General features: G+C 34.5%; 5 protein-coding genes across 5 annotated transcripts; 2 read left to right on the top strand and 3 right to left on the bottom strand.

Moving 5' to 3' along the window:
* Positions 1-1939: 1939 nt before the first annotated feature.
* On the top strand, positions 1940-12828 carry LOC125838042 (nitrate regulatory gene2 protein-like). The gene is made up of 4 exons (XM_049517098.1): positions 1940-3723; positions 4581-4795; positions 6992-7215; positions 11660-12828. The coding sequence occupies exons 1-4, from the start codon at positions 1962-1964 to the stop codon at positions 12453-12455; spliced, it is 2997 nt and encodes a 998-aa protein (XP_049373055.1). The 5' UTR covers positions 1940-1961; the 3' UTR covers positions 12456-12828.
* An 893-nt stretch (positions 12829-13721) lies between these two features.
* Positions 13722-19821, bottom strand: LOC125838059 (protein disulfide-isomerase-like). The gene is made up of 11 exons (XM_049517114.1): positions 19550-19821; positions 18646-18676; positions 18252-18539; positions 17865-18053; positions 17659-17784; positions 16691-16828; positions 16489-16608; positions 16096-16213; positions 15431-15543; positions 14590-14784; positions 13722-14049 (listed from the first exon to the last, which is right to left on the bottom strand). Exons 1-10 carry the CDS (start codon positions 19729-19731, stop codon positions 14596-14598), a joined length of 1494 nt encoding a protein of 497 aa, XP_049373071.1. The 5' UTR covers positions 19732-19821; the 3' UTR covers positions 13722-14049; positions 14590-14595.
* A 9748-nt stretch (positions 19822-29569) lies between these two features.
* LOC125838109 (uncharacterized) lies at positions 29570-30048 on the top strand. Its single transcript, XM_049517164.1, has one exon. It carries the CDS (start codon positions 29647-29649, stop codon positions 29971-29973), a length of 327 nt encoding a protein of 108 aa, XP_049373121.1. The 5' UTR covers positions 29570-29646; the 3' UTR covers positions 29974-30048.
* A 155-nt stretch (positions 30049-30203) lies between these two features.
* LOC125838054 (chlorophyllide a oxygenase, chloroplastic-like) lies at positions 30204-34722 on the bottom strand. The gene is made up of 9 exons (XM_049517111.1): positions 34611-34722; positions 33650-33892; positions 33390-33494; positions 32786-33061; positions 32344-32491; positions 32015-32199; positions 31799-31911; positions 30906-31200; positions 30204-30755 (listed from the first exon to the last, which is right to left on the bottom strand). The coding sequence occupies exons 1-9, from the start codon at positions 34686-34688 to the stop codon at positions 30591-30593; spliced, it is 1608 nt and encodes a 535-aa protein (XP_049373068.1). The 5' UTR covers positions 34689-34722; the 3' UTR covers positions 30204-30590.
* A 2359-nt stretch (positions 34723-37081) lies between these two features.
* On the bottom strand, positions 37082-41260 carry LOC125838111 (filament-like plant protein). The gene is made up of 4 exons (XM_049517167.1): positions 40866-41260; positions 39022-39214; positions 37545-38842; positions 37082-37467 (listed from the first exon to the last, which is right to left on the bottom strand). Exons 1-4 carry the CDS (start codon positions 40974-40976, stop codon positions 37087-37089), a joined length of 1983 nt encoding a protein of 660 aa, XP_049373124.1. The 5' UTR covers positions 40977-41260; the 3' UTR covers positions 37082-37086.
* Between the last annotated feature and the right edge of the window lie 30829 nt (positions 41261-72089).

Below are 72089 nucleotides of genomic sequence, written 5' to 3'. Positions count from 1 at the left end.
TGTAAAAGTGCTAATACGAATTCAGATGAGAGGGAATCATCTTTTCATTTTTAAATAAAATAAGTACTTAACCCAAAGTAAATTTGAAAAAGAAATTATAGATTTACAGTCGGGATTTGAAACTTATTCCATAATAATAATACATACTATAATTTAAGATCGGATCATTGCTATAATTATGTCGCTAAAGTATCCATTATAAAATAAATATTTATGTTTATTATCAGATTTTAAAAAATTAAAAAAAATTTATTATTTTATATTGTTTGATCTTTGTTATTAAGTATTTTTTTAAATATGTAATTGACTTATATTTGACATGATATAAAAAATTATTTTATTAATTATTTCTTACAAAATGCTTCAACTGCCATGTAAACATAAACGTAGGGGTGACAAACTTAAATAGAACTATAACATCAAGACGAAAGTCCGTCGGTCTATGTAATCAACCAATTTAGGGATCATATTTGATAGAGTGCATTAAAAAAATTATAATATTTATATTATATTTTTAATTACTTGTACCTTATTTGGTACATTTTCAAAAACTTTATTTTATGTAATAGTACATAAAAATTCATGATATTAACAATTCAAAGATTAAAAGGCTTTACCGGATGTATTCGCATGGTTAAAGTCTTAAAGACAATATTGTTCCTCAAAACACATTTCACATCCTTTCATTTGTGGAAGATATTTTGTAAACAAATAATCGTTATAAAAATTATGCAATGGACGCTATTTAATAAACCAAATCAAACACTAAAAAAAATAATTTCAACATAATCAATATAGATGTAACTAATGTAGTCATACATATATAACTAATATCAACATCATTAATTCATCATATTCAGTACTGTTCTTTTATACAAACCTATTATACATCCAACCAAATAATTCCATATCGATAATTGTTAACTATTTTTCAAAAGTTCAATTACTACCTAAAAAAATGAGAATTGAAAATTCTAAAATACAATTTTTTCACTCTAAATTTACTCACAAATTTTGTTGAAATGAAACAACTCTAATTTATATTATTCATTAACCATACCCTTAATTTTTATTTTCTAAATCTCACCCTTGTTATATAAGTATGTCCAAACATCCTTACTCTTTTTTCATCATGTCAAAATTTGAACTAAAAAAAAAATAAAAGAGTAAAAGGCAAAAACCTTTTAAAAAAAAAAAACACAATGTCACCCAACAAATGTTAATAATGGCATTGTTCACTATCCACGAGCTTTCTTCTGCAAAAATTCTGACACACTTTTTTTTTCTTTTTTTCCCACCATCAAAACCCTTCCTCGGGCCCCCTCCATAAACCCCTTTTCGTTTTTTTTCACCGAATAAACAAAAACAAAAACAATTATAGTAGACAAAAATTGAAATATATTTGAATACTCATCTTCTTCTTCTTCTTCTTCCTCTGTTACTTTCTTTACTGAAACTTCTGACAACAATCACAAATCTCCAGAAACATCACAAATCTCAATACATATAATTGTTCTTCTTTCAATTTTATTTACTGCTTCTTGAATTCTTCAATTTTCTCAACCCCATGTAAAAACAAACGATTCTCTCTACAAACTTCCATAGATTTATTGGTTTTTGTTGCCCCCACTTCGTTTTCTGAAACACCCATTTCGTATGGGCGGTCAAGATTCAACCCTTTCTACTTCAAAGGTCAGATTTTTATTTTTCTTTTCTCCTACTACCCCCTTTCTCATACTACTTTTTACTTTTACTAGTAGTATACTTGCCAAATTTAAAGTCATTGTAATCATCATTTGGGATTTGGGTTTTGCTTTTTTCACAATGCAATTCTGCAAACAGGTAAAGAGATGACCGGAGGCGGTGGAAAAGTTGTACGGAAAGTAGATGTGATTAAAGGAGCTGTTGTATGGGTTGAGGACTATCTGGGTGTTTTTCGTTTTGATTTTGTTGTTGTTGAGATGGGGTGTAATGAGTCTAAAGCAGTTGATACAGAACTTGTGATTCGTTGTAGAGAGAGGAAGGAACTGATCAAGGCTGCTGCTAATTACCGTTATGCCCTCGCCGCTGCTCATGTTTCCTATTTTCACTCTCTTAAGGATGTTGGTGATGCTCTTCGGAAGTTTGTTGATGAAGAGCTCATTGTTGGGTCTTCTTCTTCTTCTTTTTCGACCCCTTCTTCTCCTTCCTTAATTTTGCCTGATGAAAGGAAAATTGGTAGTAATAGAAGTAATGCTAGTGGAAACACACATCATAAGCATAAATCTTCTGGATCTCCGATATCGATTTCGTCTTCAGGTAGCTCCATTTCACGTTTTCACGATGAAGATGAACCTGTACATGACCATGGTCACCTGCATTTGTCATCAGATTCATCAGACGACGATCATCAAAATTTGCCACAAAAGGGTCAAAGAAATGTACACGGACATAATGAGAATCGAGGGGGTCACAGGAATTTACAACAAGATTATGAGCAGCCTGGAAGGAATCATGGGAATGTACATGAAGATTATGAGGGTCGTAACATGGTGGAAGGTGGGGAATCATCAATTTCGCCGTATTCACAGCCAGGTTGGGGGCCTGGGGGATTGCCATATGGGATGATGATGAATCATGAGGCTCCACCACAAGGATACTGGGATCCATTTTATGGAATGAACCCACAATTTCAGGCTCCTTGGGGAGGGCAGCAATTTGGGGGAAATCCGAATACGTATGCTTACTACATGAAGAAATCTTCACCGGTGATGAAGACAGTTTTTCACGAAGCAGATCCAGTGCCTACTGGATATTCCAATTCGTATTGGAGCTACCCAAATGACAATAGTGGGTACCCAATGGCTCCTTCAATTGGTGAAAGGGGAAGTCAAAGTAATCAAGGTAAGAAACCAAGTCCACCAAAGGAACCACCGCCACCTCCGTCTGCAAATGTCTCTGCTTGGGACTATTTTAATCCGTTTGATGGTGTAGAGAGTGGTTATTCGGCTTACTACCCGCATAAACAGAACAGTTCTGCATCAGTTAGTAGTAGTCCTAATTCAACTGAAGTGAGGGAGAGGGAGGGCATTCCTGATTTGGAAGAAGAAACTGAGACTGAAATGTATAAGGAGTATCATAAAGGAAAGAAGTTGAGTGATGAGACAAGGACTAAGCGTGGGGAGACAAATTCGTCCAAAAGTAGTGACAGTGGTAGAAAATCCATGCCATCAATGCCTCATGGCATTGATTTAAAGGGTGTAGCAGGACACAGTAGTATGGGCAGTTCAAAACCAGACTCGTCATTACATAACTTGGATGGCTCATCAAGTTCAAGGGGAGTAAAATCTGAGGGTAGTGGTGGCAGGACAAAGCCGATATCAACAATGTACGATTCAAGTTCTCACCTTTCCAGTGTAGAACCATCACATAGTAGTGGAGGCACAGGTTCAATTGATATTACAGAGGAAAAGAGCAATTTTGAAACTCTCGTGTCAGGAAGCTCGGGTGATGTGCATATGAAGAAGAAAGGGGTGACTTTTGAGGTGGATGAAATGTCAAAGAACGAGATTGAATCACCCAGGTCAAGTAGCTTGACCACATCACATGCTCATGGTACCAGGGATCTACATGAGGTTGTGGCTGAAATTCGAGATGAATTTGAGATTGCTTCTAGTTATGGAAGGGAAGTTGCTCTTATGCTTGAGGTTGGTAAGCTGCCTTACCAGCCTACCTTTGTTAAAGGTATGGTTCTGCCAATGCCCCTTAACTCTTGATTCAGTTGATGCTGGGGTTCTTTTAAGTTTTTTACTTTGTGTGCTTACTTTTTAATCCTTGGCTATGTCCGTAAGTTATCTTCTTATGCTCTGCTTAGTGCAAATTTGGTACTGGTCAGTTAGACTTCCTTTCCTGCCATGTATTCGTAAAAATCTGTTCAAATCTTGACTAACTCGAGAACCTTATCCATAGAATGACCGACAGCTCACTCATGGCAAATAGTTGCGGCATTAGTGTCTTTTTATTGTTATTGCTTAATAAATTTGCACAACTAGTTTGTAGAGAGCAGACTGTATTGATCATAATTAACGAGATGGGAAAAATATTAAATTACCAATGTAAATATGTAATTGGTCAAAATGCAATTCAAAGTTTGATGAATTACTTTTAAAGTATGAAGCTCTGTTTGCTGACTTCATGCTATTGTTGTTGGAAAATAGGCAAAAAATTGATACTAGAGGGCTTACATTCAAAATTTGCTTCAGGTTGTATCTGTCATTGTTGCTCTTGTTCCCCAGTCAATGTAAATAAATTTATGCATTTCCAATGGATGTATGTATGTGATTACTTAGCTGTTATTAGATTATTCCATTATGATTTGAAGAACATAAATGGTGATAGGCCGTTAATGGAAATGGTTCCCATGAGTGTAGCTAACGCCATTAGTGCACCCAGTTCAAGAATCTTCTGTGATCAGTTGTCACTTGTTTACCTCTATTTGGAATTTTCCAGTTATCATGACTTTCTTGATAAACTTCATGAAGAAACACGATACATTCTTTTGCCTGTCTGATTTTTGTGGTTCTATCTATTTTTGTGCTCAGAGCTCCTATCCAGGATTCTATACCTGATTGTTCCATCCATGCCGGTTTCCCATACGGTGACGGTGAAGTCAGTAAGGCTGGCTGCCAAAACAAGAAAATTGGCTAAATCCTATTTTGAAGACGTTGGACAAGACAGTGCTGTGATGCCATGCAACTTGTCATCCACGTTTGACGAGCTATACGAATGGGAGAAGAAACTATATAAAGAAGTTAAGGTAATGGGAGGCAACTACTAAGATCTTTGTGTCGATTCTTATTTTTATTGAAAGTTTTATTTGTCTATTTGTTTTGTTGTAGAAAAATTTATTAGTTTATATAATATTTGTGTCAAAATCTTCAAAAGAGGAAAAACATGGAATCTCTCGTGTGTCATGTGAATTGATAGTTATCCCTAATGGATAATAAAGCTATTTAACTGATATCTTCTTCATCTTTGCCATGGTTTGTTGAAGGCTTAACTAGTATTTTTATTCATTAGAAGTTAGCCTTACAAATTTTCTAGGGGGCAGGTCCTTTGATGATTTTCATCATCATAGATCTGGAGTTTTTGGATCAGCTAATAGTGTCCTCGGCCCAACTGAAAGAGCTCAATGAGGCAGTTACTAGGTTAAGCCCGTGCTTCTATACATATAAGAGGAACATGTTCTCATAACTTTGGGTAAGAAGAACATCTGAAAATGAACTGGATATGATCATCAAATTTTAGTCATTCCAGATGTTTGGATAGTTAATTCCTCTATCTAGTTTCTTGGGCAAAAGGTTGGCATTGTTAATTTATGAACTTGTGCCCTTGTTAGAGATTATGTGAAAGATTTCAGGGCATAAACTGAAATGGCAATGTAGAACTTTATTATATCCCATATCTTCATCATAAACAACTTTATTATTTACTCAAAAAGAACTTTATTATATTCCATAATTATGTCAAGATCTCAAAGTGCTTTAGTCACAGATGAATAAAGAAATCTTGAGTTCTTTCTGCTTGGCTCACTGAATTATGGAATTTGGAGCACTTTAAACCCATGATATATATTTTGGACACTGAAACCTCTTTATCCAAGTCTATGATAATATATGACACTGCCTTCTATTAAAAGGCAAAAGCTTCCAAGTGTAGGTAACTATAGTTGGATTGGATCTTTACATGTAAAGGTAAAAAGAGTAAGATAGCCTTCTAACAATAATCTTCGTAGGACTTCATGGTCCCATCAACCAGTAGTCTCTGGAAGATCTTATCAACTAATTAGCATTACTTATTTCTTAGCTGAGTGAAGTTTTACATAGAATTTCTGAAATTCAATGTTTCTCTTTTTTTAATTTGCACTCAACTTATAATAGCTTAAAGCCAACCCAGCTTGTTTAGGATTGAGGTGTAGTTTTTGTTGTTATAATAGCGTAAATATTATTTCCAGGTTAAATGTTTTGCTGACTTCATATGCTTAATAAATCTTGATTTTTTTTACTTTTAATGGGCATTATCGTCTTCATGGTGAATCTAATGGCCCGTGGGTCAAAGAATGTTAGTGATAAACAGAACTACAACAGAGGGATAAAGGCCAAGACCCTTTTGTGGAAGGGGCAAAAGGGAAGTTACTTAAAAGTCTCTGCTATACTTCCAGGATAGCTTTCGAATACTTTCATTTTAAATTGTAGATGGAGGGACGGCGGTCTTCTTCTTTTCATTTTGGTGTGGGAGTGTTCAGCTTTTCCATAAACAGTACCTCCTTATCAGTTAATGGGATTATTACATGATTTTGGGGTGATAGAATTGATCTTTGATCTATACATATGATTACTGCTTCACGGTTCTGTTTCAAACTTCTCTTTCTCTCTCTCTAGGATATTATAGACTTGATTGATCTCTAAGGGGTCGTTTGGTTTGAAAATGAGTTATGATGGGATAAGTTATGTTGGGATTAGTTATGATGAGATAAGTTGTGTTGGGATTATTTTTTATTGAGTGTTTGGTTTGTTGTATTCAAAATAATAAATTTTAAGAACAATTTATTTGTTTACAAAAATGCCCTTCATTAATGTAAAAAGTGATATAACAAAAGGGTTGAAAGAGACATTTTTGTCATTTACCTATTTTATCCCGGGATAAGTTATCCCGGGATTACTATACCACCCAAGGAGAGGGATAACTTATCCTGGTACTAATTATTAATCCCGGGATAAGTTATCCCGAACTTGCCAACCAAACAACAAAATAAGCGGTACTATAATTTAATCCCGGAACTATTTGGTACTATCCCTCACACCAAACAACCCCTAAGTGCTTTTAGTTTACATCTTTAGAGGATTCATCCATTGCTAATTTTTGTATCTACTTTCTGAAAGTTGAATTCTTATCATAGTTATATTCAACTGTTTGGGAGTTTGTGTTCATTGAGGTAATTAGTTTGATGTAGGATGAAGAAAAACTGCGGATCATATATGAAAAGCAGTGCAAAAGGCTGAGGAGTTTGGACGAGCAAGGGGCCGAGTCTAGCAAGATAGATGCTACCCAGGCATGTATCAGAAGATTGCTGACAAAACTTAATGTCTGTATAAAAGCAATTGATGCAATTTCAAGCAGAATTCACAAATTAAGAGATGAAGAATTGCAGCCCCAAATTGGAGAATTAATTCATGGGTATGGGTCTGCATTATCTTGTTTATTCTTGTATTTACTTCATTCTTATCTCATGGAGTTGGATTCTAGTCTTCCTTTACTAGCACTTTTCTTTTTCTTTTCCTCTCAGTTTCATTTAGAATGCATCACTTTTGCCCTTATGATCACTGGTAATGCAATAATGGTACATTTTCCTAAGGAGTTCAACACTAATATCCATCGAAGCTTCACTCTATAATGCCACCTTTACCTGTTGTAACAGATAATCTGTTTTTTTGGGGGTAACTTGATAGTGTAAAGTATTCCTTACTCTGTCGGAGTATCTTGACCTTATTATAGATTTATATGCGATACTACTAGAAAAATGATGGTTCTGAAATCAACGTACTAAGAAAACGAAAACCTATTCTCACTTATAGATATTACCTATTATGGATCTTTTTTCCCCATTCTGCCCCCATCTTTAGCCAAGTTTGCATTGATCCAAAGAAATTGTAGATCTTTTTTGACAACTTCATTTTATGTGGTTTTAGGTCTATCACGTCTCCTTTTAACACATTAACTCACCATAGTGTATATTGATCGGAGCATCTGTAGTTGTAGTTCAATGCTAGACATTGACCAAACCATCTAAAGTGATTTTATCTCATTATTATCCTCAATGTCTGCTACTTGCACCTTTAACAGATGTGATAATTTTTTATCTTATCTAATCTTGTACAATTGCACCATCTTAGCATCCACATCTCTGCAACGCTCATCTTGCAGATGTGTTTGACTTTAGCATCCCAACATCACTACCATATTACTTGCCGGTGTTGTAACTATTCTGTAGAACTTATTGTTCAATTTAGTAGACTTCTATTACCATAACACTCTAGTAACAGTTCCCTATTTCAACCATCCAGCTTTAGTTCTTGAATAACATGTTCATCTATCATTCCATTCTCTTGAAACGACAAGTCTTAACTATTTAAGAAGTTTGTAGTTTGGTACTGTAATCCCGTCTAGTCTCACCTAACTTCACTCTTCTCATGTTGGCGAAACCTTTTTGTGCATATATCCATTCTTACTTATACTTATCCTAAAACCCTCACTTGTTTAAATGATTCTTCTTAGTTCAAGCTTTTGGTTGGCATTAGCTCTTGTTTCGTCAATCAACACAATATTGTCAGCAGAAAACATATACCACGGTACCTCATTTGTGGTATCTCATCTGGTATTGTGTTGGTTCGCTCATCCATAACTAGGGTAAACAAGTAGGAGCTCAATGTTTTCATGCTAGTGACAACTCTTCATACATGCCCTTCATAGTATTTATATATTTGATATGCATTTATTTCTTTTTCATTGACTTTTCTTACTACTTTATCAGATACCATATATAGAAATTTCTTCCATTCGTGATAAAGTTCCATCAATCTGCTTTGCAAGGTTTATAGCATTCATGTAGATTTACCGGCTATAAATCCAAGTTAGTTCCCAGTCACTCATGTCATATTTGTATGTCTTTGCTTTATCACTCTTTCTCATAGTTTCACCATGCGGCTCATGAGTTTTAATGCCACAATAGTTCACACAACATTGAATATCTCATTTTTGTTCTTTCAAATTGGAATAAGGGTACTCTTTCCCCCCTTGTTGGGAATCCTATCCTTAGTTAGTATAACATTGAATAGCATGGTGAACCATTCTACTCCAACCTCTTTAAGACACTTTCACGGCATTTTTACTTCCGTTGGAAAATTCTGTGAGTGTAGATAAAGTTTCTACTGTGCACATACTCATGGAGGTCCAAAATGTTAGTTGAACAATTGATCAACGTAGCCTCTCCATCTTTGCTTGACTTTGTCATCTCTTGTCACCACTTGTTGAGAATCTGTAATGCACTTCATCTAGTTTATGATCTTACCCTTCTTCTCTTAGTCATGCTAGTTTACACATATCTTTCTCCCCTTCTTGCGTCTCTATGTACTGGTATAAGCCAACCAGAGCTTCCTCTCAAGCTTATAGTAGCCTTTTTAGTTTCCATGTGGCTAAGTTGTTTTCTTCTAAGGCTTCTCTTTCTTCTGCTTTGGCAACTTCCTATAGCACTCCTCGTTTAGTTTAATAACTTCTTTGTACCACCTTTTTCCACTACTGGGATTCGTATGGTGAAGATCCTAGACTTTTAGACACATCCAACACTTCAGTTGCTACCTTTTTAATGCAACCTGACATTTCCGTCCCCAGGATGTTTGATTTCCCTGTCTAAGTCTCAAACTCCATTCTCTCGTAGTTTTTCTTGAAATGCTAACTTGTTAGCTCCCTTTAATCCCAGCCACTTAATTTCGAGGTTGGTTGCAAGTCATCTCCTTTCTCTCTCTACTCTTGTGCTTTACGTCTAAGACATTGTTAGGTTGGGAGGTCATAGCTTCTCCTGGAGTAGGGTAAGATTTGCATACACACCACCCTCCCTAGACTCCACTTGTGGGATTACACTAGGTATGATGTTGACTATAATTACCTCCATTTTTATAACTTATTAAGTGAGGATTCTCTTAATAAAATGTGGGTTTGCTGCCACTAAAATCATATGCAAAAGCGATTCGAAGGTGTATTTTCCATTGTCATTCCTAGTACCATAACTATAACCCCCGTGTATTTGTTCAAAACCATCGCTACTATTACCTTCATGACCTTTTAGTTAGTAAAATTTATTTAACTTGCCATTGAAATGATTGCATTTGTCTGCAGTGTTCCTTCCTTACCATTTCTATTTATGCATAGTTTCTCTTCATCGACAATTATTTACTCATCTTTTCCTTCCACTTGATATGGTGTAGTTGTTTTCTCAAAATATGGAGACTCATTTGCAATTACGTGAGTCAAGGTCCTTCATCCTTTTATTATTTATAACTTTTTATTTGGTAAGACAGAGAGAGAAGAGGGATTTTGACATGGTCATAGGAGGAGGGTATGAATGTCCTTACGTTAATAACTTATTGTGTGTAAAATGATGGTGCAGTCCTGAACTAATTGAATGTTCATCAGTTGTTGAAAATAACCGTTTAGTGGTCGTTTATTGACTAGTTAACATTTTTAACTTTATAAGAGGTTGAAAAAGCTTAGTGGTTGGATTGAATTTAGCTTTTGAATCTGCAGTCATGATTTTGGACTTTTCTCTTCAGTGAGAAGGTTGATTGAGACAATATTTCGGGGATTATTGTAGTTGGAGAGTGTTTAATGTCCTATGGAGTTTTTTATCTGCACTATTATTGAATTTCGGCGAATGACTTGACGGCGTCATTTTCTCAGGTGAAATTGTATTTTAGGTGCAGGTAGCAAGTATATAGATGTGTGCATAATTCATTTCTGCTCTTATTTGGTTGGTGTAATTTTGATTCAGCTGTTGAGAAACTATTAAATCTTAAATGGTTACATGTTATATGTACATTTTTTTTCTATTCACTCATGATTTGGCCTGGTTGACCCTTTTCATGTGAACTTATTTTACCTTATCAAAAAATTTCATGTAAACTTATTAATATACCAATTGTTTGCTTTCAAGATCGTCAAGGGTTTTATCTGAAGGTTGGACACTGTTTTGTATTTTCCATAAAAGTAGCTAGAAAAGAAAATCAAGTATTGAAGGATTTCTTATTCTGCAGGCATTTCTTTGTCGAATATCCAAGTCCATCTTGTGTGATTTTGACTTGCTATTTGTGGTGCAATCTACTATCAGTGATTGCTGAGTGAATTCTTATTTCCCCTGTGTTGTTTTTGTTTCTTTTGTTTCTCTTTTCGTCTTCTTAAGTAGTTTTTCTATTACTTTGTTTCAATTTGTTTGTCTTAGTTTGACTGGACATGTAGTTTAAGAAAATAAAAGAAGACTTTTGAATTTTGTGGTCTTAAAGTAAAATATGTTTAATGTATCAAATGCCCTTTAATCTTTTGATCTTAAACATGCCACGTGGGATGTTGAAATTAAAGAGTTGCCAGATTAGGCAAGAGACATTCTTTTTGAAATAGATAGACTAAAAATAAATGAAAGTAGGACAAACAAATTAAAATAGAGGGAATAGTGTTTTATTTGTATTGCTGCATAACTGCATTCAAGTAGTAGTATGAACTTCTGTTTTGTCATGCACTGTAATGCATCATGAACTTATACTCTATTTCATAATTTATTTTGTATTTCTCTGTTCAAGATGGAATGTAAATGTTTACTTTGTTATGCACTGCAATGTTTCATTAACTAAGCATTCTGTAATGCATTATTTTGTGTTTTCTTCCTTCAAGAAGTAATGTGAGCTTCTCCTTCTCATGCATTGTAATGCCACATGACCTTAACATTTCTTCGTTATATATAAGAATTGAAGCAACGTTTACCCTCATGTATTTGTAAAGCAGCATGAAATAACCCAGTTGCATAATTCTCCCAATTGGAACCCAATATGATAATCTTCTGTATGCAAATAAGCAGGCTGGTGAGAATGTGGAGGTCAATGCTCAACTGTCATCAGAAGCAGTTTCAAGCAGTGATGGAGAGTAAAACAAGGGCTCTCAGAGCAAATACGGGGTTCCAAAGAGATTCGAGCTTGAGAGCTACTCTTGAACTTGAGGTGCAACTTTTGTCGTGGTGTAATCACTTCAATGATTGGATTTGCTGTCAGAAGTCCTATGTAGAATCCTTAAAAGGGTGGCTTCTCCGATGCCTTACGTATGAGCCAGAAGAAACCCCAGATGGACCTGTCCCTTTCTCTCCTGGCCGTCTTGGAGCTCCTCCAGTTTTTGTAATTTGCAACGATTGGAGTCAGGCAGTAGAGGCAATCTCTGAAAATCGGGTAGCAATTGCAATGAATGATTTTGCTTCAAATTTGAGGCAGCTTTGGGAACGACAAGATGAGGAGCAGAGACAGAGGATCAAAGCAGAATACCTCTCAAAGGACTACAAGAAACGGTTAACCATGCTTCAGCAAAAGAGAGGGGGCTTGAGGCATGAGCAAGACACGATGTCTAACAGAAGTCACATAATTGCTCCATCTGAAAAAGGGATTTCACCATTGGATGATCTAAAGGTGGACTTGGATTCGTTCAAAAAGAAATTAGTTGAGGAGAGAACAAAGCACAAAGATGCCATTAAATTGGTGCATGATGCAGCTTCTAGTAGTTTACAAGGGGGCTTACTTCCAATTTTCAAGGCTTTGGAGAACTTCACTTCAGAAGCTCTGAGAGCTCATGAACAAGTTAGGCTACAGAGTGTTAGAGACGGTTCATAGTTCCTCAATTGAATCTTAACCTTGTTTTCCTATTTGAAAAAAGATGGTTGAAGAGTTACACCACATCAAATGGATCGCAGTTGCAGTGTCATATGGATATTACCAAGAAATTTAGTAGCCAAACCTTGAAAGAGAGGCAAGAGATGGGGATTTCATATTTTTAATGTACACTGGTTAGAGATTTTCGACAGAAACAGATGTGGATCAATGCACATTGGTGATTGCTGTTGATGACGAGGTGGCTAGGAGAAGTGCAGCTTTTCAGAGGGTAACTTTTTAGCATAACAGTTGATCATATAGTTTCAGTTTTGCCCTTTGACGTTAATAGGTAGGTTCTTGTATAGTTATTCATTTATTTGTTGATTGGGTTGTACTGGTGGATGATCATATTCTTGGCTAGCAGTTTATGTTGGATTTATGGTTAATTATGGTCGGGAAAGGCTGAAATTAGGGACACTTCTAAATCTTGTGTCATATGGTAGAATGGATGAATGAAAATTTTGGCAATGGTGCAGAAAATAAACTAGTTCCAGCTTTTCCTTCCTGTCAAGTTAGGTCCCTACTTGGGAGAAGTAAGTTCATTTCTTACCAATGAACAATCAAAATCATGTCAAATAAATGGTTGGAAAATCTAGTACCATCATAGAAGATGTGATTGCATATCCCCTTCTCAATTCAGACTTATTGGTCCCAATACTTTGTATTGCCCAAGAAAATTGAAACTACTTGTAGGTGGTGGACTGAGGGTGATCAATATTCATGTATAGAACAAAGCAGTTATGTGCAAATTGTTATGAACTATTTGTAATAAAGGAAAGGACAGCTATGAGTTCAAGGTGTGTACTAGATGCTACAAAAGAAGACCCAATCCAAAGGATGGGTCGCAGCAGTGACAGCCTGACAGTAAGGGGTGGTTTTACGGGAGAAAATAATACATGTATTAAATTTGATATTATTTAATCTTTTGTTTGATAGTGCTTTTATCAATGTATACTAACATATGTATTAGTTACACACTATTGAGTATTATTTGATACAGGTTAAAAAACTCAAATATGTCGTCAAACTAATCTAAAAGGCTCAGTCATGCCACTCATTTAACAGTTGGACATACTTATATCAAAAGGTTGAGTTCCATCAAAATTTAAGTGTTCAGTATCAATTTGGATTTCGGACCTATGTACCAAATACTTCCGTAATCAATCAGCTTGGCCAAACAGGGTAGGCAACAGATAGAAGTCGGTATAAAAACAAGAGGCATTCAAGTAAGATTCAAAGGCTCATGTTTCGTAAATAACTTAAAATTGACAAGTTTCTCTAGAAAACCATTCAACATACAAAGATGCAACTAATCAAACCACTGAAACTTGCTACGATACCTAAATCCTCGGAAAATCCTGCTCAACAGAAAATATTTGATTACAGACTAGGGGTAAGGGGCTATATTTGGGTTATGGGGGGGGGGGGGGGGAGGGTAAGCAAAGGTGGAGATGTTGTGCGCTTGTTTCTTTCTTCTCACTTGGCTGGAGCTTGTAAGTCAGTAAGGCAGCCAATGCCAATGCCAACTGTGTTAGAAGACTCCTTCATTTTCATCCTGTCAGAGGTAACTGAGGAAATTTAGACAATATAAAGCAAACAAAAACCAGTCGAAACTGATTCTAAATATTAGTATTGTCTAAAAGCAAGTTAACATTTTCCCTGTTCTGCATAGTAGGAGAAAGGAAGGGAGAAGTTAGGGGCTTTTCCCTTCTCTTGTTTGGTATATCACTCGAACCAAACACAACAGAGAAATATTTTCCGTTGTCTACTTCCCCTTTATTTCTGTTCCTTACACTAGATCCGGACAAAAGAACAGAAGACCAACAATTTTCATGTGTTACACTAACTGCAGCAAACGGAGCTTCTGAAAAAATAAATAACAGAACAAAAACCAGAGAGAAACATCCACTAGATATTTCTCATACATCTTAACATCCGATTAAATTTCATTTCTTGTCCATTTCATTCCAACTACTTCCAAAATTTACCTCAATACTTACCCCTTTAACCAAAACTGCAGAAAACACTAGGTATTGGTTAAAACACATATAAACTGACGAGTGGTAATAATGTTCAGACCTACAAGTACAGTTACCTTTAATTATAGCTCATCTTTTCCCGGAGCCTGCTCTGCAGCCTTATCCCGATTCTCCTGGATAAAGTCAATAATGTCTTCCTTGGTCCTCCCACCTTGATGCTGCAAGAGCTTTCCACTTGCTGACTTGAAATAAAGAGTAGGATAACCTTGGACCTCAAAAGTTCCTTGTGGAATATCATTAGCAGTAGCATCCTACATAACAACAAACGAAGAGTTCATTAGAAATCTCCAATAATGAAATTACAAATATTTAGAGAAGATTGCAGTATATCGACACAAAAAAAGGAGCCAACATGTACACACTAAGGTGAAAGAATAGCGGGACTTTTAAAAAAAAATAAAAGGCATGGAAAGCATGAGAAATTTGCTAAGTAGCAATTCATGCAGCATGTACTCTTCAAGTCTATACTCGCAAGCAGATACTTGATGCCACGGGCTTGATCCTTTTACCTTCAATCCTATGCAGCACGTCACTATGCTGGTAAGCACTTAGCCCTAGTTATGATAGCATTTATTAATTTTTTTTAAAGTTGTGATAGCGTCAAAGTGAACATTAAATGTACTTTGTTCAGACTACATGTTTACTCATTCTCGTTATCTGGGTCCAAATCTAATCCAGTTTTACATAACAAACCGCAATCGCACACTATTAATGGCAAAAAGTTCCAGAACCCACTTTTAATTCCTAGATTACATTCCTCTATTCTTGAAACCAAAAAGAACATGGTGGCCCAATATGTTTCCTCCATTTTCACTCTACAAGCAACAAACAAATTAAAGGTTCGCCAATATATTCCAGAATTATGAGATAATGAAGAGTTTTGAGTGGGAAGCTCACAATTTTGGCAATCATAACATCTGCATCACTTTCGAATGAGACAGCCACTTCATCAAGGATTGGGGCCAACTGCTTGCAGTGTCCACACCAAGGGGCATAGAACTCAATGAGTACTATAAGAAACAACAACCACATGAATTACCGTTGCTGCATATCCAACAAATATTCTAACAAAAGAACATGTACAAGTTCAGGAAGATGAGCAAGATGAACACAATGATAATGCGCCTGAGGAAGAAACTGAAACTATGCCACAAAATTGACTCATAATTTTATGTCATACTGAACCTAAATACCTTGTGATGCAATTTGTTTAATTAATAATATGTGCTATTCTGCAGATGTTGAACATATAGCATATATTTGATACTGTTACTTATCAACACTTTTTGAGAATGCATTACTTATCATTTTTGAACAGCTCAATGAGAAGAAGTTGGAACAACTTATCTCCAAATAACTGTTGTAAGTCAGTCTAGTATGCTTTACAAATATGTGAATGTCATGCTTAAAAGCCATGCGAGATGGTGAAATATACAATTTGAATTTCAAATACTTATACTTCACAAGAATGAATGAGAATTAAGACAATGAAACCTATAAGAACTACCTAAGATACAACTGAACAAAATGTAAGTAAAAATTGAACATTAGGTAGGAAATACCATTCTTCCCAGAGTTGAAAACCATATCCTGGAAATTGTCAGCAACCAAAACTTTAACAGGTTCGCTGTTAACTTCTGGGATAGGTTCTGATTTTTTGAAAGGTTTCACCTTGCCGTCCTGAAGTTTGATTAAGTAATTACTTCAGACACTATACAAGAAACAAATTGCCCATAGAAATAATGTTTCTTGAGGACTTCTCCTTTCATTCAATTTGCTATTTATTAAGTAGAAATTTGAATGTAAGAAGAGGACTCCAGTCTATTTAGAATGTACAAGAAAAGGGATATAGAAGATGAATTTATAAAGATAACGGACGAGTAAACCTGGGAGAAACAATTAATCCAAGAGAAATGGGTAAAAGAAAAAATGGTGAAGACAGGGAGAATCATCACCTTAAAATCCTTAACCCATGACGCAATGTGATCAGGCTCAACATTTGGTTTGAGATATTTCTCTCCATCATTTGTCTGTATGATGATTAGAGGTGTCTGATCCTCTTTGAGTCCAAAGTACTGCTCAACGAAGCCAAATATATCATCATGTTAACATCAATAAACAACAAATAATTCAAACACAAATAATGAGAAACCTAACCTGGAAGGCACCTTGACTGGCCTCAACATCACCAATTAAGAAACTAATATCATTGCCTTTGTACTGTTCAGCAACTTCATGATACTTGGATTTGAAACTATCAAATAGGTCATTGTTGAAGTTTACGAACAACATGGCCTGCCAGTTCCATACTTTTTGATAAGAAACTACTCCCAAATGTAATTGGGCAATTGGGGGTTAAGGTCTCCAGCTCTAAGTAGTCCAGCATGAAGAGATAATTAAGGTTGCAGTTGCACTTCAATAAAGAGATGATATTTGAATGCATGAAGTATTGAAGTGCATATCCAAGTACAGCAATCATAGAAAGATGATAGCAGAATCGGCAGAAGATATGCAACGTCAAAAGTAGAGCAATTCTTAACTCCAGCTCTAGAAAGTACAAGCTAGTAGGATATTAAACAAGCAGCAGCAATGAGAAACAAATTTATTTGATAAAACACTGAAAACCTCAATCTTTTCTGGATGTCCCAGAGAAACAAAGATACTTTTAAGAAAAAACAGATGAATATTGCACTAGTCTTTACACATCAATCTTTGCTTGTGGCGCTTTATCATTATACATGAAGAGTTCATGTTGATTGCAGAAACGAAAGAGCATCTAAAGAACAAGTGCAAGGAAAGCCCGTAAATTAGAGGTGAAGAATATAACTTAAAAGAACCTGCCAAAAAAACCTTAAAAAATAAAATCTTGATCCACATTTACTCTTCTAATATATAAAACAAATGATCCTCAAAATGGCAAACAAGAGACACCAAGAATAAGAGAATTAATATCAGCATTATGTAATTCATCTGTATAGTGTATAATTTATATCGCTTCTATTATATTTGAATAAAAGAGGCCTATCAACAAAAAGTATTGGAAAGCAGATGCAGGTTTAGACAGCAAGACGACTATCAGATCTCAACAGGCAACATAAATCTGGCAGACTAAGTAAATGCTGCACCTTGTCATTTGGACTGTTGAAGAATTTAACAACAAATGGATGGTTGTTGGGGTCCTTGTTATATACAGTCACAGTAGGAATAGTTGCTTCTTCGACTAACTTTGCCAAGGCATCCACATCGAACTCCTACAAATACATATGATCAATTGTTGGAACTTTGTCTAGTACATCAGAAAATGTAGAAGAATTTTACACCGACCCAATACCTGAAAATCTACAAAAAGTTCATCAAAAGGCTTGAATAACCTAACCACAGGGCCAGAAACTGATGAATCCCCACGAGGAAGGAGTTTAGCATCCGAAGTATGACCAAAATCATAATCAGCACGTAATCTCCCAGCCACAGCTGTAAAATTCCCAAATTTCTCACCGGAGAACTCGGGAAAGACCCCAACCTATAAGAATTTAAAACCATACTCATTAACTCCAATTCTGCAGATCCCTCAAGGGAAAACAATATATGAAAAACATACACAAATCAGTGTGAAAGAGAGTGGTTGTTTGTGCATCGGGTCACCCTGGTATGAGCATATGCTTTTATGAATGTGTATACATATATAATGAGAGAGATATAGAAAGGAGGGGGCACTTACGATAATGATCTTATTGACATCTATAAAATCTTCTGCATCCTTAGATGATTTTATTTCAGAAGAAGCAGGGCCACTTTGTTTCTTCACGTAAGAAACAATACCATCCGCCTCACGTGGTCCTTTGTAATCTTGAACAACGCTACCTCCATACCTCAAGATCTTAAGAGTGGGGAAACCTTTTATGTCGAACTCACTGGCAAGAACCTTGTTTTGCTCCTCACTGGCATCAACTTTGGCCAGAACAACTGGTGGATCATTCTGGCTTAAAATTTGTGCTGCTTTCTCATACTGCAAATCAATCAAAGCAAAATGTTTAAATATATTGTGCTTCCTTATGCTCCAAAAGGCTATTACTCTTTTAAGATACTAAAAGGAATGTGTTAGTGGTTCTTACTTCTGGAACAAGCTTCTTGCAGTGACCACACCTGTAAATATCAAAGTAATTAATGAACTTGGAAAGAAAAGGTAATTTGCTTCTAATTTGAGGCATCAATTTTTCATATAACTTAAATAGAGACAATCATCAGAGATAAGAAACATAAATGCTAGTAATAACATTATTGATTCAATTATCAAAATGCACTAAAGCTTCTAGCTTTGACCGTCTAGTCAGAGAATCAACTGTATTATTAAGTCAAATTAAACGTCATTCACAATTTCATCATTTCTAGAGGAAATTGTTTCCAGTATTTGGTTACCTTGAAATTCGGAAATCCAAGGGACCATGGTAGAAGACTTCATCCCTCATAACTCACTGTTCTTTACAAATATCCCAACTCTTATTTTACATCACTTACTTCATTCAAGACTCGGACATTGTTATCAAACATCCCTTTTTTTGTGTGTGTCTACCTCAGTTAGTGAGTCTACTATTGCCAGGAGAGTCTATCGAGGTTGCATGGTAGAGAGTGTTGTCCATCAGCTACTCAAGGATACCCCCAAATAGTTATCCTACACCTCGTATGATTAACCTTATATCTCCAACTTTTATATCAAATTAAAATATAAAATACTTGCCCAGCAGAAAATTTCCATGAAAACCATATTCTGTCATGAATTAACCAACCTAGATCTAAAATAGTAAAAGATCCAACTTATGGTATTCTCCGTAGCATCTGTTGTTTAAACTTTCATTTACTAACCCGTCATAGTTTATAACAAGACAAAATCATTCCTTTAATGGAAACGAAAAACGGAAGACATGAGCTACAGATTCAAAAAAACACTACACAGTTTTTAAAAAATAATCGATCAAAGCAATGTTTACCAACAAATTGAAGTGTAATTGATTAAATTACCAAGGGGCGTAGAACTCGACGACGATGAATTTGTGTCGACCTACAAAATCAGAGAAATTGGAGTGATCTAAAGTCACAACGAACTCCTTCGATTGAGTGTCTTCGTTCTCAGAAGCGTAAGATTCCGATCCTAACAATGCGAAAACACATAGAAATAACGAAATCCAAACCCTAATCGCCATTTTTATCACTCTTTTCTCTCTCAGCTCACTGAAAAATATCTTCAGTTTCAATTTTCATTGTGGATCTCAAGAGGAATTTATATAGCAGCATTTTGCAGATGGGAGCTTTGTGCGGAGCTTTACAATGGAAATGTCTAAATAACCCTGGTTTATTTTTATTTTCATTTCAATTCTCTTATTAAAAGAGAAAAAACTATTTTGATTATAATGACTTTTCTTTATGATATTTGGGAAGATTTTTGAGACATTTGAGTCGTTTCTATGGATGTGGTAAGAATAATAATTTAACATCAAAGAATGTAGTACAGTGAATGATGTTTCTCTTTTCTTTATCACAACTTTCAATTTTAAATACTAGATATGAAAATATTCTTGCTTTCCCCTTCAATAGATTCTACTTAACATAAATTTAAATTAAGTAAATTCAATGCAAACACCAAATGAGAAACAAGCACAATCTCTATGTTTTTTCTGCTTTTAAAGTACCTTTATTTTTTGTCTTTTTCGATGAGATAATATTCAGTTAATTTATGTATTTTATAAAATTGTTCGTCAAGTATAAATCTACAAAGAAAAATATATTTTTGAATTTTCTATTAAGTGTTAGATATTCAATTTAATATGTGCTACAACTTCTTGTGTAGTATATATTTGTTATTACTAGAGTACATGAGGTAAAACATATAGTAATTGTTCTAGTGTTTACAAAAACTGGAAATATAGGTGTTAGATGACGATGGGTAGTAAGGTCATTTCCTCAGAAGAATTTCTGAAGTCTTCCTCGTGATCCAAGAGCCAAAAAAAAAAAAAAAAAAGTGTTCAGTTAGAGAACGGGACAAACATGGTCACTACTCCCCTCGTGACTGACAATACACCACACTCTCGAGTAGCGGAATCAAAAATTTTAATAAGAGGTTCAAATCTAAAAAAATAGATATACGAAGTAGTTGAAGGAGGTTCGACATCTACTATATATATCTAAAAATTATTTTAACCATATATAAATAATACAATTTTTCGCCGAAGGAGATTCGGATGAACTCCTTGAGTTACTCAATGGTGGCTCCGCCACTGCTCGAGAGTATAAAATAAATTAAGCAAATGCACATTCGCTCACCAACTAGGGTTGTGATGGAGTGGTCTTATTCAAGAGATCTCGGATTCGAGCTTTTTTGGGTATTGAGTCGCCTTTATTAGGAGTGTTTTACCTTCACTGTGGAATTTTCTGGCGCGGATTTAGTCGGACTCGGAGATAAGAATGGGACACTGGGTGACAAAAATAAGTACTCGCTCTGTGTTTGTTGGGTCATATGTAACACGTGGAAGAAAATGATTTGTGTTTACAATACATGCGCCAAATGAAACATGGACACCTCTTCAGCGTTACGTGCCGCTTTGTAAACGTTGTGAGAATGGCCGGCTGCTCTTTTTTTCAATTCTAGTACAAGTTTATTATTTTTATTCTATTAATTGATTGGATTTTGAATATATTTATTCATATTTTAAAAAAATATTAACTCAATGTTAATAAATTGATAAAGAAAAAAAATGTGATTTCTTGATTTGTCAAAAATGACAAGTAAAAAAGGAAATAAAATTAAAAAATATTTGATAGATAAATAGAACGGAGGAAGTATCGAACAAATCCGACTATATAAATAAATACATATTAAAAAAATTAGAATATTTATATGTGTAATTATATAATTAAAAAGGTAGAATCTTACACTACATTTTTTTATTTACACTTTGGATTCGTAATCTAGGTGTTGGCTTTTATATTAATTCATTCCATTCTTTGTTTTTTATTTTCTAGTATGATTTGTTCTCTTCATATAAATAATTCAAAGAATCTATTTCAGGTTTAAAAGAATTTGTCTTTTGAGTCTTTAATTATTCATGATTGCTTAATTCAATTATGGTTAAGATATCTTAAAAATCACAAATCATTAATTTGCACAACAAAAAATTATTGTAAGAAATTTTATTATATTCCTTGAAAATGGATAAATTCTTGAATAATGCATATTGCATGTCATTTTCTCGAGAAATTAAAGTTACATATTTAATTCCTTCTGTTATTAAAAGGGTAACTAATTTGATAGTGTTATGGTAAAATTTAGTCAGTTTAATACTATTTGTTTAGAAGTATGTTATTGTACATTCAATAAAAAACAATTTATTTTTAAAAAAAATCAATAAAAATCAAGGTAATGTAAAATCAATTTGATTTTCTATTATGAAAAAATCGAATCATGATCTCACTTAATTAATATTGACCAAATGTGTTATATGCACTAAACTTTACATTGGAATTTAGGATCGTCCAACCTAGAATTTATGTGAACTAATGCACCCTTTTCTGGATTATATTTACAACAAAATATATTTTTATTTTATGTAAAACTCAAATTCAAGAATGGACATGTGCATAATATTATTTTATTTTGGTCTAGAAAAATCAAACATCTTACTATTAATTAAGCTAATGATAAATACAGGAGGAGTGTTTACGGGTTGGTTATTTGTCAAAATCAAAATCAAATCAACTTCATCAATTTTAAAATTGTCAAAATCAAATCAAATCAAATATAATATACATTTATCTGTTTGGTTGTTAACAGTTTCGATTTGGTTTGGTTCAATTATTCGGTCATTAACCATACACAAAATAAAAGAAATAATTCATTCAAAACGTGAAAAAGTGACAACAATCCATTCAAAAACGAAAAATAATTAGAATGACTAACATTATAGAACTTTTGATCACTGAATTTACTATGAATAAAATTTTAAAATTCACAATTTTGTCCTAGAAGGAAGAAACAATGACTTTTATCCCACAAAGAATTATCAGACACTTATATACATGAAACCAATAAGATAAATATTCTCACCTTGAACACTTTTGCTCTCATAAATAAATTATAAATAAATTTTGATAAAAATATATATAAGATCTTTAAAATAAAAATAATATATTATGTATGTATAATATATATATATATATATATAATTTGGCGGTTCGGTCAAGTTATTTCTTCTATTTTTTCAAACAAAATCATAACCAAACCAAATACTATCAGATTTTTTAAAATCTAAAACCAAACCAAACCCAAATAAAATTCATTTATTTAATTGATTTGGTTTTGATTCTCAGTGTAGATCAATTTTATCCAAACCATGAACCCCTCGTTAGAGTTATCAAAAAAGGCTAGCTCAAGCCTCGCGGGCCAAGAAATTTGATGGACTAGGGCGAGCCGGCCCTTCATTTGAAAGAGCCTGAAAATGCTCAACTCAACCCAACCCTAAAAGGGCTCTGGACTGGGATGGGCTAGCCCTTCTTTTTTTCTTTTTCTTTTTCCTTTTCAAACTTAAAATTATAACATCAAGAAAATGAGAAGATTTTCAAATCAAATATGGCAAACAATGATGTTTCAATAACACTAGCAAAAAATCTAGTGTGATTAACATGAATCTAGGATACTAGATACGTGAGATACATGTATATGATGTGATGCATCCGAGATACGCGAGCGAGACAGAAGAGAGACGAGAGATTTGTCTATGTATCCTAGATACATGTGAATCCACTTGAATACAGGGTATCAAGAACAAATTAACCTAATTTTGAGTCCATGTATCCCGATATACATGTATCTGGACGTATCAAAATTTGATAATATTCATAATATTACAACATAGAATGCATTTAAGTAATTAACTCATATACTAGTGAGATTGTTGTGAGTTATCCTTAAACAAATAGTTTTGACCTATGGACCGACCCCAGCCTGGCCCCAATCAAGCCTCAAGGGCCAAGGGCTTATATGAATCAGGCTTATAAACCCTAGTTTTAAATGGACTTGAAAAATCTCATTCTGATTTTACTCCAATAACGGATTGGATTAGACCTGTCCTTGCCATTTTGACGGCTCTACCCCTCGTGTAAGGATGGTTAGCCATCGCGCGGCCATTATTGACCAAATGAATCGGCATTACGGAAGAAAATTAGCTAAGGGTATAATGAAGTCTACATTAGCTATAGTTGGCACACTAGTATGATCAATTTGTTTGTAGCATTGCCCCTCTGGTCAAAAGGATACGACAAAAAGAGGCAATTCTTTCAAAAGAGAAATTTTATTCTAAATATTTAAGTCAATTAAATATGCGAAAATTGAAAAATATTTTTCTCCGCACCAAATCAACCTTAAGTGTGCAGTGTTGTTAAGGAGGTAATAAAAGGAAATAGGTTTAAAATATCTCTGGATACTTTAGAGTAATAGTATGATAAGTCAACTTTTTATGGTGACTAAATTCTGTTTAACTGTTTTTTTTTTCTTTCAAAAAATGTTTATTTTAGAAAGTTAAGTGTTTGGTCAAATTATGAGAAAAATATATATATATTTTTTGTGGTAGTGTCTGTAGAGTGAGGTTGTTTTTCAAAAATTAAAAAGCAATTTTATCGTAAAAGTACTTTTGAAACATTAACTAAACAAAAAGTATTGTCATAAAATATATTGATAAAAGTGATTTTGTAAATTAATTAGCAAAATATAAACTAATACTCACTTATGACATAATAATTATATAGGCAAATGTAGAGGTTATTGATGTATACTCCAAACAAAATACTTATCTGTAATGACCCTCCTAGTCATTTTTGTGTTTTGCCTTCGGTGTGTCATTTAGAACATTTCTGTAGCGACCCCAAGTCATTTATGACTTGTTGGGACTGACAGTTCGGTCACCTGGTCGTTCGTTTGACTTTTGTGCGAGTTTTAGTATTTTTGGAGCTTATGAACCTTGAACGATCGTTTTCGATCTAAAGTTCAAGAAGATGACATCAGAATCCAATTTTGACAATTCCATCAGCTCCGGAAGGGTCATTTCAGCCTAGTAGCATGGTCGGCATGACTCCCGAAGTTTTCAGTGTGAGTCGGTGCGATTAGGCGTTTTAACTTTAAGTTTAAGCCTAAGTTTGACTTTAGTCAACATTCTGAGTAAACACGCTCGGATGAGAATTTCGTTAGCGCGATTAGCTCCGGAATGTCGAGTTTGGTCTAGGATGACCCTTCTTTTGTGTCCCGAGGTTTCCGATATTTTTTCGAGTCCTTTTGTGGTTTTTGACTTAAAATGACATTTGAGTGTGGGACCCACTTTTTTGTCAAGATGACCTCTTATGGAAATTTCGACTGCGCCATTGAGTCCGGAATATCGAATTTGGTATGGTTGTATATATCGTTTGCGTGCACGGGGTTTCAAACGAGTTTGGAGCACCCCGTCGGAGTTTTAAGTTTTGGAAGAAATTGCAGAAAAAACTGCTATAAATGCAGAAAATATAAACAACCCTTTCCAAACTTAAAACACTCAAACTCTCATATCTCTCAACCGAATTAGGCAATTCGAAGTGCGGGAGCTTCGTATTTTTGGTGGCTTCGCTGTAGAGTGTTCGGAAGTTGTCGGGTGCGCGTCATTCGAGGTAAATTTAATTAGATACCTTATGTTAGGATTGATTGGCCATATTTCGGGTGTAGTATCATGTTAACGGGTTTAGTAGAGTTGCATGCTTATGTGCTAAATGCTATTGTATGCTTGTATTCCATGTGTTGTATGCCTTGTTTATCCTTAACCGTAAGCATGATGTCCTTAGTGTAGGTTAAGCTAGCATTGCCTTAGATTTATGACCTGTGTGGGCTGGATAACCTTGACTTTATGCCGACGTCGTTCGGATGACTTAGCTCCTTGTAGACTGGAGTAGCAGACTTGAGTCTAATAGTTTGAGTCTTAGATTAGGCGTTATCGCTGCTTGCTGCACTTCTGTATCTTCTCCCTCTAGTCCCGACGCGTTCTCGAAGGTTTGGTGCATCACTAAAGGTGTGAGATTGAGATAGTATAGGCTTGGAGCCTTTTCTGTGATTTCTTAGAGTGGATGGCGTTCCATGGTGGCTGTTGTTGGATTGGATCCTATTAGAGATACCATCACCCCCGGGGTTGTTCTTTCTAGCTGGGCTGGGAGCTTATCGCTAGTTGGGTAGACTAGGTGATATCAACGATCTCCCACGGGCCTCTCTTTCTAGCTAGGCTGGGAGTGTGCTGCTGGCTGGGTGTCCCCGGGTCGTTCTTTCTAGCTGGTTTGGGAGCTGACTGCATGGTAGGACGACTCGCGATATCTACCTCACTCACGGGTCCTTCTTTCTAGCTGGGCTGGGAGTGGACTGTTTGGTTGGGTGCCCCCTTGGGTCACTCTTTCTAGCTGGGCTGAGAGTGCACTGCTGGCTTGGTGGAGTCTGATGGATTATCTTGGTTACTTTGGGTTGGAAGCCCGGTCTTCTTCTTTCTCATTAGACTTAGTTATTCTGTGTACCTGTCGGGCTTATGGGGGTCCGTTCATGTTTTATTTAAACTTGCGCACTAGTGTACCTTCTGGGCTTATGGGGGTCCAATTAGGTTTAGTTTAGTTGTACTTAGTTTATTTCTGGTATGCTCATGTGCTTTCTTTTCATATCCACTTTGACCTTTTTGTGTCTAGATTCTATTATTTTCTTATTGTTTTTACCCCTTTTTGCTCAATCGACCTGTGATGCATACTGAGTACCTGTTGTTTTGGTACTCATGCTACACTCTACATCTACTTCGTGATGCAGGTCCCAGTACCAGTTACCAGCGGTGATTAGTTCCAGCCTTCTTTTGCAGCTGTGATTTGGAGACGAGGGCGAGCACTTGGCATTTTGGGTTTGTCTTGTCTCATTCTTTTGTTTTAGCTAATCTTGTTGCCTTTGAGACACGCTTTGTTGTGGTCCACTTTTGGGACTTGTACTCTTTATTAGATAGCTCTGTAGTAGTGACTTTCAGGTTCTGGGAGGGATTTCTGTATATATTTATTTTGATTTGCTTCCGCCTTGTTGTCCTTGTTTACATTATTGTTTTCGCTAGTTTCTGCCCTTTCGCTCATTGCTTGATGTTCTGGGTTACGGGTTGGCTTACCTACTGATAGGGCATAGTAGATGCCATCATGACTCGAGAAATCGAATCGTGACATTATCGTCCTCAAAACCAAAAGAAATAAGGAAAAATGACTTTAGAAATCGCCCAAAATTTCCTTGATTTGCTAAGTAAATAAAAGATACATTAAAAAAAAGAAGCAACTTTTTGAAAGCCTGACTAAATAAATTATATGACAAAGATAATTAAATGAATTTACTGTATTACAAAATATCTATATCGAATTTTAAGATATCAAACCATATCGAATTAATTAAATATTTTTAAATACCATCATAGTAAAAATTACCGAATTAAACTTTTTAATACCGTACCATACCCACCAAAAACTCCTCTGTGGTCCTTTTAAGTTTTTTTTTCCTTCTATGTGTTATGCATTTCTTCTAGCTAATATCTGGAACTTTGACATTAATTACAAAATGGAGGCAAGTAAAATAATATATAATTTATAAATGCATGGTTAATATATATATTTTCAAATATCATGTCAGCATATTATAAATATAGCTACTGTTTAACTAGATTCGAAATGGCGACTAAATTTTAATTAATGGCTTAAAAACTAGGCATGCCACATTTATTCTTTTAAGACTTCATATAAGAATTTAAAAATAAAAATAAAAATAAAAATAAAAAAAAAATAATATATATATATATATAGAGCAAGAAATATTTGTGATTCTCTGCTGGATGTAATATTTGATATAATTATATACTTCAAATATTTTATTTATTTATTTTGTAAAAAGTATACACTTTAAACAATACTTAAATTTACGTGTATCGTCACTTTTTATCAAGTGTGGTTCAAATTTGTCAACCTATTTATTTTTTCATATTCATATTTCAACATATATTTGTTTGTTTTTTTCTTCAAATTTGAGATGGTATATTATTGATAGATTTTAAACTAAACCAAATGTATATCATTTTTAAAGTTTTATGTTGACTCCTGTTTTTAATTATTTTTCGATAAGTTTGAACGCATCTATCATTGAGAAATATTGTTAGACTTGCTAGATATATTAGTTATATTGGTTTGGCACACTAGTAATAGGGCAAGGAGCTACTGTGTTTAATTGTGTGATTAGATGTTTGTCATTATTATTGGACATAGTAATTTATTAAAACTTCATCTACAATTCAAACAAAACAAGATTGAAATAGTATTTACGTGATTAAGAAATCAAACTAACCAGATCGATATAGTTGGTTTGGGTTGATTTTTGATAAAAATCGAATCAAACTGACTCATGTATATACCACCACATACAATATTTTACATTGTATTACTTTTTTTTATTGGAATCCAAGGATAACCCATAGTCGCTATTTTTGTCCTAATCTTTGTCCTTCGGATGAACACTCTATGGTGAGCACTGGGTAAACTTCCCACTGTGTAATAGCTGCAAACCACACAGGGGATGTAAACCGCACTAGGCAAGCCTATGCGACAGGTCAGAAGACATTGAAGGGGAATCGATCCCAGGCCATCCGTGTGGACGACCACCCTCCAAACCAAAAATAATAATCAATAAATATATCTTTTTTGTGATTTTTTTTTGGGGGGTTTTACCTGGTGTTTGGTACCCACATTGGATCCTGACAAATTTGGATTCGCGTCAGAAAGTCTCACATTAGTGGGTAAAACGCTCCATAACAAAGGCGACTCCGTATCTAGAGATACTCAAACTCAAGACCTTTGGTTAAGGATAAAGAAGTACTTATCACTACACCACAACCCTTGTTGATGAAACTTTTTCTGATTTTAGGTTGTACAAGCATCTTCCTCACCAAAATTTTTGAAATACCTGATGATAACCTTCCATATTGGAAAGAGAACTTGTTAGATGAACTGCTTTACTTTTTATTTTTTTCCACTCGATGTTTAGTATGTATTGAAATTTTAATCAAATAGTCGGATATCATAATGCAGGTTTATTCGGGGATAATACTCTCAATAAAATCTGCTTAAATTTCGTAGAGATTCAGTTAAAAAAACAACTTCAAAATCAGCAGGTTGGTGATATTATTCCTCATGAGCAAATCAATATGGCCAACTTACCAGTCTCATCCAATAAATTGCTCTCAAAATTTGTCGCCAACATAAGATATTGAGACAGTTATAGTGAAAATAGAGAACAAAAAGTCATTGAGACTTGAGTAGTTTATTATGCGAAGATTTGGTCTACTTAATTGTGGTATACACATAATGTACATATTGTATACACAATTAACATTTATACTTTTTAATTTATATATATATATATATGATATGGCTAGAAGTTTTAATTATCTTTGACGAGCGGTCAAATCTGTAAAGGTCATTTGCACGAATATCCCTATTTTTAAGTGATAAGGAAAAATAAGTTATGCCGCTTACTTACTACATAACTTATATCATTTAGAAAGATAAGTTCAGTTCGTAACCAACAAATGTAAGACATAATTTTAGTTCCTACAAAACCCATAAAGTTATATCTTCCAGGCATAACTTATTATTACAGATTTTAAATCTTGCCATATAAGATAATAGCTCTCTAAACTTATGTCTTGCGAATAAGATGATATACGACTTGCGAAATTTATAGTTAAAAATACTTTAATCTATAAATTTTCATTTAAATAAAAAATAAAAATAAAAAATCACCTTGAAAAAGGGACTATCCGTGCAAAATCTTGAATTTGTATTTAGCTAGCTAAACGGGCCAATAACACTAATGAGCTGGACATCAGTGACCCAACGAACAATACCCGAATAACTTGATTCTCAAGCCTACCAAAATACCCACGAATCCTCTAGAAATTTTCTTCAACACTCTACGCCTTTCTTCTCCATCTCTTCAAAAACTCCACTTTGCAGTTTGCACTAATTCATAACCCAATCAACAAATCAAAGTATCATAAACAATGTTCTTCTTCTTCGTAGGAGGCTTAGAGCAGCAGGCGAGACAGGTATTGAAGAGCGGGGCAGGGAGGTGCATTGCGTGCGGATCACGCGCTGACCTCGTCGATTATGAAAAGGTTCTCAAGTTCTTCTTTGTTCCGGTGTGGAGATGGCCGGGAAAAGAGCCGGTGATGTACTGCAACAATTGCAAACTCTTCTTCCCTCAATCTCTAACTCCTCCTCCGCCGTCATCCACGGCTGAGGTCCCGGACGTTCTTAGGTGTCAGTTCTGTCGCCGGGAAGTGGACGGCGATTTCCGATTCTGTCCCTTCTGTGGTAATGCACTGTGAATGAATATTCTATATGTAATAACAGACGCTTCAGGGTTTGAAATACTTTGTAATTATGTTACTCTTCTTGTCTTGTAATTAGTATATACATATCATGTTGTTGAATTAAAAGATATCAAAATTTTGTTTTAAGCAATTCCATCCATGGACTCGTCACTGAAAGAACATAAGTTTGGACGACAAAAATACACTTTGGGGCAAAACAGCTAGACATCAGATCTTCCTATTACTTCATTTTGGCGAAAAAATTGTGTATACAATTCAAAAATTCGAAAAGATTGATACTATGATACAAGTTGGAGGACCATTTCCATGACTTTCAATAGAGCCTCCAGATTTTCTAGGAGGCATGCTAGGGAAAACATGAAAGGATTGATGGGCGGGGTCAAGGTTGTTTAAACTGTACATGAACCTAAAAACAATTAGTGTACAGTTTATTTTTTACAAGGGAAGCTATAATGAAATCATCTCATTTTCAGGATGCTCTGGTATATCCTCAGAGCAACAAGTGTGGCAATTGCGTTATATACCAACAGAGATTCTCAGAAACTGAAGTTCTTCAAAGAACTAAGGATCATCTTGAGATGTAAAATCTATCCTTGGATTAGTTCCATGTTTCATTTGCTGAATGGCAATTGCTTTGCTCCACTCTCTACAGCATCTCTCCATATTCTATACCTCACTCCTAGCTTATCGTATGATACAGGCAGGTTCCAAATGTTAGCACCCTTGAGCATCCGGTCTTGTTGACCAATCACAAGCCGTAGGTCTTCATTTAAAACCTGAGAACGTTTATGCAGGAGAACTCGTCATTATAGGTATTGTGATTTGTGCAGGTGATGCATCTTGAAGAAGTCAATGACACCGATTTTTACATCATTACGAGTTATATGTAATGACAGACACTACCAATGTTAAGGATAGAATCTAACCTGTTCAGCAAAATGCCTCCACACATATTGCATGAAAGGCATGTGTTTTAATATGGGAGCAAAATCCAGTGACATCCTATATAGCAACCTTGTCTTCTGTCGAGATGCAGGTAAACATACATGAAGTTGGTGAAGGTGTGTAGAGCACTCTTTGGTGCTCTGCCCCTCCAATTTGCCTGGCTTTGAGATTCCAATGGTTGATAGAACCATACAAGGTGGTCGAAATTCCATATCTATTGGATAAGGATCCCAATATCCTTGCAGACCCGATGCTGGAGTCAAAAAATTTACAAAGCTGAAAAAGAAAGGTAACAAGTGTTCACATCTCTGGGCTATCATTGCCAGACTTTATTAATCAGACAGGTACAAGAACCACCACGCCTTCACCTTCTCCATCAACAAAGTAAACAAGAAAAATATAGTATCACATTGTTTTGATTGTTAGAAAGTGGAAACATCTTTTTTAGCTAATTGTGCTCCATAATATCTTTTTTCTACGCAATGTACATGAGCACGAACCATTGTCATAGATTTGTAATCAAGATGACAAATTTTTTATTTTCCATGAAACTATATGAATTCAAATATAAAATGTAGTCAACTCTCCTTTAGAAAATTCATTTTGGGACTTGAAGAATTATTGATCTGTAAGGTAAGAGTTATCAACTAATCTAACTCAGTATCCTCGAAAAGAATCTTTTCACATTGTAATCCAGTATGTTGTTAAGAAAATATGCAGGACACCAAGAATTATGCCCTCAGCTCCTTAATGTCTAAGGTGGCGATTGATTTCAACAATGGTTGGCATTTTGTTTAATTTCAAACAGAAGATTTGTAAACTAGTGTTACTCTTAACTTCTAAACTATTTTAAATCATTAGAATAACAACAAACCTTGGGACACTCCATCCTTTAGCAAACGTAGATGTATGGGTGAAAGGTGCATGGGCAAGATCCAACAGATTGTCTAAAAGCAACCCATGTTCCACTGGAAGTTCCATCACTATCTGCCAGTTTAAAGAACAACAAGAATGGAGCAGAAAGAGTTAACTTACTGTTGTTAGATGGTTTTCCTATTAACAATTAAAATGGTTTTTCAGTGATTCAAACCTCTGCATGGATTTGAAATCCAGAAGGTGGAAGTAGAGAAGGAAGAGTGGCTGTAGGAGGATCATTTCCAGGCCAAATCCATATCATTCCTTCTTGCTCAAAGCATGGCAGAGATTTGATCTTGACATTCAGAAATTTTGTTGATGGCATTTTCTCACATTTCCCGTCTGTTGAATATTCCCACCCTAAGGATCATCAAACAAACGTAGAAGTAAATGTCAGTTATTGCATGCACTCTCCACGTATCAAACACCAAATTGATCAAGTGTTTTATTATATCCTAGATAGGAAATTTGCACTGAAGAATGCTTAGATTCGTCTATTCTCACCATGATAAGGACATTGGATTCGACCCTCTTTCACTGAACCCAAATGAAGGGGGCAGGCTCTATGTGCACATGTGTTCCGGACACATCCAGGTTTTCCATCTTTCCCACGAAAAATCACCCATGGTTCCTCAAAGCATTCAATTGGTATCTGATACATTATAGTCAAATAACCATCAACATACGAGACACTAGAATACAGCAAAAACAATAAAAAATGCGTTCTCTTTTCTCTCAGAAAGTTAGAAAGGAGATGGTACAACATGTTATTGGTTGGCATCAGAGTATTGAATCAGTTCATTTTAGTAATTTATTATTTAAGTATGTCCTTTTCATTTTCCCAGGGGACTTATTAGTTTGTAGATATATATAACATAGAAATTGGTAGCATGTTGTCTGCAGTTCTGCAAATAAGATTATTACATAAATCAGGTAATTGACTTACCATGGTGTCATCCTTAATATCAGCGGAGAAAGCAACAGGATACCAGAAGTTCTTCAAATGGGGGCTGTATTCTTGAACAGGACCTGACACATTGAGGGTTCTCCTAGGCTGCTTGCTTTTAACAGTGTCTCTAGATACTGTAGACATACCAGGAGATGAAGACGGTGAATCTGATTCTTCTGTACTCCTCTCTGGTAGAAGCCTATCATTAACCAACGCTTCCATGTAAGCTAGCTTATCTAAAGCAGCAGAAACCCGCACCTCAGATATATGTACCTGTTGCTATCACTACTTTAGATACAAATCTTGGCTTATATGGAAGTACACGAAATCCTAAACTTGCTTTTTGTGTTGGGTTTTCATTTTTCTTTTTGACAAGTAAGATTCTTGAACTAGTTTATCTATGATTTATGAAATTAGCCATTTTTTCTTAAGAAAACCTGTTTTGCTTCAATAGGTTTTACAGATAAAAGGAAACTAAACCTGAACAACCAATAATAAAGGGAAAATATTTGATGTGTTACATATCTACCCAAAAATCTAGAAAGGAGTAACTTGTATCCAACAGCATAACTTTGTTCAATGGGATCAAAGTAGTATATACCTCTTTATGGGCCTGAGAAAGTGCTTCTTGTAAATCCGCGAGTTCCTTCTTCACAGTTCCAATAGATTTATACTCCCGTGCTAGAGGATTCAATACTTCCACAACCTACTCACACAGTATCCACCAGTCACACGACTTAGTACAAGGATGAAAAAGAAGAAAACTATGACGAGAAAAAATTGAAACAATGCCAAAGAAGGATTTATCACTAATTAGCGGAAATGAAGCTAAGGGGTAACACATGATGTACGAGAATCAACCTTTTCGTGCAGGAGCATTATCGTAAGTACGTCTTGACGAGCTCGCCAATCACAATACTGTATATCAAATCTAGCAACTTCTAAAGCTTGATTTGCATCCAGGAACTTCCCTTTAGATTGAGGGAATTTTGACCTTGGATCTTCCACATCAAAGATTGTCAACCAGGAGCTTTTCTTGTTTGTTAACTCAATACCCGCTGCCTCCTCATACACTGCAAACACTCCAAAACCACCTTTGAAACACTGACAATGAACAAATTGCAGAATTATCGTCCACTCAATAATTCATCTGATGGAGAAAATGCAAGTTGTGTACAGTTCTGTATATTCAGATTGAGATAACTTCCCAAATAATCCAATGGGTAACTGATTACTACATGAACTACTACTTTTCTACCCGATACACATACACTAGAGCATAAAAATTAAAAACATGCCACAAATAAGTTATGCAACAGAGTCCACGAGGAAGAAGCTCATTCTTTCTCTGGTTTTTAGTTAGAAAACATTTTCCAGCAAAAGGAATAAATAAACTCCCCTCACTTATGGGCAGAAATCATTTTGCTTTACAACTATCTTAACTGGTAACTTCATTACTTGATCCAACCAACACTTAGTACACATTATTAAGACGAAATAATAGTCAAAAACACAACTGAAGTATCACTTTTAACGAATTTTGTAAATGCACTTACGTTTCTTCTCTCAACTATCACCGGCTATTAATCAAAAACACTCATGTATTTGAATACAATCATCAAAAAGGCACACGACAACGTAATTTGCCCATAAAATGTCGTCTTCTTCAACATGTCAATTGACTCATTTTAACATTTTTCTAGAAAAACACTTAGCAGCTTATATACTCTCTCCGTCCCAATTAATGCAATTGTAGTGTGAGATATGTTTATGTAACTATAAATCATGTATTCGAGCAATAGGAATAGTAGAAAAGAGTTACCTTTCTAGTATAAGTCTTAGTTGAGCGGCAAAAAGAGAAAGGAAAAGAGAGAGCAGCAGAAGTAGCAATAGCGGACATGGCGGGGCTGAAGCAGCTGCTCCTATCTTTTTCGAAAAAAAAGATGAAAGAGACGGCAGTTTTCTCTTTGTCCAAGTAAACAAAAGAGAGAGACAAAATGAGGCTTCAATTTTGAGGGAAGAGGGATTTCGTTTTGTTGATAAGAGGTTGAGTGTAAAATGAGAAGCGCGATCTCGACCTTCCTCCCACACTTCGCCACGTGGATTTCTTCGTTTCACACGTGGCGTCTTCGATCTCCACATGCTTGTTTCTTGTAGGGCCTACATCTTCCATTTGCCAGCGTGGATGGTGGAATTATATCTTCTTTATTTGCTTTCAATTCTCATTGGCTATATTTTTGTAGAAAATCCATTCTTCATCATTAATGTTAGATTGTTAAATGCCATATCCTTTTTATAACTCTGTCATTGTCAAATCACCTTAGAAACAGTATTGCAGTACTAGTTTATTGCCTAAATTCTTAATATTAATAGGTGTTTATAATTATTTGAAAATTATTATTCTCCGTTTCTATAACATTTTCTTTTTAGTTTGTTTAAAAAAAATTATAATGAGTGTAATATTGAAAACATACCTAAATTTGGCGTAAATTATTACTTCCTCCGTTTCAAAAAGAATGACATCCTTTTCTTTTTAGTCTGTTTCAAAAAGAACGACTTCTTTCCTTTTTTAGTAATATTTTAATTTCAGTTTTCCACGTGGCATGTTTAAGGCCACAAGATTAAAGGGCAATTTTGTACATTTGACATAACTTACTTTAGGACCACAAGATTCAAAAGTCATCTTTATTTTCTTAAACTCCGTGCCAAATCAAACTAGACCATTTTTTGTGAAACGGAGGGAGTAGTTTATTCTCCAAAAGTATTGATAGAAAATACTTACTTGACTAACTAAACTTAGAGACACTCCTAATACATCTCCATCTGTCACATGACATAACAAGTGATTTCAAACTCTTGTAGGAGCATGGGGCTCTTAATAAAAAGTCGAGAGAAGTGTTGAAAATGCCCCTAAATTTGGCAAGAATTTAAGGGTGTATTTCACTTGTGTTGCAATATCAGGGGTGTATTTAAGTTCAATTATTTAAATAAAGGGGTATTTTTAAAGCTGTCAATAGTTCGACAATGAAACTAATAATGCACGCTCAGTTAGGGGATGTTTTCAATACTTCTCTCATTTATAATTAAAAAGAATTTAATTTTACAATTTCACGTTTATCCTAATAAAATAGTTTATAGTCACATAAATATTTAAGATTTATTTTACATCATATATTTCAAAAATCTTTTTTTTTTTTTTTAAACTTTATATAAAGTCAAACGGTATCACGTAATAGAAGAAGCAATACGTTTTGTCTAGTTTTTGAGTAGTCAAAAGATTTTTTTTTTACCCCAAACAATATGCTTATTTTAGATAGTTAAAGTGTCCTGACAAGATTTTAGGGGAGAAAAACTTCGTAAATCATTTTTGAGTACCAGCAAAGTTGAAAACAAAATAGAAGCTTCTTCCTTGAAGCATTTTTTGAAATCTTAGCCAATCATAAATTATTGGTCCAGTATTGATTAAATTAAAGTCTTCTACAAATTGGTATATCAAACGCAATATGTTATTCTTCAAAAATATTTTTTCAAAATAAACAGATTTTGAAAACTTGTCGACTACATAGTGTTTATATCATGCTGACATTATATAAATAGAGTGTCCCAACATTTAAGACGGAGAAATTGGAGGAACAACAAAACGTGTTATATTTAGTATAATGTTGCATCTTGCTTCCGTATTTAACTGGCTGATGCACTAATATTGTAGTGTTTCACTTTCATGCAAGTATATTCAATCAAAGGGTCTCTAATTAATGTGGCTGAGCATTAACCTGTAATCGTAAACAATGTTATAATAATGTGGTTATAGTCCTTAATAAGCTGGTTAATACTTTATATTATCTCTTTTGAGTCTCCAAAAAGTGTCCAATGGCTTAAATCCAAAATTTATGACATTTTTGAGACCTTAAAAAGAGAGCCAGTAATCTGGGTAAGGTGTTTGCATGAAGGATGCATGTTTCCTTTTGAACCCCATGACCAATCTTCTTTGAATAACCAATATTTACAATCTTTTAAGTTATCTTGCACGCACAGATTTATAATATGACATATTTGGTTCTGTTTGTATTTTAAAGATATGAACATTCTCTTAACAATCAAAGCACATATGATGCTAATTAAACAAAATTTAATCAGCCATTCCTACTTATAACCATATGAAAATATGATGGCAACAATGACGGCACAATCTCAAGAAGATTACAATTCGGCTATATGAATGCTCACTGACATCTACACCTCGACTTTCCTTTAATCATATCCCTTTTGATTTTGTTACTCAAATATACTCTTACATTTTAGAGCTGAATTCCACTCTTGCTTCGAGAAAACAACTTCCCAAAACCATTTCTACTTCTGGATGTTGTCACTTGAGTAGCTGATGATGATGATGACGAAGAAGAGGATGATTCCCCTTCATTTCCGTTCATAGAATGACTAGAATTCTCAATCTTTGGAGTGTCTGAATTGCTGTTTCGGGTAAATGTCTCGTTTACATGTAATTTCCATTCCTCTCCACTAGCTCCAGCCACAACTGATCCTTCCCCAGAAAATCCAGGAAGATTTGCAGTGTCTATCAAGAAATCTTCTAAAGTGGCTAGTGAATGAAGCTGCTTCCCAAGAGATGCAATTGTTTTCTGGCATTCTGCAAGCTTGTCAGCAGCTACAGCTAAATCTTCCTGCAAATAGAAAAGCTTAGAATTTAAGAGCTTCAAGACTTTTGAACAGAAAAAGAATCCGTTGAGACAAGCGTTACCTGCTTTATTTTCGATTCACCATTTGAACAAGAAGCTTGCTGAAGTTCAAATTCCTGGGATTTTCTTCTTAGTTCATTTTCCAATTCCTGGCACTTAGTTTCCTTCTTAGATGACAATGATCGTTCTCTTTCGACTTCTGTCTTTAAAGAATCAACGTTTGCAGACATTGTCCGTGCTTCTACTTCCATGCCAAAGAGTTGAAACTCAAGCAACTCTTTTGACTCATTCACTTCATCTAGCTCCTTCTGTAGCTCTTCCAACTTCATTTGAGCTTCCTTAAGCTGCAAATCGGACATCTTGAGGGCATCTTGGCTCTCAGTTAAAGCATTTTCCAGGTCAGCTTTCTCTGCTTCAATTTTCTCCACCTTTTGCTCTAATTCAACCACCCTTTGTGAAATGGTTTCACATTCTGCTGCCAGGGGATTCTCTTCACTTGATGAGTCATCGGCAACAGCATCAGATGTAAGTGAAGAGGCTTTATTCACAGTTTCAGATACTGCAGCGAGTCTCTCCATCTCCAAGAAGTCATCCATCATGTCAATTTCTAAAGACTGGGCAGCGAGAGTTTTAGGCATAGCTTTTTCGTGCTGAAATTGATCGAGCTTAGTAAAAAGTCCTGATGCCCATGAATCAGAGCAACTTTGATCACATTCACTTGTTTCCAGTTTGCGCATCATGTGGCTATCAGTGTCGACAGTCTTCAGTCGATCTCCACTACCGGATTGACTATTGGTGAAGGACTCAACAGAGAAAGATGAAACAGCAGAAGATCTTTGGTCACTGAGTAGGGATGATTTGCGAGCCAAGGCTTGTAGTCTTCGACACTCAGCTTCAAGCTTGGTCACTTTCTTTATGCTCTCTAACTGCTGCTTACTAGCAGTTTCTGCTGCTTGGTTGCTCAAGTCCCTCTCAATGGTTCTAATTTGCAACTCCTCTGAACAAGATGAAAGGTCAATTTTGAGAGCTGTGTTCTCCTTCTCCAGACACTCGAGCCTGACAAGAACATTAGGATCAGTATAAACAAGAGAACCAGTTCTACTAGCCTCTGCTTGTGTCTGGAGCTCAAGTAGCTGATATTCAAGTGCAGCTTTTTCAGATTCCCATTCTTTTTCCTTCTCTACCACAGCATCTTGAATACTTTGCTCCTGCTCATCTCTAGCTTGTCTCAGTTGTCTGACACATTCCTTGAGAGCACCATTAAGATGGTTGACGCGAACATCCAAAGTTGAGTTCTGCTGCACAGCTGTCTCAAGTTGCTGCTTTAGAACTGCAACCTCATTTTCTGCCTTTTCCCAACCTACCAAATATTACAAAAACATGGAACTAATCAAGAGAAAAAATGCATGATAGAACAAGTTCTAAAAAACTATTTACACATGTGATTCATGTACAGCAAAAGGGCTGGAAATAGTCTAGACAGTATTATTTTTAAGATTGCATTAAAAAATGTGGAAGAAACGAAACAGTGAAAGATACCTGCAACAGCTTCTTCTGCCACTTTAGCATGCTGCTTAACTAAGTCTTCTTTTGCACTAACATTAACTAGAGCAGCTGATAGCTTTTCTATCAACTTCTTTGGACTTTCCTTGGCTTCATGATCTAGAGTTGCAACTTTCGAGGTTACTTCCGGTGACTGAATGTCATTATCTGGAGTTTCTTTCAACGGATCCTGCTCCATAAAGCAGAAATTGCAAGTGCTGAAGTGAGAAAACCTAAGTTAACAAGCACTGACAAGGAATTATCAGGAAAAAAATGGCAAGGAGAAAACAAAATTGGAGTTAAGGCCCCCGGAGCGTGGCATAAATTATGATAACCTATGCTACTCAGTCTCTCCAAAAATTCTGCCACCCGTGTCGGATCCTCAAAAATTGCACTACTTTTAGAGGATTTACACGCATCCAATCACACTTTTGAAGAGTCTGAGCAACGTAGATGATAACCGGTTAACGGAGGCCGAAACAAGAAGAAATTTACTTCAGGGGGATGGTTTTCTTTTGAGGACTCAAAGGTACTATGTTTAACAATCTGTTGATTTGTTTTGATTCTTTTGTACTATGTCTTTTCTCAGTTTATGAAAGCACATGTATAATCAGTTTACCCCTTTTAAGTGTTTTTTTCGGTTTTTGCATTAGTATTACCTTACCTGTCAAAAGCAGAAACATTCAATGCTAACAGTTTTGGCTTTCAAGTAAAAAAAAAATTGTGCATTAGATCTCTAGACTGGGAGTGAGGCACACAACAGTAGCAGGTTTGGGATAAGACTTCATCATTATAATAGCTAATACAACGTAAAATGCATACTGAGCCAATGGAAGTCATTATTTTCTCTAGTTACTCTTCACAGATAATGAAAGATGTCTGGCTGCTCAACCAATGTGGGACTGACATAATCAACTCCATGCTCACACCTGCATTGGCTTTTGGCTTTGCAGATATTAGACTCATGGTTTTAGAACTAGAATCTTTAATACAAAGCTTGAGTCAATTAAAACTTAAAATTTCTCACTATCCATCAATTTGATAGTTACTTTCAGTAGATATCGTAAGTACGAAATTTGTATATGATAAATGTCATTTGAGAACCCTTATACTAGGTGGATAGCTGGCTCCAACACTAAATGTTGTTTCCGTACTTCCAGTTTATGATTAAGTCATTGATAGCTTGGATCAATATAAAGTTGATGCCTTGAAGCTTTCAAGCATCTGGACTTTACCTCAACTCCGTGACCCTAGATAGAACCTTACAAATCCTTATAGAATCATTTGCAGTGATTTTCCTTTAGGCATACTTAACACATGGCAAAAACTTTGTCAACGGTTCATTGAAAAATGAAGGATCCTGAAACATTCTTGGATAAAACTTGAACCCCCACAGTTCCATAAACTGGTAGACACAATTCAGGGAGAAAGAGGCAGGAAAAAATTGAAAATCTCATACATAAAAGACAACCAGAGTCACAAAACTACAGCATTTGCAGAAACAATGTAGAGAACAAACGCTGCACGGAATATGAGCATTTGCGATGTAACATTTTACTAACTTAGTAAATCTGAGCTTCATATTCAGCTCAAACACTATCAGCTTGAAATATAGCAGACCCCAAGTTGTTTGGAACTGATGCAACTATTGTTGTTGTACTATCAGCTCGAAATAAACATGCATATGAAGATTTAAGTATGTGACTGTGAGTAACTATCAATGTATTTTATCAAATGTCTGATGAGCTTAGCTTCTTCATATCAGCAAAACTAATTAAAAGGCCAAAAAGAGATCATCAAAACAACCTTGAAACAGAAAACCTTTATTTATTGCATTCTACCTGCTCATCAGAATGTCTCTCTGAATGTGAAGACAATGATCCAGAACTCTCAGTTTCACCAATGCTCTTCTCAGAAGATCGCCTTTTCCACAACCAATTCCTCTTGTCCATCTCAATAACCAACTAAATCTCCTACAAGCTCATTGCTCAATGTCCACCTACATATAAATGACACCATTAATCAACAATAATCAAACGAATCAGTAACCAAACAGATAATCTTTAACAAGTGGTCCATCCAGATTTACGTAAACAAAAAGCTATGCAATCAATATATTTATGCCTACAGTCTTCAACAACAAAGATAACATGGTTTCACATTCTTATACCTTTCCTTCAAATCCACTCCACTAACAGCACAAGTGTATTGACACCAAACATACCAAAACAGAACCAAAAAGATATACATCTCAACAAAACAAAAAGGCACCATTACTGAAACTACAAAATAAAAAATACCCATCTAACAGAATCCATCAAATCCTCCAAAAATAACAAAATCTAAAACCCCCTCCTCCAGATTAACAATAATGTATTGACTAAATGACCTGGAAAAAAAAAAAACACTCCCACACCTCAGCTTCAATTTGTTTGTCTGGCTTTAATTTGACCCGGAAAATTAAGAAACTAAGTACATTAATATTTTTGAATATTGTGATCATAAACTAAAAATACTTAGAATATATCAAAATATACGAAAACAGATCCAGGTCTGATTATAGGAATCCATTGGTTAGAAAAAAAACATATACGAAGAAAACACACCTGAATGAAGACCAATAAAATGAATAATAAATGTGAAAGAAACAAGAGATTGCGTTAATGGGTGATGAGAAATCAGAATGCAGAACCAATGAAGTCAAGTCAAAAGATGTGTGGAATGTCAGTGGAAATGTATACATAAAAATAACTCCAAATACAGAGGAAACAATACTCTAATGCATTAAAGAGAAAAGGGTTCTTTCATTTTTTTCGCCATTTTAAAAATGGCTTTTATTGAAGCGAAGGTTTTGGAATAACGAAAAGGACGCAGAGCGCATGTGATGCAGAATGGAAACCTGCAGACATTGCACTTTCTTCACAGCACCTTTTTTTAAGCTTTCTTTTTGTTTATTTTGAAATTAATATGAGAATCATTCCCGCCTTCTACTAACCAAGTGGTCGAATCGCACTCTGAAATTCCGACTTCAATGTGAGTATTGCACACCGAATGGAAATCATAAAAAAAAATTACTCCAAGGTGTATTTAATCAAACAAAGGAAAAATACATTTAGTTGTGTCATTTAGAGTTGATATACTCTAGTTACAAAAGTAGTTCATATATATTTAGATACTTATAAAATTGGCTCACATATATGATATACCCTATCATTACAAAATTCGCTCATATGTATCGCTTACCGTTACAAAAATAACTCACATATATCCCTACCTTTATAAAAATGATAAATTATTTTTTTATTTTTATTTTATTTTTACAATCACGTATATGAACTTTTTCACACATAAATTATTTTTTTGACTTTTTTGATTATTATTATTTGATTTTCATATTCTTATTTCATTTTCTTGCTCATTCTTTACTCTTTAGTGTAAAAATAAGAGAAATAAAAAGAAAGAAATGTGAATGAAAAAAAAAGAAAAAAAATTAAAACTATTGTTTTTGCATATATATGTTGTGATTTAGTTTTTATATTGTGAAAAAAATTGGGGTATTTATAATAAATTTTTTATAAGAAAATAAGTGGAAAAAATTTACCATCAAAATAATAAATTTAAATTAGCCGTTGAATTAAAAAGAAGTCAGAAAAAATGTGTTAGAAGGATCAAATGTACTCCTAGATAGACTTTTTTTTAATTAAAAAAATAATTAATTTTTCACTTCTGTTAGAGGAAAAAGGTATATGTAATTCTTTTGTGTAACAATATATATGAATCATTTTCATAATTCTAAATAATAAAGTTGAGAAATATATCAAGCTTTTTTCTCTTAAATTAATCTTGTTAATATTAAAATTCTATTTGATTTATTAAATAGGACAAGTAAAATAAAATGAAGGAAGTATAAATTTAATAATTTGGTGCATAGGAAACCTGACAGATATGTGTGCCTGAACTTCTACGCTTCCTCTGTATACTTTTGGTTCCTTCAATTACAAGATCTGCTCAAATACACTACTCCCTCTCCTTCATTTTATGTCTCTTTTACTTTGGTTCGATTTTGAAGTAGAAATTTAAAAATTAAAATTTTAAATTTTTGATTGTATTGTTTTGTTGTTTGTTAATGGTAATATTCACAATTGATATTTTAAAAAAATCTTTTAAATGAGGATTAAATGACTTTTCGAATGAAATTAAGAAAAACAAATTTTATAAATGACATATTAAATTCGTTGTCTCCTCCCCAACTCTGATCCCCCACTTCCCGTCTTGTAATGTTTAGCTAGATTACACACAAATATTTTAGAAAATAAGTAAAAAACTCACTTGTTTTTTCAATAAAACATTTCATTTGTACCAAACACACTCTAATCTTGTTAAGCTAGGATTTGACCCCAAGTTCTCAAATATTCTTGGCAAATTATATTTGGGTGAAGTTTCACCATGTGCTTGGCCCCAAGTTTTCTTTAAAATATTTGATTATTTAAAAACATATGATTTACACTCATAAGTTTAAAAATTATATAAAATACCCATAAATTTATATTATCATTTTATAATGAATATGTTCCATTAAAAATAACCTTATAATATAATTGGTAACAATTAACAATAACAAAATAATAATATAGGTAGAGGCGGCTCAACGTAAATGGGGGCCTAAAGCGAAATTTCAATTTGAAGCCTAAAATAAAAACAAACTTCATATTCATATGCATATTTATTCAAAAATTATTTTTCTTACACTATTTAGATGAAAATTATTATCTAATATTATTTTTTCAGTTATTAGTTTTAGGTAAGATTTTATCAACTCAACATTGAAAAACATCCTTTCAGTGAGGCAATTACTATATGAATTGTAACATATATCTATAAGTAGTAAGTTGACAGATTTTAAATAAAGATAAGAGTTAGAATAATAGAATTTGATTCAAGAAGTTAATGACTTGGTATACCCCATTTTGTAATGCTTGAAACTAAAATTTAAAAAGAAATAAAAAAGAATTTGTAATTCACTTTGTTCAACACTTTTCACTATTAATTCTTATTTTTAACAAAGTACAAAAGTTATTAAAGTGGGTAAAATAATAATTTTTTCTTAAATTATACTTTTTATCATAAATAATCAATTTTTCTATAAAAATTTAACGCATAATTTACTCTTGATAAAAATTTGGAGGCCTAAGGCAAAAGTCTTAATTTCCTAAGCATAGAGCCGGCCCTGAATATAGGCAAGACAGTACATTACTCACATACTCAAATTTTTTAATGAGTATGCTTCATTAAAAACAACCTTATTGTTAATTGGTAACAATTAACAATAACAAAACATAAATATTCCTTTTTCTCAATTTTATCACTCTAAGTAGAACTCAAACTTTTTCGGAGGAGGTAGTAACAAATATTAGTTGACATTAATAAATAATGAATATTTTTTTATAAAATATAAAAGTTTGGGGTAACTTTTAAATTTTTTAAATTTCTCAAATACTAGAACTTTGCCCAAATACTAATTTTATCTAGTATTTGGCCATTTGGGAACTTGGAATGCTTGGAATGCTTGGTAAATATATTTGTCAAATTATATAACCAAACACCACTTTTCAAGTTTTTCCCAAGTATTCTTGGGGCCAAATAGGTCCTAAGCTTTGACAATAGATTTTGGATAAGATTTTGATTGTATTGTTTTGTTGTTATTGTTAATGGTAATATTCACAATTGATATTTAAAAAAAATAAATTAAATGAGGATTAAATGACTTTTCGAATGAAATTAAGAAAAACAAATTTTATAAATGACATATTAAATTCGTTGTCTCCTCCCCAACTCTGATCCCCCACTTCCTGTCTTGTAATGTTTAGCTAGATTACACACAAATATTTTAGAAAATAAGTAAGAAACTCACTTGTTTTTTCAATAAAACATTTCATTTGTACCAAACACACTCTAATCTTGTTAAGCTAGGATTTGACCCCAAGTTCTCAAATATTCTTGGCAAATTATATTTGGGTGAAGTTTCACCATGTGCTCGGCCCCAAGTTTTCTTTAAAATATTTGATTATTTTAAATAATATGATTTACACCCATAAGTTTAAAAATTATATAAAATACCCATAAATTTATATTATCATTTTATAATGAATATGTTCCATTAAAAATAACCTTATAATATAATTGGTAACAATTAACAATAACAAAATAACAATATAGCATATAGGCAAGACAATACATTACTCACATACTCAAATTTTTTAATGAGTATGTTTCATTAAAAATAACCTTATTGTTAATTGGTAACAATTAACAATAACAAAACATAAATATTCCTTTTTCTCAATTTTATCACTCAAATTAGAACTCAAACTTTTTCGGAGGAGGTAGTAACAAATATTAGTTGGAATTAATAAATATTGAGTATTTTTTTTTATAAAATATAAAAGTTTGGGGTAATTTTTATTTTTTTTAAAATTCTCAAATACTAGAACTTGGCCCAAATACTAATTTTATCTAGTATTTGACCATTTGGGAACTTGGAATGCTTGGTGAATATATTTGTCAAATTATATGACCAAATACCACTTTTCAAGTTTTTCCCAAGTATTCTTGGGGCAAAATAGGTCCTAAGCTTTGACAATAGATTTTGGATAAGATTTTGAGTGTTTATCTTCAATTTTTTGTTTGAGTGTGATCATGAAATTTGACTAGATTTTAAAAATCTAATCTTCAAATATTTTCAAGTTTTCTTCAATTCACAAATCTTTAACTTTTTTCCAAATATAATACACGTCCAAATATAACTTCATACCCATTAGGCCATTTATATTGCTTTTTTGCAAATTTTATTTGGCCATAAAAATTACTCCTATCTAGTTTTGAAAGAAAGAAATAGGCAAAAAACCTAAAATCTCAATCTACAAACAAATTGTTTTTGGGCTAAAATGTAATTGTTGAGTTAAGTTAAAAAGTTTAAAACTTATCCTAAACTTTTGTATTTTATTTTTTAAAAAAATAATAAAAATTCTCTATTATGGACTCCAATTAATTGTGTTTGCCCTTTCCACTCATTAAATGCATTCCTAAAAATGCATGCTCAATATTATTTGATATGTATTTTATTTGGAAAAAATATAAAGGTTTGTGAATGGAAAGGAACTTTATATTTGAAGATAAAATTTTCAAAATATGATTAAATTTTATGGTCAAATTTAAATAAATATTCGAAATCTTATCCAAAATTTGTTGTCAAATACTAGCTTAAGTTTGATAAGATTATTATATTAAAAATATTTTATTTATTCATATTTACTTGTCTACTATTTCAAAAGAACATTTTCACTTTTACTTGAGACATTTAACATATCAAGAAAAGATAATTATCATCCCCCACCCCATATTTTACTCTTAGGGTGTGTTTGGTATAAGGAAAATGTTTTTCATGGAAAATGTTTTCCTGGAAAATAAGTTGATTTTTGACTTATTTTCTCATGTTTGGTTGGTGAGTAGAAAATATTTTTCGGAAAAGATTTTTAGTGTTTGATTTATGAATGAAAAATATTTTTGAGAAATATCTTTTATTTTTATTAGAGTAGAAAATAATTTTTGAAATTGAAAATATTTTTTAGAAACAAACTTAAATTTTTTTTGGGTGATGGGGGGGGGGGTGGTAGGGCGTGGGTGAGGGATCGAGGGTAGGGGTGAAAAATTGAAATTTTGAAGGTGAAAATATTTTTTTAAAAACAAACTTAAAATTTTTTTTTGGGGGTGGGGGGCTGGTAGGGCATGGGTGGGGGGGTCGAGGGTTGGGGTGAAAAAATAAAATTTTGAAGTTGAAAACATTTTTTAAAAACGAACTTAAATTATTTTTTTTGGGGGGTGGGGGGGCTGGTAGGGGGTGGGTGGGGTGCGGGGGCTGGGTAGGGATAAAAAAATGAAATTTTGAAATTGAAAATTTTTAAGAAACAAACTTAATTTTTTTTTTTTGGGGGTGGGGGGCTGGTAGGGGGTGCGTAGGTGGGGGGAGTGGGCTAGGTAGGAGGTGGGTGGGGGGGTCAAGGGTAGGGTGAAAAAATGAAATTTTGAAATTGAAAATATTTTTTAAAAACAAACTTAAATTTTTTTTGGGGGGCGGGGGTGGGGTGCGTGGGGGGGCTGGGTAGGAGGTGGGTGGGGGGTCGAGGGTATGGTGAAAAAATGAAATTTTGAAATTAAAAATATTTTTTAAAAACAAACATTAATTTTTTTTTTTGGGGTAGGGGTGGCGAGTAGGGGGGGTGGGTTGGGGGAAGGGTCGAGTGTATGGGTGAAAAAATAAAATTTTGAAGTTGGAAGAGAGTTTTGGAAAATGTTTTCGTTAAGTTTTGAAGGGAAGTCATTTTCCTTAAATTTGAGGAAAATGAGTTGATTTGGAAAACATTTTCCAAAACATTTAACCCAACCAAACATGAGAAAATTGGAAAATATTTTCCGGAAAATATTTTCCTTCATACCAAACACACCCTTAGTATCAATTACTTATTTTCAAATCATTTTTCAAGATTTGATACTAAGCATTAATTAATAAGAATAGTGTGGTAAAATGGTCATGTTAATCACAATTTTTTTAATAGATGTGTCAACTCCAAATACGACAAGTAAAAATAAATGGAGGGAGTAGCTGGTTACTACATTTGTTGTTATTATTATTTTTTGCACCAATGGATTTTCGTAACTAATTATAATTTGACATATTAAACTAGTTAATAATTGTGTTCTTAGTAGGTTTTAAAAAAAGATCAGGTTATGATTTCTAGAACTTATAGGCATAAAGTATTGTTTTGTGTTTTATTTTTTGAAAAAATTGAAATATATTTTCAAAAACTATGATCAAAACACATATTGAAACTTCATCCAAATATGATTTTTCAAAATACATAAAAATTTATGATCAAACACTAACTAAAAAACACCTAATTCAAGAAATAGAAATTAGGCCTCCAAGAAACCGAAAATCCAATTACATAGTAATTGTTGAACTAAGCTTATATATCTATATACTTTCTTTGAAGTCTTAATTAAATCTAGCCCTGCTTTTCAATTTGTGACACTACGTACCTCCGCTTTATGTACAGTTATGCCTTGGAACAATTTCCAATTTCTGCCTTTTCTTGAATTGGTTTTTGTTTTAAATTTGATATTAAATCAAATATCGTCACATAATATAAATCAAAGGATATTTTTATACACAACAACAACATAAGCATGTACTTAAGTAATATTTTATGCATGTGGTATGTCTTCCTATCTAGAATCTAGTTAATAAATGATAAATACAAATAACTAGCTAAGTTATCTTTTGATCGTATCCAAGCACATTGTATCTCTGAAAAGTGAAATTTGTAAACTCACAACGAAATAAATATTTTCATAGATGGATAATTATCACAATGCTAAATAATTACATAGCTCGATTGTATCAATTATTTATTTATTTACACGATATGAGCTTATTGATTTTGCCTACATGAACTATATGAACTCTTTTACCAAGGATTCTTAGCACCAATGATGGCCAGGAAATCTCTTTCGGCTTGAATAGCATCGTCAAATTCAATTGTTCTTTTGATGCTCGCAATAGCAATGCGAGTCGCTTCTCTATCTCTATCTCTATTGCCCTCCTGATGCGACTTGACTTTCTCTTCTTGCAATTGTGTTTTCCACAACTCAACCTGCTTCTTCATTTCTTTTTTGTCAAAAAGCTTCACCAAGAATTTGTTGTTGGGATTTGAAGATCACGTCAGCATACCGTATCTTCAACATCACAGCTCGAATGATCTTGTAATCTTTTTCGAATGTCTGAACATCATTGACATGATTACAAATCATCGCCATAACCTAGAGATCTGAATGTAACAATGAAAAAAAGTAATTTAATAGTATTTTATTTTGTTACCTAGATAAATGAAGTTATATCTTATATAACTGAGTCTGGAGCCAAAAGTATAATAAATTTGATCAAAAGTTCCAAAAAGGTAAATAATTTAAGGATGAAATCAAAAGGACAACACTATGGCAATGCCGTTAGTCAAGGCTTATGGCGTCATGCGCCTTCCCTTTTAAAAAGGCAGCTGACCTACTAATTTAATATAGGAAAAAATGATAAATATACCTCCGAACTATCATAAATGGTAGACAAATACCCTTTGTCATACTTTTGAAACATTGGTGCCCATGCTGTCCAAATTTAGGAGTATATATACCCTTATGATAGACGACGGGACACGTGACATCATCTTAATGACCTACCCAAAATGATTTAATTTTTACCCAAAAATAAAAATACCCTTGACCCGGATAACTTAAACACATGACCCAAGTTATAACCCACAAGCATCTTGACCCAAATATAGAAAAATGGGAATGCAACCATTTCTTCTTTCATTTTTTCCTCACTTCTTCTTCAATGGCTTCTCTCACCAGTGACGTATCTCGTTTGCTTCTCGTCTTTTGTGCTTTTCATTACATAGAGCATTACTTGAAAATTTATCGATTACTATGTCAAATTCCGCCTCTCCTCATCCACAGCTGGAGCATCTATTGCTGCTCCACCAGGGCGGTGACGACGGCAGTACAAAAGGGTTAAGTTGGAGAACATCTAAAATCCAAAAAGATATTTCTTAAAGACGACGACAGTGGAACCTCCAACCTTATCCTGAAGATACTCGATGAGTTTCTAAGTGTCGGCGAGGGTTAAGTTGTGTCATCCCCCGAGGCTACTCCCTTGACGTAACACGAGACCTAGGATCACGAGTGATCCCAAGTTAACCCTGAGTCTGACATATCATAAACATAATGCAAATAACTAAGTAGAGCATTAACTATGCGGAAGCTAAATCAATAAATATCTAGTGTGGGGACAAAACCCAAATAGTCTGAATATATAAAACATACGAAGAGTTTAGTGATAACTGACAACCATTTAACAACTGAAGCTGAATCTATTACTATGTCTGAAAATCCTCTAACTAAGTTGAGTTGCTGGGACATGTCCCCAACTAACTCTAATAAACTGAAAACTAAAAGTAAAGACAAGAATGAAAACATGTTTATTGTCCTCAGAATATGATGACTCACCACTAAAGTTGCTGAATGCAGATCGAGAATCGATCTAAACGTGATCTGGATGCTGAGTACCTGAACCTACATCATGAAAAGATGTAGCGCAAAGTATGCATCAATACTTGGAATGTACTGAGCATGCATGATATATATTAAGTTGAATAAATATATATGAGTTGAACAAAGCATAAATGAGCAATGATATAATCTGAACAAGAATATAAATATTGAAACATAATTGAAAAGCTAAGTTAAATGCAATGACCAAGTACTAATCATGAAGATAACATGTTGAACTGTATACTGATATAAATGTTGAAAACTTGGTCAAATTCACTAAGAGTCTGTCTGTGGGAGCTAATATTAACCGACATAAACCACGTGAGCTAAATGTGGAGTTTGATGTATACGCCCCATCGAGAGGATCCAATATACCTTGCCAGGGGTGTAAAAGCATGACTGGTGTGATCACTATATTTGATGCCCAATAGAAGGGACTTATAATCCTACGCGGGCACGTAGTTCTGGAACTATGAGTGTACGTTAAACCCTAGTCCAACTCGGTGCTAAGTGATCTACTCCCAACTAAATACATATGTAATATCTCGCAAATTGAAATAAATAGGAAGAAGCCAATAATTGGAAATAGTCATTTTTGGAAAGAAGGAAAATCTGGAAATTTTGTTTTAAGTTAGGAAAAAGTGAGTTTTTGGTCATCTTCAAATGGCCATAACTTCTAGCTCAGGATGAGTTAGGAGCACTTCCAGATATGGTAGGAAAGTTATTGGAATGATCTTTCCAACGTTGCCGAGTTTACGCTATTTCGAGTTCGTATGAGTGAGTTATGTCATTTGGAAGTTGGGCTATTGGAATAAGGAAATGTCCAATCCGGATTTTGGAAGGGTATTTTGGTCTTTTCCTTATCCAATTAATTAATTTCGTTTTAGTGAATTAATTAAGGGTCTAAATTGAACTTGTTCAGTTTACACTTTTGAAAAAGAGTTAGGGTTTTAGAGAAGAAAAAAGAAGAGGAGAAAAGAGAAGGGGAAAGCAAGGGAATCGTCAAGTTCTTCAAGCTTAGATCGTGTATTTCGTCGAGGGTGATCCCTACAAGGTATGTGAGATCACATAGCGTTGAATTAGTTCACCCACGCGCCAAACATGTTTAACTCAACGTATTTCCTTCCTAAAAAATTGAGAAATTGATGTTCTTGATAGTTGTTCTTGAATTGAATTCATTCTTGAATATGAGTTGGGATTAAGGAGTTTCTTGATGATTAAGTGTTGTTTGGGTTAGATTTTGTGTATATGATTTGGGTACATGAATCTAAAGTGAATTTGGGAAAAATAATCGGATTAAAACGATTTTGGATCAAAAAACGAGATAAAAAGTTCATCAGAAATTTGCCTGAGGAACAGGTCGAGCGACGCTCCCCTATAGCGCCAGCAGTGCGCCAGATTTGAGCCCCGGTAAGTTGGGGCTGGTGCGGCGCGCCCGGGATGCGCCCAAATCGTCATTTTTTTAACCAATTTTTGTTGTCTAGCCTATTTAAGTCCTTCTAAAGTGTACTAACACTTTCCATTTATTCTAACTACTCTAAATGACTTCTAAATATCTAGAAATAATCCAGAAACATGAATCATAACCTCGAATTCATAAATTCAAATTCAAGGAAAGTCAAGAGCCAAGTCTAGGAAGTTCTTAGAGTCTTTTCAGGAAGTCTTTTGCAAATGTTTTTAACTTTATTTTACGACTTAAAGTTCAAGTTGAGTAAAGAGTAAAGATTAAAGCTTGAAGTTCATTTCTTCAAATGTATATGGGGACTATGTATTCCCAAAGGGCTTAAAATATTTTCACATTTAAACAAGAAAGGAAACCTCGATTTCCAAAGAGCCTTCGGGCTAGTTTTCAGAAAAGAGTAAGTGCTTTCATAATTAAGCAAGAGGGGAAACTTTGATTTCCAAGATAGCCTTTGAGCAATTATCTCAAATCACAGAAAGAAATATATTTTTAAACATAACGAGCTAGTATCATATTTTGGGAGTAGTATTGAGCACCGATATGGAGGAACGTTCAGAGAACCCACAACCCCCATAAACCATGTAGTCATCATGGGTAGAAAATGGTCATACTTTTTAGATGAATCCTTTAATGTTTTTTAGCATAGACTAGTGGATCCACTTAGTGAGTTAAGTCCTATACCCCCACAAGTGTAACGACTCGGAAAATGATAGAGTGAAACTAGAGCCTCACATGTGAGTTTGGAGTCGAGAACTTAATGAAATGATTATATTTGAATTTGACCCAAAAGTTCTTAAAAAAAAAATGTGCTTCGGAAGTTACCGGAAACTTGTTTAGCTGTATATTAAAAGATCCGTTTCGTTTTTTGAAAATCTGACTTCATATTCTTGTTTAGGGGGTCAAATTGAGTGGGAAATGGGTCTAACCCAAATTTTAGAGCAACCGTATCAAAATCCAAAATTTCCAAGTGAAGCCTTTTTCGAGGGTCTACTTTGGAGGGTCATACCTACTAGCACACAAATTAGTTGGGTGGCCAATAATATATCCATGGAAAGCCCTTTGAGTTAGCTACCTAACGCACTTCGTTTCACCTCATTCGGAGTTCGGACGAAGAAGTTATGCCCATTTTCGTAAAGTCTGTCCGGCAGAAAAAGGCAAATTTCAGTAGCTAATGTTACTGTTCATTACTGTTCACCCGCCTGAAAATTTTTCTAAGTGTTGGACCCTTTTTTTCAAAGGACTTATATTATTTCCTAGATACCATAATCCAATTCCCATCCCTAAAAACATTTCCCTCTCTACAAACCTCCATTTAAGAAAGTCAAGAACTTGGAGCTAGGGCTTGGTTTGAAGGTGGTGTCTTCATCAATTTTCTTGGGAAATCTTAGCAAAGGTATGGTGACCCTTGATCCTTGATTATCTTTCCTTCAAGGAGTCCATTAAAAAGGGTTTCAAAAGTCTTCAAAGAACAAAACTTCTATTTTCTATTCTAGTTATGGGTTTATGGGTAAAATGTTTTCAAAGTCATTATATTGGTGAATTGAAGTTGTATTTATGATTTTAAGATGATTTTGTATGAAACTTCTTCAAGAACCCATGTTTTCATTAAAAGACTTGAATTTGCTTATGAAGTGGGTTTAATGCCTATGATTTAATGTTGATGAATTGTTGGTATATGGATGAATTGAGGATTGTGGCCTTATGGGCAAATTATGGGCGAATCACCTTGTGGTGATAGAATTGTTGGGAATTGAGTAATGGTTATTATGGCTTTGGAGGATGGTAAGTTGGCTTAATCTCATATTAGGGATAAAATTGTTCTTGCTTGGTTTGATCCACTTATGGTGGAGGTGTTTAATTATGGAATGTATTGTGACCATGGCCTTAAAGGCAAGACATGAGGAGCTAATGTTGACTTAGAATTGTTTACTTGTTTGTTACATTGTGACCATGGCCTTGAAGGCATATTATAAGAAATTGAAGTGTTATCATGACATTGTATGAATGAGAGTTCAATGAAGATAATGTGATCATGTTATGAATGTAAATGTGTTACTATTGAAAGATTATTTCTCAATTTGACACTCATGAATGTTAATGATAGAATATGAAGGATTCTTCAATATAAAGTATACCTTGAATTGGTAGGGCTTATGCATCCTTTTCTTGTATAAATGATTATATTGTTGATTGTTGAATCCTTGGATCGGTAGGCTTATGGCACCCTTCCACACATGCTTATAATGAACCTTGGATCGGTAGGCTTATGGCACCCTTCCATTAATGATAAGTAATGAACCTTGGATTCGGTAGGCCTATGGCACCTTTCCATAAAGGTTAATGATGAGACTTTAATCGGTAGGCCCATGACACCCTTTCAAGAGGAGTTAATGAGCTTTCCTAAATGTACCTTGAATCGGTAGGCTTATGGCACCCTTTCATGTGTTAAATAATGTACCTTGAATCGGTAGGCTTATGGCACCCTTTCATGTGTGATGATGTCAAAGTAATGAACTATTCTATGGGAATGTAGGCTAAGCACCGAGCGGATTTGGTTAGATGGAAACTCCCCCGACAGTTAGGCATGAGTTTCAATGATCGTCGACCTTATCCCATAAACTATGTGCCCGCATAGGAAGCTAGTGGATCCATTAAGCTATATATACCGGTCTTCCTTAGGCAAGTAGACCACCTCTTTTCGGTGTGGGGATTCATGACACCGGATTCCATGACAAGCTCTCATGGTCTATGTCGGTTAAACGCTTACTTCCCATCATGTGAGATTTTATTATGGTTTCTTGATAAGCTCTACAAAGTGTAGGTAGTAGTATGGGATGCTACCTATACATTGCACGAGTAGGCTTGGAGAGGGTCATAGTGAGTTTCTCTAAATCCTAATGTATGTGACACAAATGTGCCCTAAATGAGGTTATTAAAGAATGTTGGCTCTCGAATGTTTAATATGAGATGCATGCTATACTTGGGTTATATTATGAGTTATTTTCCCTTGTCATGTCTTAATTAATGATATACCTCTTATGTATGAATATTGTGCAAAGGTGAAAGAAGGAATGATAAGTTACTTTAAGTGACCTCAATGTGGTGCCTTAGTATGGATGGTGGTATGGGACGTCATCCATACATTGCACGAGGTATAGCATTAGGGTTTCTTGAGGTGAAGGTCCAAGGTAAAGGTTTTCATGTTGATATTGTTTAAAGGTGATATTATGACTTACTTGATGTTATGCTTGTCTTGTATGTCTTTTATACTATTGTTCATGATATTTCAAAAAGGTGGCATAATGCATGGTTTCTAACTAAAATGTCCCTTTTTAAAGCATGTTTTGCATGGTCATCATACTTAGTACTTAATTGTGCTAATTCCATATTTCTCTATTTTCTATAAGTGTAGGTTCCGGCAAGTGATCACTCCTAGCTAGTTTGAAGTGTTGGATTGCTTTCCTCCAAGACTTGGTATGTCCTCATGGATTCGAGGACAAGACTTTTAAGTTCTTTTGTTCATGTAATAGACTTCTTTTGATTGTAAAGGGCCGTGTCCCTACTTATGTTTTGCGACTGTGTCTAAGATGGCCATGTGAGACTTAGACTTCCGCTGTGTGTTTTTAAAGTTGTTTTAAGAAGTTTAAATGTGTGGATGTAAATAAGTTTTTTTATTATTATTCCGCACTATTTTCATTATTGAATGCAATGAATGACTATGTGGCTTGTATAAGACCCCTTCGGGGTCGAGTACGCCTTGTTACGACTTGGGGGTGCTCCCGGGTCGTGACAACAAGGTATAAGATGGTCTTTGGCAGCGTGAGGTAAAATGTTGTATTATCACTATAGCTCTTAAGTGATCGTTGTCAGTTAGAGAAACTCCATAGCAGTATTTTGTATTTTTATATAGGGAAAATGCATAAGTACCCCCCATCCCGGCCTATGCCCAAAATCCCTGAGACACACCTAACATTTACTAAGGTCCTATTAACTCCCGAACTTATTTTATATATAATTTTCTACCCCTTTTTGGCCTACGTGACACTATCTTGTAGGCCCAACATGTGTTGACAATTTTTTCAAGGATAGTGCCACATAGGCCGAAAAGGGGTAGAAAATTAATTAAAAAATAAGTTCGGGGTTGGGGGGTAATAGGACCTTAGTAAAGGTTAAGTGTGTCTCAAGGATTTTGAGCATAGACTGGGGGGTACTTATACATTTTCCCTTTTTATATACATCAGTTTATTTCTATTTGTACATACATCTCATAGTTATACGTATCTTTGCATACACACAGAGTTGACATCATATTTTAAACAGTTTTTCTTTATATTGCACTTGTTTTTAAACTGCTTTATATTGAAATGAGTTTTGTTATGTTGAGTTCGGTTGAGTCAGGTAAGTTCTTCAGTTCCTTTCAGATTCTTTTCAAGCTTAAGTTGTGTTTAGCATTCCAACTCGCATACTCGTACATTCAATGTACTGATGTCAATTGGCCTGCATCGTCTTATGATACAGACGCAGGGAACCAGGATCAACATCCAGCACATCGTTGATCCAGTTGAGCTTCAGAGTTGTTGGTGAGCTTCCTTGCATTCCAGAGGATCCTTTTTTTTTATTACTTTATCATTTTAGTTCATTAGGATGTCGTGGGTCTGTCCCAACATCCATCTCAGTTGTTTTAGAGGCTTCATAGATAGGCAGTCAGATATTAGTTCATTCGTCATCATTTTGTTATTGGCTTATGTTCAGATTTGAGTTGCCATTTTGGCTAAGTTAAATGTTTATTTTAAAAACATTATGAGTGTAGTTTGAGACATGTTGAGTTATCTTGTATTTGGATTCTCTTTCTTATGTCTAAGTCTTCCGCTGAGTGAGTAAGTCAGGCCAAGGGTTCGTTTGGGGCCAACAATGGTTCTCGAGTGCCAGCCACTTCTGGGGTGTAGGCTCGGGGCATGGCAACATATGAAGCTAAAATGCACTAAATACTGAATAGATCAAATTACTGACATACTAACTGAAAATGCAACATTTATATACTGAGAATGTGACATTCAAAATCTGGAGCATGATTTCCTGTTTAACTGACCTAGCAAGTATAATTCATGAACTAAGAGAATTTACACAAACTAGAGTCTGAGTTTTCATACAATGAATTAAGCAAACTTTCCAAGAAACATGTTATTTCGATTAAAAATACTACAACAGCTAAATCACAACAAATCTCCAAGGTTTTAGAAACCCTAGGTCTAAACAAGATATGGAGAATCAAATAACTGACTGAATTCTAGGGACCTAGTGGATGAAAGAATCCACTAGTGAAATCTCACATACCTGGTGACGAAATCTACGGAGAAATCCTTTGAATTTCGGGGTTGAAATTTGAAGAACATTGATGCTTGTTCTTGAAAGAAACTAGTGCCTCTTTCTCTTCTTTTCATTCTAATTTAGATGATTTTTTGGAGAATAGGGGTTCTAGGTATGTTTGACTAGGTTATTAGGCTTAGACTGAGTAAAATGACGTGTATAGGCATCAAACGATGTAGTTTAAGGACCCCAACACATAGGGAAAAGACCAAAAGGATCCTAACTTAAAAGCTGACGAAGGCCATCCACGGTGGGACTGACGGACCGTCATTTGGACTATCGGCCATCGTCTGGGGTCATCGTTCATGCTCTGCCCGACATAGCTTCACTAAAATGATCATAACTTTTTACTCTGATCTTGGATTTTAGCAAACTTGATGGCGTTGGAAAGAGAATTCAAATATATTTAATTTGATAGGTGATGGGCCACCTAATTCATTTTGTGCTAAAAGATATGACTGTTTAAAGTTGACCCAACAACCATTTTCCTCTAAATAGATGTTGACCCTCACTTACGGAGTCCAACCACGGACCGTACTGGTCGACTGTGGGTAGGATCATAGATCATCAACCTTTAGACCCCAACGACGGACCAACCTACGATTTGTGGGTCAATCAACGGACCATGGTTCATGGCTGTAGGTGTCATCTTTAATTCTCAAATTTTACCTAAGTCTGGGACTGAACCACGAAACCCCATATACGGTCCATCAGTGGCTTCCGTTGGTTTTGACACCAGATCCTAAAAAGCTATATTTTTTTATTTTCTCAAATCCTAGGAGTTACAAGTTGGAGACTTCATCTCCGAGCTAGGCTGCCTTCTCCGGTACTTTGACAATGGCAAGAGGGCAAACGAAAGTTGCTCGATGATGATGGAGTTTGGAAATGCGAATGAGGAGTTCTAGGTTTTGGTGGGGAAGAAAATTGAAGCTTTTAATTAATAATATACGGAGGGTTGAACTCATTTAGGCTTGGCATGATCATTTGCTATGGACAATGACTTGGAAAATGAAGAACTTAGCCAGAAGTTCTTGAGAAGATTGAGAAGTCGATTGAGAAGATGAAGAAGTGTTTTGGATTATAATTTGGGGTGGGTATTATGTTATTCGGGTCGGTTTTAAAATTAATTTGGGCGGGTCTTTAAATTATTGGTTGAAATTTAATGAATTTCGGGTAGGTGTTTTAGATTGAGAAACGTGTCTCATCGTTAATAAAAAGGGTATATACGCTCTAAAATTTGAACGATAGGGGCACCAATGTACCAAAAGTATGACAGAGGGTATCTGTATACCATTTATGATAGTTTGGGGGTATATTTGTCATTTTTCCCTTTAATATATATTAATTCCTTTTTCATTATTTATATAGTTATGTTAACATTTTTCCAATTTCATTCTTGTAATTTACACCTTGTTTCGATGGTCATACTGTATTGTAAGTCCAAGTACAATGTTTGTTTTGATTGTTATTTAAATTTTATTGTATTGTATTGTATCGTATCGTTTCGTTTAAATCTATCGCTAGATAATGTTGAAAAGACCTATTTTACGTAACGATCGATTTAACACAATACATTATAAAATAACAGGTAACAATCATTGAAAAACATTAGAAAGTTGTCAAATACTCTCTTCGCTTACTTTTATTTGTCCATTATAGTGAAAATATATTTTTCCTTTACTTTTCACTTTTAACATATCAAAAAAATTAATATAAAAAGTACTCATTGTTTACATCCCTACTCTATTCAAATAGCGCGAAACGACGCGGTGACTAATAAAATAAACAATTGATTCAATTTTAAAAGAATTTTAAGAAAATAAGAATTTTAAAGGAGTCGCCACCTAATTTTAGGAAAAAACTAGGAAACCATTAAGTGATCTACAAAACCAAGATTCTAGGTAAGGGGTTAAAATTATTCCGAAGGGAAGGTGTTAGGCATCCTTCGAAATCCACAATTGTGGGTCCCGACTGAGTTCATTTTTTCAAATTGAGGAGGAGATGAAAATAATATACAAATAAAACAAACATACAAAATACACAAGTAATAAAATAAAATAATATAAGAAACAACCTAGATTTGTCTATCATCAATACTATACGATAATGAATCAAAATATTGTTCCAACTTTGTTCGAATAGCTTCAATGGGAAGCAGCTCCGGATACCTGTAAAGACACTTAGTAAAAGTGTTAGTAATAAATAAATATGAATAGAAATAAATGAATTAAACAATAACTTAAAAAATAAAAATCTGTCTTATTAACATGGAAGGCCTTGGTGGGGTTTTGAGCGGGTATGCTGGTGGTTTGAGAGGTCGTTTGTGAGGGTTTTGGATGTGTGAAGGCAGTGAGTATAGGAAGGGTTGTGGGTTTTGTGATGACTGCTAGCTTCTCCGGCATTGTGAGTTTGCCGGAGAAGATGACGAGAACGAAGAGAGATGCTGGACAGTGGGCTTGTTTGGTTGTTGTTTGGAGCTGCTTATGGTGACTATGTCACTGGAAAAAGAACAAGAAACCAAAGGGGTTTTGGTGGTGGACTCAGGTGGTCATTTGGAGGTTGTTTCAGTGGTGTCTCGCCGGGAGAAGGAGAAAATGAATGGGGTTTTAGGTTGGCGGACCTTGGCCGAAATTCGGGGTGGCAGTCGGAGAATGAATAGTGAAACCTATCTAAAAATTTACAACCCTACTCTAAAAAATAAATTCACCACCCCTTTGCTTTTGACCTAAATTTACTTAAGTAGGGGAGTTGTAATACAACGGGCTCAAACAATGGGCTTGGGATTGTGGCCCAAATTTATCGATCAATCTGTATATGTAAATTTTATTTGTATTTTGAATGAATTTTTATACTGTGCAAAAATATCAAAATGAATATTAGTAAATGTAACAAATAAAATGAATATTAAAAAATATTTAATGAACACAACTAATGACATGTAAAAATGCAATTTTAAAATTAACTGATAAAATTCACAAATTTTGATAAATAAGGATAGTTATCGATAAACTTATTTAAAACTATAAATTTTTTATTTTGAACTATTAAATAAATAAAACTTAAAAGTTACGAATTTTAAAAATGTTAGGCCAAAATTGGGTGTCAACAACTGTCCCTTTCGTTGGATATGATTGATGAAAGAAATCGTGAACAACGAAAATTGACAAACCCGATTTTGACTGAACACATGACCTTTATATAAAAGTACGGTTGGAATGTGGTGGAAGTCGACCCCGGACTTGCCTCCAAAAGGTTCCACGTTGTGTTGCGTCCTTGTTGAAATAGTCTGCACATGTGGCTAAACTGAGAATGCATCCTTTTGGATGTTCTAAAAAAAACAAAGATGAAACTCATTAGTGGAGACAAAATTACAGGGAAAAAGGTAGCATCTTTTACGATACGACAAATGAAGATGAACCATTGGTAGGATAAAAATGCATGTCCATCGATAGGACGAATGAAGTTGATCAATCGATAGGATTTTGAATGCATGTCCATCGATCAGACGAATGAAAAAAGATGATGATCCATTGGTAGGATAAAAATGCATGTCCATCGGTAGGACGTGAATATATGTCCATCGGTAGGACAAATAAGAAAAGATGATGATCCATTGGTAGGATTTTGAATGTATGTCCATCGGTAGGACAAATGAAAAAAGATGATCTATCAATAGGATTTTGAATGTATGTCCATCAATCAGACGAATGAAAAAATATGATTTATCGGTATGATTTTGAATGTATGTCCATCGGTAGGACGAATGTAAAAGATGATCCATCGGTAAGATTTTGAATGTGTGTCCATCGGTAGGACGAATGAAAAAAATGATCTATCGGTAGGATTTTGAATGTATATCCATCGATAAGATGAATGAAAATTCTTTCAACGCAAGTCTCCTCCGACTTGAACGTGGAATAGATATGGTGCACATCTTTCACCTCCAAATAAATGTGATTTAAATGCAAATATCTTTCAACGTAAGTTTTCACTGAATTGAACATTAAAAATATAGGGTGCACATCCTTCACCTCCAAATAGATGCGACTTAAATGAAAATATCCTTCAACGCAAGTTTTCACTGACTTGAACGTTGAAAAGATAGGGTGCACATCCTTTACCTCCGAATAGATGCGACTTAAATGCAAATATCCTTCAACGCAAGTTTTCTTCGACTTGAACGTTGAATAGATATGGTGCACATCCTTCACCTCCAAATAGATGCGACTTAAATGCAATGGCCTTCTCGGCGAATGAAAATGAAATGGCCCTCTTGGCAAAAATGAAAATGCAATGGCCCTCTTGGCAAAAATGAAAATGCCATGGCCCTCTTGGCGAATGAAAATGCAATGGCCCTCTTGGCAAAATGAAAATGCGATGACCCTCTCGGCAAATGAAAAATGCAATGGCCCTCTCGACAAAATGAAAATGCAATGGCCATTTTGGCAAAATGAAAATGCAATGGCCCTCTACACAAAATGAAAATGCAATGGCCCTTTCGGCAAATGAAAAATGCAATGGCCCTCTCGGCAAATGAAAAATGCAATGACCCTCTTGACAAAATGAAAATGCAATGGTCCTCTTGGCAAAATGAAAATGCAATGGCCCTCTCGGCAAATGAAAAATGCAATGACTCTCTCGGCAAATGAAAATGCAATGGCCCTTTTGACAAAATGAAAATGCAATGGCCCTCTTGGCAAAATAAAAGTGCAATGGCCCTCTCGGCAAATGAAAAATGCAATGGCCCTCTCGGCAAATGAAAAATGCAATGGCCTTCTCGGGAAATGAAAATGCAATGGCCCTCTTGGCAAAATGAAAATGCAATGGCCCTCTTGGCAAATGAAAAATGCAATGGCCCTCTCGGCAAATAAAAAATGCAATGGCCCTTTCAGCAACTAAAAATACTATGAAAAATGCAAATGATGGATGACCCAATGATTTTCCACTGTACCGAGGTGGATGATGGCTCGATGATTGTCCACTGTAATGAGGTGGATGACTCGATGATTGTCCAACTATAACGAGGTGGATGACTCGATGATTTGTCTTGAAAGTGTCATCGCTTCAATGCTTTTACCTGTTCCTGTACTTGAGAAGGAAAAATTAGTAGACATAATGTCGCCTTAGCTAGCGACTTAGTCAAGAAACCTTGAGAAAATGTTTTTTAAAAGAGAATGTGTACAAAATGTCTGATCACTTTGATACATGTGAGCAACCAACATTTTTACTCTTGACCATTTTGTGTTTATTGTGACTCATGTCTTATTGGAGATTTGTACTAGGCATTGCTGGCTCGTCATGACAATAATGAAGATTTGCAAGTTGGCTTTGAACTTCAAGCGATGATGAATCATTTGAAGTTGACTATCAAGTTTCTGACAGTACTTGTTGGAATTTTTGAGGTCTTCCTCAAAAATTCTGTCCCAGTTAGAACTTTTGGCAAATCTCAAAATGATCTTCAATATTGACTTGCTGGAGATAGCACATTTATTGTGAATTTTTGAGATATTCTCAAATATTCTGTCCCAGTTTTTATTACAAGGAGAAAAGAACATGACACTGGGTACATGACTGAAACGACCCCAAAAATGCCCGAAAATGTGCTTCAAAAACACCTAAAATTGTAATTTCCATATATCTCAAAATCCGTGCATCATTTCGGAAATTCGACTTCATATTCTTATTCAGGGGGTCAAATTGAGTGGGAAATGAGTCTAACCCGAATTTTAGAACAACCGTATCAAAATTTGAAAATCGCAAAAAATGCGATTTTGAGGGTCAACTTTAAAGGGGCATATCTCTCAGCACACAAGGAACTGGAAGGAGCTCAAACTATCAAAATTAAAGCTCTGTGAGTTAGCTTTCCAACGCAATTTGTTTCACCTCATTCCGAGTTAGGATGAAGGAGTTATGACCATTTTCGTAAAACCTGTCCGACAGAAAATGCAAATTCCAGTAGCCGAAAACACTGTTCACCCGCCTCAAATTTTTTTTCTAAGTGTTGGGACGTTTTTATAAAAAGGGGACATATCCATACTTAGTCATTTAACTTCAAAACATCCAAAAACTCTCTCTAAACCCTCTCCAAAAATTCCACCAAGATCATCAACCAAATTCAAGGATCCCAAGCTTTAATTCCAGATTCAAGATTCAATCTCAAGCAATTCTCCATTCCAATCTTCATCAAGAATTCTCCAAAGTTGAGGTATGTGGGTTGATTGTGGAAACCTTCCTTTCCACAAGTCCAACCATTTATCCTCTATTTTACTTCAAGTTTATGGGTCCTTATGATCATTTATGAACTCTTGAATTATGGAATTATTACTACACATCCTATTATGGTCTATTTTTGTATATTATCATGAAATGGAATGATTATATGATGTTTATGGTTTTCATGCCTCAATGATCAAATTATGAAGGTTGTTATATATGTATATATATATGTATGTTGTTGGTGGGCTGTTTTATATGGATTTTGAAATTGGTTGGACTTAGTACTCTTGAAACACATGATTTTATTTACATGAACAAGTAGCCCACCATATGTTTGATAAAATGCCATTTATAGAATTCTTATGAAATGGAAGGTCCAATGTACGTCCTATGAGTCGGATGATTATATAAGTATTGAAATGATGATGAAATGGATACATGTATATGATTTTCTCTATATAGTGTGTGAGTCGATCAAGCCTAGCTCGGGGGGTTGTAGGCCCGGGTAACCATATCAAGGGGTTGGTACCTTGATTGCCTAGTACGGGGGGTAGTAGGCCCGTATAACCGTATCGAGGGGTTTGTACATTGGTTGCCTAGTACGGGGGGTAGTAGGCCCGTATAACCATATTGAGGGGTTTGTACCTCTTTCGCCTCTCCAAGGGGGTGGTAGGCCTTGGAAATACTATATTGATGGTCACTCACTACACATATACTATGTCCTACTAAATATGATTTTTATATAAGCATCATTATACATATCATCTCATTAATATGCTATCTATCGGGTACGATTATGCATTTTGCCTATGATGTCCATCCCTTGTTGCATTGCATTGCATCCCATATACTTAGTACATTCAAACGTACTAACGCATACTCTATGCCTACATGATGTCACCATGTAGGGACCGGAGCACCGCTTGACCCTCGTCCTCCGCGTGGCTAATACGATTTTCTATCAAGGTTATTGGTGAGTCCTCTATTCCGGGGACGTTGCTTATGATCTTTTGCTATGTATAAGACTTTTCCTTTTAGTTATGTTTTGACTATGAGGGTGAGCCCAGTTGTTTGTCTTGGCCCCCGCTAAAGTACCTATGTTTAGAGGTGGTGTTGGACAAGTTGTGTATTATGTTTGAGCTTGATTCATCTATGGTATTTATGTATCATTTCTTTTTTTTTTTTTTGCTCCCTTAGTCCCGATTTCCCCCTTGATTATGCTTATCGCTTATGGTCATTTTAATTGCTTCCGCGACCAATGATGTGTAAGATACGCTATGAGGCTTGTCTGGGGTTCCTTCGGGTTCCCCATTCGCCGGTCACGTCTAGGCCCTAGGCTTGGGTCGTGACAATGACCGAGCCGTCGTGGCGCCTACATATCCTGTTGAGCCAGGAATCAGGTCAAATGTAGTTTCAATCATGTAGATGATGAATGCTGCAAAGAATCTGAGACAAGATCATCAGTAGAAACTGTACAATATGAACATGATAAAATAGGAAAATAATATTATCCGCGATATTCAAAGCCTAAAGACAAGATATATCCTATTTTTGGGACGGACAACCTAATGAAGTAAAAAATAGGCATCTCACACTGACAGGATTAACCTAATGACACTTTTTACAATAAAAAACTTAAAAAGAAAAGGCAAAATCTCTCTCTTTTTTTTAAATGGAAAGGAATAAAAAAAATGTTTTGGAAAATATTAAAGAGTGAGTGCTTGCCCCTTTTTTTTTGTGAAGAATAAAGAATGTGAAAAAAACGTCAAGTCTTAACTACAATTGGTACCATGAGTAATGATCACATGCAAATCTTTTTTTTTTCTTTTTCTAACTAAGACTGAACTTAAGGTAACTCTTACAGCTTCAAGTGATACCTCAAACATACTTAAGTATTAACAAGATTTGTTCATCTTACTTCAAACAAGGTTTTGAATTGTACCAATCCTCATGTTCCAAGTGCTCTCACAACAAAGACAGGTCCAATTTCACACGTATTTTAAGCGTATTATTTGAAGACATATTTCAAAGTGTACTCACACTCGCAAGAATGTTCAACGCATACAACTGTGATACTATATGCTTGGCCTTTATGTAAATCTCCACTAATGTGAGAATATTTGGAATGAGATCATGTAGGGCTTGTCATTGGCTTGTAACGTAGGCTTAGGGACGGGTAGAATATATATTTAGGATAAGAGTGACTTAATTCCTCCTTGAGTGTCACACTGAATTTGTACTTTTGACGATTAATACGCCTCTAGCGTCAGATCCTCTTCAATGTCCTCCCTTTTTTCGACTTCTTTTGAATACTCATTTATTGGAGTTTTTCCTTTTTTCACCCCTTTGTTTCGACTTCTTTTGAGTCCTTATTTCTAAGAGCTTTCTTTTATTTCACCCCTTTCTTTTGAGTTTTTTCTCCTCTTTTGTTGGAGTATTTTCCTTCTCTTTTTTCACTGATCTTGTAGGGGTGTTTTTGTCTTTCTTGTTTTCTTTCCACCTTTTTTTTTAGAAGTCGTTTTCTGCTTTCTCAACTTCGGGATACTTGTATCTTTTTGTCTTTGACAACTTCAAACATTGATCTTCTTTTATAATTTGCACACTCTTGGTGCACTCAAGAAAGTTGGGCCAAGAGAGGGATAGTGCATGTAAGCACTAAAAAAAAAGGTAGATGTGGTTGTCCAAAGAAAAGGTTTCAGGCTCAAAGTGGGAAAACTAGGGATTAATGTCATTTGGTTGGTTTTGAAAGGCACAATCGGATCAAAGAATGCCTATAATCTTTTCCCAAACCAAACATTACTCACAATTTTGGCTCGAAAACATTCAGGCCAAGTTTTAGATCAACAGTACAATGAGTTTGAATTTTGATCTAAAAGTTCACCACACAATACACATGAAAGCATGAGGTTTATTTTATTCTTATCTTGAATGCATGCAAGAGAATTTTCAAGAATCACAAAAGTACAAATGAGAGGTACCATGGGAATCTATGGTTTACCATAAAGTTAGTCTTTTTCATCATATCAAATACTTTTACATGCACTTAACTGCATTGGTCCCAACCGAGCTGAAGACATGACTCTTATAATATGTATAAAATATTTTTTTCAAAATTTTTTAAAGAATGACCGAACCAGTGAAGGGTTGCCTACGTATTTCATCGAGATGAGAATCAGGTGTGCGTAGTTCATACAAATATATTTTTGAAGATATGCACAAACTATTTGAATATTTTTTTATTTTATTTTTTTGAATTTTAAAATGATGAATACCGAACCCAAGAAGGGTTGCCTACGTATCTTACCGAGATGAGAATCAGGTTCGCATAGTTCGTTTAGATATGACATAAAACAATTTCAAAATTTAGACAAACTCGAAGCGATTTATTGTATCCCCTTGACTGTTGGTCTTTGTGTTTTCTGTTGAATGTGGTCTCTCATTTTTCTTACAATAACCACTTGTTGTTGTATTTTTATTTTTTTGAATGACTCTTGAAATCGTGTCTTCTCCCAATTATCGACGAGAACCATACATTGTTATGACCATCCCCGACTGTCATTGGAGATGATTTTCCTGCAAAAATATGAGAAATGTGTGAAAGCAGGGCAGACATGCAAAAATAATTTTAAAAAAATGAATGAGTGCGACCTCATAGTCAAAGACTCCCCTGATTTGTCTTTTTGATTGATTATTCATGTCTTGTGAAACTCAAGACTGAAATTTCGCAAGTCCTCTCGTTCCTTGTAATTTTGGGCGAGAAATGACATTCAAATTCCGACTCTAATCAACCTCTCGCTAGAAAGGAAGAAAAACTCAAAAGGTAAAAGTGTTAGTTCCTGTTCATAATGGATAATGTAAAATATCACACAAAGAATTAATTAAACACATAAGCACTGCTTTAATTAAAGAAAAACTTAATTATATAACATAACATACAAACAATTATTGCGCGTCCTATACAAATATGTGAACCTTTTGTGTCAAGGGTAGGCCTACCGATCTGAAGGATGTAAACATCATTTGAAACATTTCATGGCCCCGAAACCTAAATTTATACAAGTTTTACTAATAAACTGAATAGGGATACATAACAAGGGAAAATAGATACAAATAATCAATCTCACGCAGGGGTACAATCCTAAACTATTCTTCCATGGACGATCATTCTTTTTTATTTCTTGTCATCTCCGAATGTCCACTTTTTGGATGAAATGGTAACTTGATCCTTCTTCGACTCGAACAAACTATTGGACTTCAACCCCAAGAGACAATGTTTTGTCAAATGACGTATACATCCTTCAAATTTAAACAAATAAGCATGATTGTCTTTTGTTGACCAATGGGCCAAATAGACACAAAATGAACTTCTAATGGGCCCAACACACCTTGGGTGTTGGGTCAACTTAGTTCAAAATGCGCTAAACTCGAGATTTTATTTCGCTCTACGCTAGTTGACTAAGAGTGGCTTTTGAAAGACTGGAAACCCAAGCGGACAACTTAGGCTGAAACTCAATAAATTATCGATCATTTCAAAAAAAGGGTTAAGTATAAAAGTCCGGTTGCGATTCCGCAAAACCATACTTTAGTATACTATACATACAGCAGAAAATGTTATGAAATGCAATAACAGTTTAAACACATAATGAATAAATAACAAATATAATATACAAATAATCAACAACATACACAAGATATGATGAATAACACAATAAAACAATAACTCCTCAATTTGAAAAAAATAACTCATAATGGTTAGAACCTCTATATCCCCAGTGGAGTCGTCATTCTGTTTACATCCCTACTCTATTCAAATAGCGTGAAACGTCGCAGTGATTCAAAAAATAAACAATTGATTCAATTTTAAAAGAATTTTAAGAAAATAAGAATTTTAAAGGAGTCGCCAACTAATTTTAGAAAAAAACTAGAAAACCATTAAGTGATCTACGAAACCAAGATTTTAGGTAAGGGGTTCAAATTATTCTGAATGGAAGGTGTTAGGCATCCTTCGAAATTCACAATTGTGGGTCCTGACTGAGTTCATTTTTTCAAATTGAGGAGGAGATGAAAATAATATACAAATAAAATAAACATACAAAATACACAAGTAATAAAATAAAATAATATAAGAAACAACCTAGATTTGTCTATTATCAATATTATACGATAATGAATCAAAATATTGTTCAAACTTTGTTCGAATAGCTTCAATGGAAAGCAGTTCCGAATACTTGTAAAGATACTTAGTAAAAGTGTTAGTAATAAATAAATATGAATAGAAATAAATGAATTAAACAATAAGTTAAAAAATAAAAATCCGTCTTATTAACATGGAAGGCTTTGGAAATCGACGATAATTTCTTCATCGGCCATTTAAACATGATGAATTTAAAACCTAAAATCAAATTTAATTAACGCACAAAATATAGCAAAATATAAAACAATATGCAATTGCCTAGAAATAATAACTAATTGACATCAACATATATAACTCACTGAAAAGAAAAAAAAAAGGACAAAGAAAACACATTAAATTAATCTAAATAAACAAAGGAGAAAATATGTAGGGGAAAATAAAGCAACAGCCAAGCATAATGAAATTAAAATGGAGTAAATGACAATAAACTGAACCAATATCTATTCTGGAAGTTCAAAAGTTCATCAAAATCAAATATTTTCTGTCAATACCAAATAACAAAAATAACAAGACTAATATAATAATATTAATACTAACAACAAAACTAATAACAATGAATGCAATGAGCCATAATAAATAATATTAATAATAACAACAAAACTAATAACAATGAATGCAATGAGTCATAATAAATAATATTAATAATAACAACAAAACTAATCACAGTAAATTCAACGAGCTATAATAATAACGACACAAAGCAACAATAATAACAACTTAGCAAACAATTAGCTCAACTTATAACAAAAATAAATTTCATCTGGACAAATAATAATTCAAAATCTTAACATAAATGAGTTTCAATAAAATAATAATAATAATAATAATTCAATCAACTATCACAATACCAAATTGGGAGGAAAAATTGTGCAACACCAGACAAAATATAAAATTTCTTATAATAATAATAAAAGAAGAAACTCACATAAATACTAAAGGAGCACGGGCGATATTTCAACTTGAACGTTGGAGCCGGAATCAATGGCGAATAGATCTAGTCTTTAAGTTGAAGTCCGCTGTTGATTTCCTCCGGCGGCTAGAGGTCGGATCTCACTAGTGAAGCTCGGTGGTGGATGGTTTGGTGTTTGCTTGGAGTTGTTCAACGGAGCTTGGAGCGGCGATGGCGTGGTGGTGGGAACTAGTGTTTCCGTCGGAGATCACCAATTTTGAACCAAAATACCTGTAAAAAAAAAGAAGAAATCGTGAAAGGGGAAGGGGAATGGGACTGGTAGCGGTAGAGAAGGGTGGTGTGTGAACTGATTTGTTTTCCGGTGGTGATGGGTCAACGTTGTTGTTCTCCGGCGATAGAGGGTCGTTTTTGGTGGGGTTTTGAGCGGGTCTGCTGGTGGTTTGAGAGGTCGTTTGTGAGGGTTTTGGATGTGTGAAGGCAGTGAGTGTACGAAGGGTTGTGGGTTTTGTGATGACTGCTAGCTTCTCCGGCGTTGTGAGTTTGCCGGAGAAGATGACGAGAGCGAAGAGAGATGCTGGACAGTGGGCTTGTTTGGTTGTTGTTTGGAGCTGCTTATGGTGACTATGTCACTGGAAAAAGAAGAAGAAATCAAAGGGGTTTTGGTGGTGGACTCAGGTGGTCATTTGGAGGTTGTTTCAGTGGTGTCTCGCCGGGAGAAGGAGAAAATGAATGGGGTTTTGGGTTGGCGGACCTTGGCCGAAATTCGGGGTGGCAGTCGGAGAATGAATAGTGAAACCTATCTAAAAATTTACAACCCTACTCTAAAAAATAAATTCACCACCCCTTTGCTTTTGACCTAAATTTACTTAAGTAGGGGAGTTGTAATACAACGGGCTCAAACAATGGGCTTGGGATTGTGGCCCAAATTTATCGATCAATCTATATATGTAAATTTTATTTGTATTTGAATGAATTTTTATACTGTGCAAAAATATCAAAATAAATATTAGTAAATGTAACAAATAAAATGAATATTAAAAAATATTTAATGAACACAACTAATGACATGTAAAAATGCAATTTTAAAATTAACTGATAAAATATCACAAATTTTGATAAATAAGGATAGTTATCGATAAACTTATTTAAAACTATAAATTTTTTATTTTGAACTATTAAATAAATAAAACTTAAAAGTTACGAATTTTAAAAATGTTAGGCCAAAATTGGGTGTCAACACTCATAATATGAATATTGTATATAGAGTATGAATATTGGTAAAGTATATTATTATATTCCACTTAACATAAATAAATTTTTCGTTAATGAACTTAATACATTTAATTATTATATTTTATTATTTGCCTCTTTTAGTGTTTTATGTATTATGTCTCTATTATTATTTTGAAAGCGACCAATTTTCACCAATATTCATATTTTATACAATATTCATATTATGAGTATTTTTTTTAGACTTACAATGCAATACGCTGAAATAAGGAGAGAAAGACAGGTGAGAACATGAGGGAAGTGATTGAAATTTGTCTATATATCTCATATACTTGTGAATCACACTTAATACATCTATGTGGTGTGACTCGCATGTATTTGGTGTACCAGATACACGAGTGAAACATGAAAATGGAGAGCTATATGGGAGGGAGGCGAGCTAGATTTGTTTATGTGTCACATTTACGTGAGAATCGGCTTGGATACAATATATCTAGAACAAATGACACATAATATTGATTTCATGTATTTCGAGATACATGTATCTTGACACATCAAAATTTGATAAGTAATATTACATAGTAGCATGTATCTAAATAATTAGCTCCTAAACTAGTGAGATTTATGTAGGTTTCCTTTTTAAAAGTTTACGCTCCCATATGCAAGTGAAGTCATAATTTAAGTGTGCAATCAATAATGTGTGCGAAGTTAACGGGGTTTTAACTATTCACTCAAAATTTTAAAGGAATGTGAATGGAAGGGAACTTGAAAATCTTTGAAGATTAAAATTTTAAAATCTGATCAAATCTCATGGTCAAACTCAAACAAATATTTAAAGATAAATATTTAGAGGGTGTTTGAATTGGCTTAAAAGTTGGTCAAATCTACTTTTAAGTCAGTTTTTTACTTCTGAAAGTCTTTGACAAATATAAAAAAATAAGTCAAAAATGACTTAAAATAAGTTAGGAAGTGTTTAGCAAGATAAAAAATGACTTAAGATAAGTTAAAAACCAAAAGTAGCTCTCCTCCTACTTTTTGACTTTTGACTTAAAAGTCATTTTAGTTTGACTTTTTATTTTTGACTTAAAAACTACTTTTTTAAGTCAATCCAAACGGGCTCTTAAAATTCTATCCATAATATGTCGTCAACTAGCTTAAGCTTAATAAGCTTAATAATATCTCAGATGGTCACTCAACTTAGGATAGTTTACTTAGAATGTCACCCAACTTTGTTTTCTAACTAAAAGTCACTTAATTTAGGATAGTTTACTTAGAAAGTCACTCAACTATTGATATTTCACGTAGAAAATCACTTACTCAATTTAAACAATTTTCACTAAATTTTATTGAAATCAAAATTTTCTACTAAGCTAAATTTTTATTAAAAAATATTAAGATACCCATTTTGAGCATTTTGTTGACCCGCCCCACTTAATATGACCCGCTAAAATTATATATATATATATCAAGAACTTATTATTTTGGAGAATTTTAGGTGAAATTTATGATACTTAGACATATTATTA

This window comes from Solanum verrucosum, unplaced genomic scaffold (genome assembly GCF_900185275.1).
Source record: "Solanum verrucosum unplaced genomic scaffold, falcon-dt-bn FXZP01000079.1, whole genome shotgun sequence".
NCBI classification, from domain to species: domain Eukaryota; kingdom Viridiplantae; phylum Streptophyta; class Magnoliopsida; order Solanales; family Solanaceae; genus Solanum; species Solanum verrucosum.
Note: the sequence above shows the minus strand (reverse complement) of the source record. Positions and strands in the feature narration are given on the sequence as shown.

Excerpts from the sequence above, each read along its gene's own strand:
- LOC125838042 (XM_049517098.1), top strand. The coding sequence starts at position 1,962 with ATGGGGTGTAATGAGTCTAAAGCAGTTGATACAGAACTTGTGATTCGT. Across the intron at positions 4,796-6,991 it reads AACTATATAAAGAAGTTAAG|GATGAAGAAAAACTGCGGAT; the intron begins GTAATGGGAGGC and ends AGTTTGATGTAG. Across the intron at positions 7,216-11,659 it reads ATTGGAGAATTAATTCATGG|GCTGGTGAGAATGTGGAGGT; the intron begins GTATGGGTCTGC and ends GCAAATAAGCAG.
- LOC125838109 (XM_049517164.1), top strand. The coding sequence starts at position 29,647 with ATGTTCTTCTTCTTCGTAGGAGGCTTAGAGCAGCAGGCGAGACAGGTA.
- LOC125838059 (XM_049517114.1), bottom strand. The coding sequence starts at position 19,731 with ATGGCGATTAGGGTTTGGATTTCGTTATTTCTATGTGTTTTCGCATTG. Across the intron at positions 18,677-19,549 it reads GTCGAGTTCTACGCCCCTTG|GTGTGGTCACTGCAAGAAGC; the intron begins GTAATTTAATCA and ends TGATATTTACAG. Across the intron at positions 16,829-17,658 it reads TCAACAGTCCAAATGACAAG|GCCATGTTGTTCGTAAACTT; the intron begins GTGCAGCATTTA and ends TGGAACTGGCAG.
- LOC125838111 (XM_049517167.1), bottom strand. The coding sequence starts at position 40,976 with ATGGACAAGAGGAATTGGTTGTGGAAAAGGCGATCTTCTGAGAAGAGC. Across the intron at positions 38,843-39,021 it reads GGCAGAAGAAGCTGTTGCAG|GTTGGGAAAAGGCAGAAAAT; the intron begins GTATCTTTCACT and ends AATATTTGGTAG. Across the intron at positions 37,468-37,544 it reads GTGAATCGAAAATAAAGCAG|GAAGATTTAGCTGTAGCTGC; the intron begins GTAACGCTTGTC and ends TTCTATTTGCAG.
- LOC125838054 (XM_049517111.1), bottom strand. The coding sequence starts at position 34,688 with ATGTCCGCTATTGCTACTTCTGCTGCTCTCTCTTTTCCTTTCTCTTTT. Across the intron at positions 32,200-32,343 it reads AATCCAATGTCCTTATCATG|GGTGGGAATATTCAACAGAC; the intron begins GTGAGAATAGAC and ends GATGATCCTTAG. Across the intron at positions 30,756-30,905 it reads GGAGGCATTTTGCTGAACAG|GTTTTAAATGAAGACCTACG; the intron begins GTTAGATTCTAT and ends AAACGTTCTCAG.